The 71,775-nt window shown below is 38.6% G+C and overlaps 1 protein-coding gene across 1 annotated transcript; it reads right to left on the reverse strand.

The window, feature by feature from the left end:
- Positions 1-15,940: 15,940 nt before the first annotated feature.
- LOC143037455 (protein lin-52 homolog) lies at positions 15,941-60,294 on the reverse strand. Its single transcript, XM_076205701.1, has 6 exons — positions 60,258-60,294; positions 48,548-48,664; positions 31,242-31,307; positions 25,155-25,223; positions 23,211-23,306; positions 15,941-18,209 (listed from the first exon to the last, which is right to left on the reverse strand). Exons 1-6 carry the CDS (start codon positions 60,292-60,294, stop codon positions 18,061-18,063), a joined length of 534 nt encoding a protein of 177 aa, XP_076061816.1. The 3' UTR covers positions 15,941-18,060.
- Between the last annotated feature and the right edge of the window lie 11,481 nt (positions 60,295-71,775).

Here is a 71,775-nt window from a genome sequence, read left to right on the forward strand (position 1 = left end):
ATTCGTTTATTCGGTAATTAATTTGTTTATTTATTTACTCTAATATCTATCTGTTTACCGGAAGGCAATCATCTAATTCTCTTGATTTCATGAACAAAAATTGTATCATTGTATCATCTTATCCAATGCATTCAGACGATTTATAACAAGCGGCGTAACTCAGAGTCTCAGTAAACAATGTCTACACACAATTGATGGATATGTCCAACGAGTCGACATGACGTCACTAGAAGGCGGTTTGACGTCATCCTTAAGCCCCGCCTACCCTGCGCATGAATTATTATTATCATTATTTTTTATCTATTTTTTATTACTTTATTTCATTTGGTTTTATTTCGTCTTTCTATTATTTTTATTACTCACTACGAACACGTCGATTCATCAAAATTAGTTAACATCTAAAAAAGTTTCACTGTCAATGTTTACCAAGGTAAAACAGCACGGAGTGTCATTAGCATTTGTCTAGATTTTTCTCTTACTTCTAATGATGCTACAAAAGCTCAAACATATAAATATGAAACAGAATAGAGCTCATTAAGTTACGTGTGGATGCGGGCGCGCATGCGCATGTCTACTCGCTTGTTAATGACAAAGTAAATTTTGACATAAACGCTTGACATTCGTTTAGTGTACCCCTTGCCCTTATGAGAGGTACATTACAATTGCTTGTATCTGGAATGTTGTGCAGAGAGTTCTAATGGTTTGAAGGTCGGGTGTAACCAATCTACTACGTGCATGGGAAGAATCAAGTCTAACATACATTTTGGCCCCTCTCATTGTATATTTTCCACGGCGACAAACAGCGGTTCTGTCCTTCGGGACGATCTCTCGCCGAAGAGGTGGACTCGCATAGGAGGTAGTGAGGTAGAGATTGAAGTCGGGTAGATAGCAGAACAGAAGGAAGGTAGAAGTTAAGAATTACCAGCTTTCCTTTTTTCAATGGAAATTGCTCATATTGTGACTACTATGTATAGTAATTATACGTTCGACTAAAACACAACCCACCTAAAAAAAAAGTACTGTTGATGACTATTTTTTATTTATTTTTATTCTTAAATCAAGGGGAAACACGAATTTTTCTGTGTGTTATTTCCAGTGCACTTACACCACCGCATCCAGTACACTTACACCATACGACAGTGCTCCTATATCACCATAACCACCAACATCTCCTATTTCTCACCTCCTCCTCCTCCTCCTCCTCCTCTTCCCTCCTCCTCATCCTTCTGCCCCTCCTTATCATCAGCAGCAGCAGCATCACCATCATTTTTAATGTCATCACATTGTTTCTCGTAGAGAGAGAGAGAGAGAGAGAGAGAGAGAGAGAGAGAGAGAGAGAGAGAGAGAGAGAGAGAGAGAGAGAGAGAGAGAGAGAGAGAGAGAGAGAGAGAGAGAGAGAGAGAGAGAGAGAGAGAGAGAGAGAGAGAGTTACAAGGAATCTCAGTACCTCAAAAGGTTTTAGAACCCATATCGAGGAGGTACCGTTAAAAGGTTACCGGGGATTCACGCTAGTACTTACACTAATGTGTGCGGCACCTTGTCTAACCGACTTTTGAGCTGCTCAACTAAGGAACTGTTTACCACGTCCTTTGGCAGTCTGTTCCAAGTGTTGCAGATTTTACAGGTAAAAAAGTCACCAACCTTGTCACAAGAGTAACGAGGGGATTGAGCTTCCACCCATTATGGCGAGTGGTATTCACGTTCAAGCTAGAGGTGTCGACAGTCAATGTTATCAAATCCTTGAAGAATTCTGAAAACCTCTATCAACTGTCCTCGCAATCTCCTGGTTTCTTGAGACGCCTCTGGTAGCCTATGTCTCTAATGACGGGAATAAGTTTCGTTGCTCATGTCTAACCTCGTTCTAGCCCTTGTACCTTCATCTTGAAGTTCGACGACCAGAATTGGACGACGTATTCCAGATGGGGACAAACTAGAGAATTGTAAAGTGTCAAGATTATTTCGTGGTTCCGGTAACGAAACTATCTTTTGATGTAACTTAATAACCTTTGTGCTTTCTTTTCTATTTCAATAGACTGTTTTGAGGACTGAGGTCGCTGCTAATCAAAACACCCAAGTATTTTTCAAGTTCTGTACTTGTTGTGTCATGACCTAAAAGAGAATAGTCTGCCTTATGGTTTACATGTCCGGTATGAATGATTTTGCACTTATCCAGATTAAATGACATCAGACACTTCTCAGACCACTCTTCCACTTTCTCTAAGTCTGACCTAAGAATTTCTACACTTTCAGGTATTGCAACATTTGCTCCCAACTTAATATCATCCGAAAAGTTAGCTACGTGGCTCACAACTCCAACATCTATATCACTGATATAGATTATGAAGAGAAGCGGACCTAATACAGATCCTTGAGGTACCCCACTAGTAACAGGAGACCAGTTAGACGATGACCCATTAGTAATTACTCGCTGTCTTTTATCAACCAGGCATCAATCCAACTTAACACTGTTCCTCTAATACCGATGGCTCGAACTTTCGACATTAACATCTTATGAGGTACCTTATCATAGGTTTTCTGGAAGTCGATTGCTCTGTTCCTGTCATATTCTTAAAGCATGACATGGAAGAAATCTGTCAGGTTGGTTAAGCATGATCTGTCGCTCCGAAAACCTTGTTGCGAGTCTAATAACAAGTTTTTTCCCTCCAGAAACTCGACTATTCTATCCATAATGATACTTTCCAGTATCTCCCCTACTATGGAAGTAAGGTTGTTAGGTCGGTAATTCTCCGGATTTGCGTAATCCCCTTTCTTAAAGATAGGAGTCAGGTTTGCCTCCCCCCAGTCCCTTGGCACTTCTCCTGTCCGCAGAGACTCATTGAAGATCTCCACTAGGTGGGGAGCCACCTGCTCACGAACCTCCTGCAGTAGCTTTGGCAGGAATCCACTTGGACCGGGAGACTTGTTTGCGCTAGTTTGTCTAGTCTGGTTAAGATTTCGATGTCCGTACACTGAATATTCTCTATGGACTCTCCCTCTTGCACCAGAATTGGTTCAGGGATTACCCCCTCTACTTCCTCAGTGAATATTGAAGAGAAGTGTGTGCTGAGAACCTCATCCATCCCAAGGTCTGTGTTCTGAAACGTTCCACCACAGTCACGCAAAGGACCAATATTGTTCCTGACTGGTTTTCTACTGTTAACGTAGCTAAAGAACTCCTTGGGGTTAGCCTTGCAAGATGCAGCCACCCTCTGTTCTTCACCACGTATTGTTACGTCTATCATTTTTTTAAACCGCCGGCGCAAGCGGACGTATTCTTGATGGGCAAAACTGCTATGGTTTGCCTTATAGCGGCGGCGATAAGAAGCTTCCCTGTCTTTAATCGTTCTTCCTATCTCTCGTGTGAACCATTTAGGTTGCCGACGTTCTTCTTTGACTACTTCATTTGGTACAAACTGTGCCTGTTGTGCCATAAAGCGATCATGAAATAGGTTCCAAGACTCCTGAACATTGACGCTTACATCAATTGCCGTTGCATAAATCCAACGACATTGTGATTACTTCCACTTAGGGACCTCATCCACAGTTACCCTATGTACTAGGTTATCCTCAGTGGTGAACAAAAGTTTTAGTATATTTTCTCCCCTTGTAGGCTCCTGTACCTATTGGGTAAGAAAGGCTTCATCTGCAAAGTGAAGAGGTCTCCTACTTTCATCGCCCCCTGTTTGTCTTCCCAGTTTACATGACAGTTGAAATCCCCTAAGGTAACCGCTGTATGCTCGCTTATTAAGTCAGCAATTTCTGAATACAACTCATCGTCCTCGTCGAGACGCTAATGTGGTGGTTTGTATACTAGAATAGATCTGTACTATTCTTCTCTTAGCTGAAGGTCCATGTTAAGTAGCTCTTTCTCTGTGTTTAATGTACGCTCGATAGGATACAAGTTTCTTAGATGTATATCGCTACCCTTCCCCTTCTCGATTAAGAGGGAGAGAGAGAGAGAGAGAGAGAGAGAGAGAGAGAGAGAGAGAGAGAGAGAGAGAGAGAGAGAGAGAGAGAGAGAGAGAGAGAGAGAGAGAGAGAGAGAGAGACAGAGAGAGAGAGAGAGAGAGAGAGAGAGAGAGAGAGAGAGAGAGAGAGAGAGAGAGAGAGAGAGAGAGAGAGAGAGAGAGAGAATCTAAAAGTCAATTAGGAAATTTTGGATTGAAAAATTTGATGTGCTTATTCTTTAAAACAACCAGTTGTATCAACGCTCACTACATGGCTACAAGTCTATTCCATTCGCTAAACCCTCTGTTGGTAAACCATACAGTTCTTACTTATTTCCTTCTCAAACCTAAAACTTTCCAACTAAAGTTCATTACTACGAGTCCTGCCCTGATGTCTTAATATGATGACCTTTCCTTCCTTGTTAAAGCCCCCGGTCCATTTGAATACCTCAATTAGATCAGCCACACATATTGTCTTTCCAGAGAATGTAAGTTAAGGTGCCTATATATGACTGTCTTCGTATGGTAAATTTCTAATTCCTTAAATTATTTTAGTCATTCTCCTCTGTACTGATTCAAGTGAAATATCCATTCTATAGGACAGAGACCAAAACTGTGCCGTGCAGTCAAAGATGGGTCTATCGCCAGATTGACGTTACACAACTCTGTCGCAATCTCACATCCATCAACCACTCTCTCCATTCCCAACACTCGCACCAGCTGATCTACTACTCACTTTTGCATACATACATACATACATACATACATACATACATACATACATACATACATACATACATACATACATACATACATACATACATACCATACATACATACATACATACATACATTCATACATACATGCATGCATGCATGCATGCATACATACATACATACATACATACATACATATACATATACACATATATATACATATACATATACATATACATATACATATACATATACATATACATATATATATATATTGCCCTAAACAGAATTCATCTTTTCCCGCACGTCCACAACTCCCAAGACGCCTCTCTGCCATATGCAGCTACTCCAAATCCATTGAAAAAATTAAGACATATTTGCCACGTATTAAAAAGAAATTGTCACTTATGTTTCTTACTACAAGAATCTTAACACAACTTTTCCTAAACCCACACTGTTTTTTCCAAAGACAAAAGATAACCGTATATAACTTCTGACAAAGTATCTTTCGCTGAGAAAGACCTACGTTTCACGATAAGAAAGTCTATATGTGTAATCACTCTCTAAAAATGAAATACATTTTCAACTAAAACGATAAGCAGCGATTTTATAGAATAGCCTAGCTCAATTAAACCGTATAGGGCAAAAGTGACGGTTTCGGCTGCAGTTACGCACCTGAGGGCGTAGACCCCTCATCACCTTGCTAAATAATCGTTTTCCAAACTTTCTTTAGATGTGATTTTTTATCATAACTGTTATTTTCCCCTGTCCTAGATTTTCCGAGAATGTTAAGAAATGACTTCCTGACAAATTATTGAGTCACTTTTAATCTATTGATATTTCATACTGAGACTTGGCTTAACGCTATCGACATACTATGTATGAATATAAGTACGAATCAATTGATTTCAAAATGAGAACTCTGATGGACCAATTATTGTATATCTACAAATGTGATTGCATGTCTACAGGTGATTGGAATTGTTATACAGTATTGTTATACCGTATCTCCATATTTTACATTTTCTATAGTCAACCATGAGTGAAAGAAAGCTAAAAATAGATAGGGGTGAATATACAACATTACTTACGGTTACACAGTGTACATTAATTACTTTTCTTGTCACACGTATTTCGATACAGAGGGTTGGTAGTCTCGTGACCTGGCCAATGACTCATCTAAGACTCATGTCCTAATTCGCCACTTCATCCCCTAGTTAGGGTCGAGCCAACTTTAGTCCGCTTCTGTCGAGTGCTAGCTATAGGTCTAGACTGGCTAATCCCACTCCATTCCTGACCCAACAAGCGTGCAATTACTGCAATATATTGAGATATTCAACTAAAATTCTATATATATATGTATAAATACATGAATTAAATATTTCAACTAAGAAATATACAAAATTTACAAGGAAAGAGTTAATAAAGACTATAACAACTAAACTGTGTACAACTGAAGCAACTCTTTCCTTCCAGAGAACAGATTAATAAGCAATAACTGATAGCTGACATGCTGAGACGGTGGTGATGTGTACAGGGGGAGAGAATTTAGCAGTCGTGCTTGCCGTGACCTGTTAGTAATCGATTCCATCACCAGAACTTCCTCCTCCACCTTAGTTCTCCTTCAAGAAAACAAATCTCTCATAATTCAAGAATGTCAAGCTGCTGCCTCTCTCGAACCTCAAGATAGTAATCCTGAGAGAAGTCCTGTAATATCGACATTTTTCATATTCACCTATATTATTAAAATTAACTGCACAGGATGCCAGGGAGAAAATTCAACACATAAAAAACACACCCAACCACACGGATTTAAGGATGACCACTTCTCTTTTCACACGTGACCAGTTTCCCACTCCGTCGCTTGTATCTCTCTCCCAAGGTCTAAGTAAACAGGTCTAATCGCTGGAGTAGTTCTGCGCAGCTTCTGACGTCATTTAGATGCGTCCATTTTCTCTCTGTGATACATTGAAGAAAACTGTGAAACGCCAAGGAAGACAGGAACTATAATATTTTCTATATTATATATATATATTATATATCATATATATTATATATTCATATATATAGACAGGAACTATAATATTTTATATATATTATATATATATATTTTATATAATATTTGTCAGAATATAAATAATTGAGTGGAGCGGTGCGAGCGAAGGCGACGTCATTTTCGAACGACGGACCAACTTCAACTGACAGCTATAGGACCCGCTAACCCCACTTTGAACAGCCAAGTGACGTTCACGGGCTCGCTGCGCCAACTCCCTCGAAATTCGGTCGGAAGTGGTTAGACCTTATATTCTTAGATCTTGCTCTCTCCCATCCTTTGTGCCGAACGCTACGCCAATGCCCTCATACAGCTAAAAACAGGCCTGAGACGCTGTGCTGCGAATTCAATTTATTAGTTTTTGTCCAAAAATTCCGCATGTCTCACGATGCTCAGGAATCTATATTTCTATAAGTCCCCTAAATCTTCGACCAAAATTATCAAGTCTTATTAGCTAGACCTAGGAAAAAAAAAACATATAAATAGGAAGTCACGGCCATTAACTCGTAATCGGAGAATGCCAGGGTTCGGGGGCATTGGAAGATCGTTTGAAGGCGTCACTTTAAGAGAGATCCGATGCTCCGACAGGTCAGTATCTTTTCTCCCAGAATATATATATATATATATATATATATATATATATATATATATATATATATATATATATATATATATATATATATAGAGAGAGAGAGAGAGAGAGAGAGAGAGAGAGGCTCTAACAAGGTCCACGTCTCAATATACATTCGTTGTACGTTCAGAATGACCACACGAACAAGAAAATTACACGACAAAGAGGATGAATGCATGATAAAGTGAAATACTGATAGAGAAATAATTGTAGAGGTTGACGCAGTGTGGCCATAAGTTGCCCTCTGCTTCGTCAGGGCTTTGTAATGGTATTGTCAATGTTTTATTTATTTTTTATTTATTTATTTTTTAGGACGGGCTGCGGATTTTGATTGAGGTTAACACCCCTCCCCCCAAAAAAAAAAAAATCTTCCGAAAAGATTATCATTATTATTATTTTTTTATATAATTTTGTATTTGCTTAGATTGATCATACGCTACCCAAACCCATCTTGTTAAGATATCCCTTGTTGCGGAAAGATATTGTTTTCCAATTAGAAATAAGGATTAAAGTCTTGTCTTGTAATTGAGAATATCTACTTAGAAATAAGTATATGCATATATCAATGTGCGTGTAAAATAACCTTGGGAGAAAAAATAAAAGCTGAATAAATAGTCAGTGGATTCAAAAGGAGAAATAATTATTTCCTTCTTCTCCGTAACCTCGTGGCATTGTAGAAGACCGCCACGGTCAGATAATAAAACCCCAGATTATTCACAAAATAGGGTATAACACTCCTTCCACGAGACTATAAAAATAACCGAACAAGTGGGTCTGCCCCACATCTAGCATATCTCTAGCTTCCTTCCATTTCATTCTTTCCTTCCACTAAACCCCCCCTCCCCCCTCCCGCCCTCTCCCCCATCTTATCTATCCTGCCCTCTAGCTAACTTCTTCACATCTGAAAAACTGGAGATGGTGGTGTTGTACTTGAGGAACACACTGACCCACACGCCGCGGTGGAGAACAGGAAACATCGAAACCTCCAACCTCTTGGTGGTGGCAGACATGACATGGCAGTGGGCCGCGCGCTCCAGGCCTAAAGTCCCTGTCCCTAACATTCTGATGGCGAAACGGCCAAATTGAAAAACGAGGTTCAATAATGCTAAGAATGCGATCACCATGAAACAGTGAATATAATGCTAAGAAAGGTAACATCTGTAGTACAAGATAGTACATTGAGGAAAAGAAAGGCTCACACATTGTGAATTAGTTAAGAAAAGACGTTCAATTAATAAATTTGCTTTAAATATTTCAAACATATATATATATATATATATATATATATATATATATATATTAACAACCACAATGCACTTTAATTCTAAGCCATCAACATCGGGAGACCTAATGGAGGCCGACATGCAGAAATTGAAATGCGGTACTGCCGAGGACTCGAACTCAGCAATCACATGACAAGTGCCGTAGTAACTTACTAACTACGCTATCAAGAGAGATATAAGTTGAGCGCAACTTTTCTTATATATTTGTATGCTCGAGTTACATACACATACATGGAACTTTGTGTTCAACCCATCTCCACTATGACAGTACAATTGGGGGATTTCCGGTCCTATATATAAAATTCTTCAAATGCTGTCAAAAGTGTTTGGTTAATGCAGTAACAAACGTGTGTGATACTAGGAACTCGGTGCCTTTGCATCTCATGGGGTTATTAAGATTGGGCGTTATCGTACTGAAAGTCGTGAACAAGTGTACGATGATGTGGAAGCGTACCTAGAAGAATAACAAGTGAAAGTACGTCGAAGACTTAGTTCAAGTAATGTGGTAAGGCAATGTTCTACCCGTAGGTCCTCTCAAGGCTACCATAAACAGCACAGGATCAAATATATTTTAGTTGACAAAATGTGCCTATGTGTAAGAATAGATGTAGTTGTTGATATAAGAAATTGTTCCGAAATTGTGTAAAAATATTTATATTATGTGCTCTCAAGTGCTACGATTAGATTCGTGAACTCTGTACCTATGGTCTTCCGTCTTTAGAAAGAAATGGTGTATCTGTGTAAAAGGAGATTGTTGAAGAAAAAATATTCCTTTATAAGCAATCCCAAGGAAAAATGGTTCTTTTCGAAGGAGTCACGCACTACAAGGTGTAACTCGAAGTAATGATTTTATTACATCAGTGTCACAACTTTGGCGTTGTGACACACTTCATAGTGTTTCCCATTTTCTTTCGTCTCTTTTTTTTAGCCCCTTCGACTATTACTTTCCCTTCGCTCTGTCGAATCGCTGGAAGCCTTCAGGCCTCTAGTAACTATAAAGATAAAAACACTGGGTATTGCAATATCCAGTGTTTTTATCTCTGAAGACAATATCGCATCAAAGTGAAGTCATAAAGGTGGCAAAGAAGATTAATGTATCATAGCAAAGGGCCAATACAAATTTAAAGTGGTCAGCACTTTTTTGGGTGGAGATTAGATTACGATTATAAAAAATTGCGTGGCTCTGGTCCGTATAATAATAAAGTCCCAAAAATATCGACAGCATAAAACAGGCAGTCAACATCCCGTGCGATGTCAATATACTGTACTACTAATGCATTCTTTTATTTTCATTGAAATAACCGAGTAAAAACAATAAGAACTGATAAACAAGGAATTAAGGGAACAATTTTCCCTACTTTAATACAATATCTACGATATACAATAATTCTCCTGAAAATCCGATATGAGAATTTCACTACGTAATAATACTTGAATAACTTCGCGGTTGCAATGGTCTGAGAGCCTACGGCACTTGGAATTTAAGAAGATTCTTGATACAATAAAGGGATAAATTAGCGAATCAAGGAAATGGGCCACTACGCATTATTGAACTGCTGGCCGTTCTTGAAGCAGGGAAATTTCCTAGTTACACTAAAGTATATATATATATATATATATATATATATATATATATATATATATATATATATATATATATATATATATATATATATATATAAACAAACGATAACCACTATCCTTAGGCCGCTTTCCCACGAGCGTTTCCGTACGCGCGTTCGGGTACGCCGCATTTTAAATTTCAATGGAGTTCAATAGGACCTTTCACACGACGCGTTTTGCGGTCCCATTGAAAGTTAAAACGCGGCGCACCCGAACGCGCGTACGGAAACGCTCGTGTGGAAGCGGCCTTATTGTAAATACCTATCACATAGTGAGCGACGAAGGCCACACCAGGTTACATTCCTTCTAATCCCAGTGAATTAATCTGTGCTGGTGATAATGTATATGTTTGGACCCCGGCTTGGTCTCACCCTGTACAATGTATAGATCAAGAAGTCTCATCTTATAAACGATTTGGACACTTAATATCATCACTAAATTCCCCAGTTCCCCCCACCAAAATTACTAGTCTACTATATATCATTATTACAATATTTTTCCTCGAGCCTTCCATCCAATCGGTTTCCTATCTTTCCCACGGAACTGGCTTTGTCCCTCTGTTTGTATGTTGAAATTATCCTAATAGAATTACCTAACCCGGAGTCTCCTAATTTCCTATATCACCGGTGTTATATGATGAATAGAAATTTCTCCTTTTTTTTAACTCATAAAAACGTATATTTTTTGGTCGGTATTCTTGTCTAAATTCTGTCCTGGTGGATCCGGTCGAAATCGGTACCCACCGGGCGCGCCAGTCATTTTCCGCTCAACGCTGGAGGGTACGGTAGGAATGAGAGAAGGGTGACCTGTCGTCATGGCAACGTCACGTAGGCAAGACTTATGAAGAGACGACACAAGAAAGGGAGGGGGTGGGTTATGTCTTACGGGCTAAGTCTAATTATATTTACGTTTATATTGATACCTGATATGTTCCCTAAACCTAAAATATATATAAAACTAACACACCAGTAGTTCCGGTACTACAATATGAATGTTGTAATGGAGCTGTAAAGGAATCAGTCTATCAAGTGTTGTTGCAAAGACATGTGGGAGCGAGTTAACCGAAAGTGTAGCAACCCGAACTGGGCCCCACGGTTAATTAAATGAATACTCACGGATTCAAACGTATTTGGTAACATCACTTGGTCTGAGGGCAATTATGTTTGGACTTGGAGATAGTTATCTTTATTATCATTAACGGTGGTCAATCAATGTGTATAGCGTCCCAATCCGACCAGAGGTAATTATTGAAAATAATAATAATAATAACAAACAAATAAAAACGAATAAAGATAAATAAATTAATAAAAAATACAGTTATCCGTGCTAATCCTGTCTCCAGGACGGGTGTGGCGACGCGCCACCAGTCTAGACCAGACTGACCGGAACACACTCCCTCCCCCGCTAACCAGACCCACACCCTCCTCTCAGTGCGCGATAATCATACTGGCCTATCGTTCCTGGTGGACACGGGCTCAGCCGTCAGCATCATGCCTCCGACGGGAGACCCGAGCCAAGGTACAAGCCTTCCGTCGCGCGACCTGCTTGCAGCCAACGGTGCATCCACCGCCACGTACGGCAGCCACTACAGCGTCCTAGACCTCCAGAATGGCAAGTTCCCTTGGACCTTCGTTATCGCAGATGTCCGTCAACCCATTCTTGGCTACGACTTCCTACAATACTACAAAATGGCAGTCAGCGCTAAGGATAACTGCTTGTACCATGCAACAAGATGCATACCAGGAACCACCACCAACGCCTCTTCTCCAAAAGTATCTTCCCTTCAGTCAGCTGGCGAATACACACACATCCTGCAAAATTTTCCTCAGCTGACGTCTCCATGCAAGGCCACCACTACCCGCCCCCACAACATCGCACAACATCGTGCATCACATTCAAACAATCGGCCCGCCGGTCTACAGCAAGCCTCGACGCCTCTCCCAAGAGAAGTTGGTCGCCGCCAAACAAGAAAAAATATATATATATATTATAGGATGTGTTATAGATATGTAAACTAGGTGGAAGTCCATTGAGGGTGTAACTTTTTTATGCAAGAAGGTAGAGAGTGGAGAGAATGAGTTGTTAGTGGTGAAGGTTGGACTACACCAAGGTTGTGTAATGTCACCATAGTTGTCCAACATGTACAGGGATGGGGTAGTGTGGGAAGTAAATGTGGAGTTGCTGGACAGGGGTTAGAAGTTGTCAGAGTGGAAGTTGGATGAAGGAATCAGTTGTAGAGTTTGGGAAGGTGAGAAAACTGAAAGTATGTAAATGTGGTCAAAAGTAAGGTGTTGAGATGTACATGGCAGGATTGAGTTGGAGTAAAGTTTAAAAGGAGGCTGGAGAAGTGAAGATCTTGGGGTCAAACACAGCAGGGAAAGGGGGATTGGGGGTGGAGGTGAATTTTAGAGTGACTGAAGCAAATTAATATCTGGAGGGAATGAAGAGCATCTGGGTATGAATGCAAAGAGAAGACTGCATGAAAAGGTGATTGTGACCAAAACATTGTATGGGCGAGTTATTTGGAATTTAGAGGATGAAAAGAAGAGATTTTGAGATGAGTCTTTGAGAAGTATGGTGAGGGATATGTGAATGGAAAGCATGAGAAATGAGATGAGGCAGACAGCAGGGGTGGAAATGGTTTGCAGATGGATGGAAGGGAAAGGGCAGTGGATGGAAAAGTAATGTCTGCTGAACAGGAATGAGAGAGGAAAATGAGAAAGTGATTGTGAATGCATGAGAAAATGATGCAGCCAAAAGAAATTTCTTCTTGTCTGCTCTAAATCCCTATGTGAATGAGGAAGGAGGGTTGCCATCCAACCCAGGTGCCTTACCTGCTCTCGTCGTCTTAACAACTACCTTCACTTCATCTTACCTTATTTTTCCTCCATTTCCCTCACTCATCACAGTAATTTTCTTAATGCTTCCCACTGCAACTACCATTCCCTCCCTATCCTCCTTCACATTTAGCAATGCCCTAAAATACTCTGCCCATCTTCCTCTTACTGTCTTCTCTTCCATTATCATCTCTCGATCTGCAACTTTTACATTTTCTTCTCTACTTGATTCGCCTCTTCCTAATTTCTTTCGTAAACATTTTTTATTACTTTCAAAATTTTCTGTCACATTCTTACCCCATTTCACATCTGCTCTCCTCTTTTATATTATGCTTTACTTCTTTTCTTTGTACTTCTCATATGATTCCGTCCTATTTTGTAACCAATCTGTGAAAGCTCGCTTCTTCTCTTCTACAACCTCCTTTGATTCCTCATACCACCACTCACTACCCATCCTTCTATTTCCTCCCATCTTCCTTGTTCCACACACCATCTTTGCATACCTTGTGACTCCCTCCTTGAACCATCCTCATTCCTTGTTCTACTATATCCTTCACTCCCTCCCACTCCTCTCTCAGCATCTTGTACTCCTTCTTCTCATTTAAGCAGTTCACTCTAAGTACCTCTCTCCCTTTTGTCCTTTTCCTCTTTCTCCATCTATCCTCCACTCTCAACTTACCTTCCACCTAAAAATGATCCAATATTCCCCCACTCTCTCCCATTAGAACATGTACATCGTTAACTCTTCCTACCATACTCCTTGTTACCACTATATAGTCCATTAATGCTTTATCTACCACCCTCTTCCATGTATACTTATGCTTGACTTTCTTCCTAAACACTGTATTTGCTATCAACTCTCTAGACACATCTCCACTATGATTTTTTCCTGGAACTCCACACTTACCAACCACTCCATCTATTGGTTCATTTTCTATCCTAGCAGGTCTCCCAATACCACTACATTGACATTTCTCCCTAATCCCTCTCTCCATTCACTCTTTTATACAATCCATTTAATCCCTTCCCTCTTCTCACTACTTCTCATATCCACATCTCAACCACATTCACATCTCCCTTCACCATTCACCACCTTCTTCCACTCCATTACTCACACTTCTCTTCCACTCCATTACACACTTACCTATCTCTTTACTTACTAGTATAGTCACCCCTTCTCTTCATTCCTGAGAACCTCCCAAACTCACACTTGCCCCTCCCACTCAACTTAGTTTCACTCAATACCAACACATCCATCGTTATTCTCACATACTGCCTATCTCTTCCCTCTGCACCACATCCACGCACATTAATAGGCCCAAACCTTAGGGTACTGGTTGGAAAACTCCTAGACCCTCTTATACCTTTACTTTTTTTAGGAATGTCCCCTTTGGGGCTACTGGGAGAAGGATACCTAGTCCTAATCCCTGTCTCATTTTTGTCGCCTCTTATGACTCAAGTGGGAAGACTTGCTGGCAGTATTCTTTCCCCCCACCACAGGGGGATATGTTTAATATATGATTAACATATGTTACCCTCCTGGATAAGGCTGTGATCTTATATATACACACCCCAACCTCTTGCTTAATGGTGTGGATGTGATTTCCAGTGCTGTGCTCTTCCAGCTCCAAATAGGTTGTTGTTATGGGCTACAGTTTTCCAGCACTTCTATCCTACCTCTGAGCAGGGATCAAACATAGAACTGGTGTATACCAAACACCATGCACCCCAGATAAAGATGTACAAGACAAAGAACATACATACATATACCAAAGGCTCTTTCCCCCTTACACGGGGGGTAGCCAAAAAGAAAAAGGCATAGAAATCACTCCCACCCATTTCATTTCCCATATATTCCACTCCTCTCCACCCTCCTATCTTGGCACCTCCTGGATGACGGGTCATCCCTGCATCCTGTCCACTGCCCTGGGTCAGAAGCAGTGTCACAAGACACAGCACATCCACAGCAAGGCCGCTTTGTAAATTCGGCGACCCCTCATGCAGAAAAGGAGAAGACGGGGAGAAATCCCTTCGGGCTGCGTCAAATTTTTTCTCATACATGCTTCCTCACCCCCCATCCCCCACCCACTCCCTCTCATGCATCACACCCTCATCCATACACAACCCTTCTCCATTCACCCCTATTTTCTGTCCTCTCCCATCCTTCCTCTACAGACATTCCTCTCTTTTGTAAAGCCCCTTTCACCCCATCCATCCATCTCATCCTAGGACACCCCCTCATATTCGCTCCTTCCACACTTCTTTTACTAATCTTTCTTCACTCATTCTTTCCATGTGTCCAAATCATCCCAATACTCTTTCATCAACCCTATCTCCCAGCTCCCTTTCCACCCCTGTTCTCCTCATATCTCACTCTATCTAGCCTAGTAACCCCCATCATACTTCTCAGACATTTCATCTCAAACACATTCAAATTCCTTCTCTCTTCCTCTCTCATGTTCCATGTTTCTGCCCCGTACATTGCTGTTGGCACAATCACTCCTTCATATAACCTCCTCTTAGCATCCATTCCCAGATGTCTATTTCTCATTACACTTTTTAATCCACCATGGCATTTACTCGCTTCTCTCAATCTACATTCTACCTCCAACCCCACTCCTCCCTTTCCTGTCACATTTGCACTCAAGTATCTGAAACTATTCACTTCCTCCAGTTTCTCACCCTTAATGCTCACCTCCAGTCTACTGTCCCTCTCCCCCCTTGTACATCTCATCACCTTACTTTTGCCCACATTTATCTTCATCTTCCTTCTTTCACACACTTTCTAAAACTCTCCAAAAGGAAAAAAAAAATAATAATAATAATAATAAATAAAAACAACAACAACAATTTGTTAATCTATAAATTTTATTTCAACTGGATAATAAGTATCTTTTAAAGACTCTAGATATAAATGTATGAAGAACTTATCACTGCAATGAAAAAAGTCAATTTTTCTTGTACTTGTTTAACAGTATAGGAATTTACAAGGACCTATTACCAATTACAGGAAAAGGTTCCTTTTTTTTTGGCTTGAATATAATTTCTTTTTCTTTTTTCTTTTTTGCAAATAATAAATATTATTGCTCCTAAACTGAATGATGCAATCTCTACCTACAACTATTAGAAACATATATACTGTGTTGATGACAGAAAATCAATATACATAAATACAAATGTCAGCTTTATCATTAATGAATAAAAAATCTAATACATATGAAACATTACCAGTGTTAGTTATGATATGATGGAAGATAGCAATAAGTTCACTTCAAATGCCAAGCATCACATTACACTTAGATACAACCTATTTCCTACATGAAAATGCTTTGATAACAAAAAGGTACAAACCAATTATCCAAAGTTAAGCAAATCCACCCAGTTTCCTTAACTTATTCAGACAAATAAAAAATTGAGGAACTCAATTTTGCATATGATGAATAATACCTCTGAGAGGCAACCTTTTCACCTGAGACTGAACTTCAACATTCAGATATAGTTAATAGATTTTGTCCAAGCTATTACCAAACTGTATTGAGCTGTGGTAAAACCTTGAGCTGGTAAAATAATCTAATTAGAATGATATCTGAATATACAATTATGATAAAAAAACATATATATTAGCAAACTTCATGAATGGCATAGACTGGACACAATATTACCAGAAGGATTGTCTGAGAGAGAGAGAGAGATAGTGAGAGAGAATAATCTGAGACCATAAGACATTCCTTGAAATGTTGGAATTCCACCCTTCAAATTTCATTTTTAGAGTACAAGCCACTATACATCTTCTCAATTTGTTCTAAATATCTTACCAAAATAGTTGCAAAATTAGGTAAGATGGAACAAATTATAATCTGACAGCAGTACTAATATTTGACAAATTTAAAAAGTTAGATTCTTACACATTATGAGCAGTTTTATGGGCTAAAATTGATTGCTTTTTATGGAGGGTAGGTCCAGGCTCTGCATGTCATAGAAAGTCTTCGGGAGTGTGTGATGGTTCTTAAAGTTTATTTCATGTAGGGATCAATTATGAGTATCTGTTAGTGGTGGTCCTGAAAGACAGACATCAGAGAGAACCATCTCCCCACTGCTTGTCTTCAAATCCTATTAATGCCCTCATCTTCATATGGGGGTGCAGCACTGAGGGTCTGGCACTTGAGCTCTGTACTAGGCCTGATTATCTCTGATTATCCTTCCTCCACTTTTTCACATAAGGATGACACAAGAATGCTCCCCTTCTACTGTTCTACTCTTCAGTGTCAAATACAACAAAGACAAAAGTGTCACATTTCTTCCCAGAGAGATCTATGAGAGGATCTGAGGATCATTACTTGTAGGTTTGCAATCAGTGAAACTCAAGACAAAAATATTATTTCACATATTTACACCATAAAGCTAAGACCTTTAATTCACACACCAAAGTATGATGCATTTTATTTCATGATTTTTCATTCATCACTTGTTGGACATATGCTGAATCTAGTATCCCTCAATATGTTACAGAGAATTGTGTGGAAGAAAAAATCTTCCATAATATTCAGTTTTCACATGCTCACAATCAGTCTTTAGAAATATTTTCATTCAGACATACACCCAACATCTGGCAATATTGTAGGTCTGTTCACAAATTTCACACAAAGAAAATATTGTATATCATCACCGAAAAACAATACTTCATAGGGGACAATATCATATCAAAGAAGTGGAGTCATACAAGAGGTAAAGGGGAGATTTAAGGAAGGTAACAGAAAGGAGGGATAGACGTTAATATCAACATTCTTTTTCTGAGTGAAGATTGGTCTCCAATCATACAAGAATGTTATGTGACACAAGTCCATATGGGTACCACTACAGCCCCTAAAATATTGACTGCATAAAATTATGCAGTCTATACCCCATATGGGGTAAAAGAAAAGAGACCATGATATGAAAATAATATTATACAATGCATAGCAAATTTGAACTCAGTTCTCAATTTTCCTGTTGTTGTTCAAGATGTGGAGATACTTGCCTCTGGTCATTTCTTTAGCTTCCTCAAGACCCAGCTGGTAGGCAATATTTTGCAGTCGCTTGACTTCATCAATGATTTCCAGGGGGGTTCGGTAGCTTAACTCTGATGGTGGGAAAGGAAAACACACCTTTAGGTAATAACATACATACAAACATACCATTAGGCCTTTTATCCCTAATAAAAGGGGTGGCCAGATCAAAGCATACATCTACCCTCCACCCACCTCACCCAAAACCCATTTGCTGTCCCTCCTACCTTAAACCTTGAGAAGGGTCATCCCCATTTCACTTGCTTCCCTTTCTCTTTAAGTCACCTTCTCCACCAATCCTCCATCCACTGCAACATGTGACCCCAAACATTTAAAGCTCTCCACTTCCTCCAGCTTCTCATTCTTTACATTTACCTCCAACCCGTCACCAGCACCACTCCTTGTACATCTTATCACATTTATTTTTAGATTTCCCTTTTCACACACCCTCCCAATCTCTGCTTTCAAATGCTTCAGTCTTTCCTCCAATTTAGGTATAAGCTCAGTGTCATCTGCAAACAACAACTGGGTCTCCTCCCATTTCTTTTCACTCTCATTCAAAAACTCAAATCCAGCCTGGCCACAGAATCAAATTGCCCTTGATACTACCATCACACAGAGGACTCTGAACACCTCATCCTACACTGCCCTACACTCGCTATCCCTAGGCAACTACACAATATTTCTTCTCTGTGTTACCTATAGGCCTGTCTGGTGGACACAGACCCCAGATAATCAGAACTGCCTCTGGTCTGCCCCACATATCACTCATTGATATGCTATGCTGCTGTCTGGAGAGGGTGAGAGCAGGACAGTGTCTTATGAGTGGTGATTCTATCTAAGGCAATTTGATCTTTGGTCAAGCTGATTCTGTGTTGGTGCAGCTTTGGTACTGGGTGGTGGCCTAAACAGTCATGCTAATTTGATTTTCGCTTGTCGAGGAAGTGATTTCATGGTATGAGTAATGTCTGGGGGAGTTTGGTGAAGTAATGGACTTATGCATTTATGGGGTTGGTCCTGGGCTAAAGAAACAAAACAAACACTCAGACACAATCAATCAGTCTGTTGCTCCAGATCTTTCTTGCAGGAAACTCATGGGTTCCAGGTAACCAGGAACAGCCACCAGATTGTCTGTAAGTCATTCAAAAGAGAATTATCATATACTTGTCTGGATAAGACTAAGGTGGGACTGTGTAGGATGGGGTATTTGGTATCTTCTATATGATGATTACTTCTGAGGCAGTTTATTTCTATGGTCAGCCCTATTTTGAATTTGTATTATTTAAGTGCTGGATGGTGATCCGAGTGCAGTCATACTAGTCTGGTTCTTGCTTCTCTTGGGAGGGATTTTTCTGTGGGTTTAAAGGGTTTTGATGGAGCAGGTAGTTTGGTGGTCAGTTTTGAAGTGTTCATTTTGTGATCTGAATCTGCATGTGTTTTTGTATGGATGTGTTTGTGCAGGTGGTATACATACTTCTCTCCATGTCAAACTGTCTGTTGCCAGTTTCCAGGAGGCTGTGGGTCTTCTGCAAGATTGCCCATGAGCAATGGATTGATTAGGTGATCAAATCAATGTCACAAAACTACACATCCCAACTCCAACCACTAAACATCATAGAAAACCACATAAAGACAAGTGACCTGAATGCACACTACCTAATTTGGTGGTGCCCAGACTATAAATCCCAGAGGACACAGAATCCTTGAACATCAGATGACACATGTCTTGGGGATTGTAGGTCTCTAGCAAGAGAAGCTACAGATTGATTGATATGTGTTCACTATACCCAGCTACCATTCACATGATCAAGCATATACCCACAGATTACTCAGTTCTAGCAGCACACAAGCCTGGACTAATCTGCAGATGTCTCACTAGTGAGACAGGTCCTTTTTTAATTTGCTTGCCATAAATATTTGAATACAAGTTTTACAAGAGATCGCCACCCAAAACTCTCAAGCAAATCATGAAGACTACATCAAATGCTAGGTGAAGGTCGTAATTTCTATTGGTACTTCATATATGTCTTTCTGATAAGCAATTTAGGCACAAGATGCGTGTAGTGTAAGGGTTAATTAAGATGGGTATTTGAGCAGAGATGTTAAATGGGGAATGAGTGTGACAGAAAATTTGAAAGTAATGGAAAGATATTTTGGAGGGATATTGGGAGAGGAAGGGGTAGAGGGTGCGGATGGAGAGATGATGGTGGAGGGGACAGTGGTGAGAGGAGGATGAGCAGAGTATTTTAGGGAGTTACTACATGTGATGGAGGATGGGCAGGGTAAGGTGGTTCCTGTGGGAGGCGCTGAGAAATTGACAGTGATGAATGAGGAAAATGAAGGAGAAATAAGAAAAGATGAGGTGAAACCAGTTATCAAAATGATGAGTGCAGGTAGGGCACTTATCATTTTAATAATAAGTGGAGTGTCTAAAAAAGGGAGGTGCAGTGATGGTGGACTGGCTGGAGAGGTTGTTTAATGTTTGTCTAGAAGAGAGTAGAGTGCTGGAGGACCAGAAGGGTGCCTGTATAGTTCCACTTTGCAAGGGAAGGGGGGAACAAAGGTGAGTGTAGTAGTTTCAGTGGGATCAGTTTGTTGAGTATAATTGGGAAGGCTTATGGGAGGGTTTTGACTGAGAGGATTAGGAGAGGAAGAGAGGGAGTAATTGGTAAGGAACAATGTGGGTTTAGGAAAGATATGGGTTATGTGGATCAGATTTTTATGATTATACAGATATGTGAAAAACCTTTAGGAATAGGTAAGGATTTTTTTTAGCCTTTATGAATTTGGAGAGGGCTTGTGAGAGGGTGGATGGCATGGGCACTGTGGGATGTATTGCAGAAGTATGGGATGGGAGGGGAGGTGTTGAGAGCAGTCAAGAGTTTTTGCAAGAATATTGAGGACTGTGTTGGAATTTGAACCAGAGAGAGCAGGTGGTTTGAGGTGGGGGTGGGACTTTGCCGGGAGTGTGTCGTGTTGCCATGACTGCTTAACCCCTTCACTATGGGCCAAAATCTCGCTGGCAGCATTAGCTGCCAGACGTGCGATGTTGCGTCATAATACTTGCATTATAAAAAATAAAGTTACCGCTGTATTGCTCGTTCTCTTTCACCCGTGAATTTTTATAACCAGAGAAAATATGATGAAGCCAATTTACAGAGTGTGGGGGTCACGCAGGTACGACTACTAAAAATATAATCAAGATGCTGACATTGGCATCCTTGCATACCCACTTGCTCCTCATGACGCCTACATAGGCGTCATCATATCGAAGGGGTTAACTTGTACATGGATGGGGTGGTGTGGGAGGTGAATGCAAGGATGGTGGGCCAGGGATTGGAGATGGTTAAAGAAAATGGAGAAAAATGGGAGGTAGGTCAGTTATTGTTTGCTGATGATGCTGTACTTGTAGTAGGAAGTTAGTGGCGGAGTTTGGGAGGGTGTGTGAAGGAAGTTAAAGATAAATGTGGGTAAAAGTGGGGTGATGAGGTGTGCAAGGGGAGAGGATGGCAGGAAACTGGAAGTGAGTATTAACCACTTCACTCCGGGCCAAAATCTCGTGGGCAGCATTAGCTGCCAGACGTACGATGTTGCGTCATAATACTCACATAATAAAAAATAGTCACCGCTTATATAGATCGTTCTCTCTTTCATCCGTGAATTTTGATAACCATAGAAAATGTGACGAAGCCAGTTTAGAGAGTATGTCAGTTACGCAGGGACAACTACAATAAATATAATCAAGATGCCGATATGGCAGCCTCGCGTATCCGCTTGCTCCCCATGCCGCCTATGTAGGCGGCACCGTATGGAAGGGGTTAAGGGAGAGGCTGGAGGAAGCGGATAGCTTTAGATACTTGGGGGTGAATGTGGTGGGAAAGGGAGGAGTGGAGGTGGAATGTAGATCAAGAGAAGGAAGTGGGTGCTTTGGGAGATTAAAAAGTGTAATGAGAAATAATCATTTGGGAAGGGATGCTAAGAGGGGGTTCTATGAAGGAGTGATTGTGCTGGCAGAACTGTGTGGGTCAAGAGACATGGAACATGGGAGAGGAGGAAAGAGTTTAAATGTGTTTGAGATGAAATGTCTGAGAAGTATGGTAGGGGTTACTAGGCTGGATAGAGTGAGAAAAGAGGAAGTGAGGAGGAGAGCAGGGGTGGAAGTGGAGTTGGGAGATAGGGTTGATGGGAGAGTCATGGGATGGTTTGGAGATATGGAAGGAATAAGTAAAGAAGATTAGTGAAAGAATTGTGGAAGGCAGAGGTGGATGGAGTGAACATAAGGGGGCATCCAAGAATGAGATGGATGGATAAGGTAAAAGGGACATTGGGAAAGATGGGAACGTCTGTTGAGGAGGGAAGGGAGAAGACAGAGGATAGGGGTGAGTGGAGAATGGTTGTGTATAGATGATGCTGTGATGCATGGATGGAGTGGGTGGGGGATGGGGGTAGGGGATGCTTATGTGTGAATGATATTTTGATGCAGCCCAAAGGGATTTCTCCCTGTCTTCTCTTTTCTGCATGAAGAGACAGAGAGTGGGGGTTGCTGATTAAATGAGGTGGCTTTGCTGTAGTTGTACTGTGTCTTGTTGCATTGCTTCTGACACAAGGCAGTGGGTAAGATGAAGGGATGACCATCCAGTAGGAGCCAAGAAAAGAGGGAGACACGGGTGGTGAATGGGAGTGGAGTATGTGAGGATGAAATGGGTGGGAGTGGATGTATGCCTTTGACTTTGGCTACCTCCTTTGTAAGGGGGAAAAAGCCCTCATTATATGTATGTATTTGTATTTCATCACCGTTAACCAATTCTATCTTTGCAGATAATATTGTGCTGAAGATATGGATTTACAAAGGTGGTAAAAGTGAAATCTAAGGAAAGAAGCTCAAAAGAGGGATAAGAGGGGCTACAAAGTGGTCAGTTTTTCCCCACAAATAAACCTTTATCTCCAAAATAAAAAGGAATGCCATGTAACTGATCAATAGGGGTGTTGCTAAAGTACTGATGGTATATGAAATATGAAGTCAATACCTCAGTTAATGATAACAATAATGAAATAAAGTAGTAGATGCAACCTACGGTATAGCAGGTTTTGATCCTCAAGATCAGGTGCAACTTCCATGGATGGGCTCATCTGAGGAGATGAAAGTGGAGCAAACTCATACACACCTGGAACTATTAAGGAAGTATTCACCAAAGGCTTTTCATTATATAAACATAAATCCTTACCCTCAATGCAGAATCAATACACTGAAATCACTTGATAGGGACCAATGTGATGGGTACCTGGAAGTGGTGGTTCTCTAAGATGAAAATCACACAGAATCATCTCCCTGATGCTAATGTTCAGAACTCAATAGAGGTGTTCAAGTGGATCAAAGGCTTTAACAAGGGTGATGCAAACAAGGTCATCATATTAAAACAACAGGGTAGGACTTGCAATAATGGTTATAAACTGGACAAATTTAGATTTAAGAAGGAAATAGGCAAGAATTGGTTTACTAATAGGGTTGTCAATGAATGGAATAAACTTAGTAACCATGTAGTAAGTGCTGATACTATCAGTTGTTTTAAGAAATGATTAGACAACTTTATGGATGGGGATGACAGGTGGTGATGGATACACAGCTCCCTAGTGTAGGCCTTATGGTCTCTTGCAGTCTCCTTAATTCTTATGTTCTTATCAACAGCATTACTTCCAGCTGGAGGCACAACCCTGAGGGGCTGACACTTAGAATCTAGACTGGGCCCAAGATCTATCAACCTCAACTGTATTTTCTCCAACTTTTAATTTAAGGAAGAGCCAATAGATAGTGACTACTCCCCTCCTCCTACCACTATCAGTTGGTGACACAGAAACAGTCTCATAATAATGAAACACTGAGATATCTATGGGAAGACCCAAAGACTACTACCAGATGCTGGGAGGCTCTGAATTTCCTGTCAATGAAACTTAAGGCAATAATTGTTATGACAATCACTTTGCATAGCTGTCCATCACTCATATAAACATCATACTGGATAAATGTATTAGCCAACTTTTATATTATTTGTTGATTCAACTTTCACTGAAAAAAAAAAAAAAACCTGTACCACTGCAATGGCTGGCAATGATTCTCTGACCCTCACATAAATCTATCTGGGAAGTGACTGTGGGACTGTTTCTGTCATTGGCTTATATTACTAGGAGTGGAGCAGTCATTAGCTAGTTCTCCTTGTGTGAAAAGGTGGAAGAAACAAATGTGAAATTGCTGGAGATAGAGCTTGGGCCGTCCAGGGAATGAGGAATGGAATGGCAGCCCCTTCAGGCTCAATCTCCAGATGGAGGTGAATGGGTAGATGGGTTTTGAAACTGAGCAACCAGGAAGTGACTTTCTGTGCAGTCCACCCTGCAGGAGCACCACAATCATGTACCCATCATTGGTCTCACCAAATCTTAAAATAAAAAAAAATGCTTATGTGTAAGAGTATATAGCTACGAAAGAGAGATGAGGGAGTGAGTTAAGGAAAGAAAGTAAAAAGGAAAGAGAGAGAGAGAGAGAGAGAGAGAGAGAGAGAGAGAGAGAGAGAGGGAAAGGGAGAGAGAGAGAGAGAGGGAGAAAGGGAGAGGGAGAAAGGGAGAGAGGGAGAGAGAGAGAGAGAGAGATAAAGGGAGAGAGAGGGAGAAAGGGAGAGAGAGGGAGATAGAGATCGAGAGAGATTGAGAGGGAGAGAAAGACTAAGAGAGATTGAGATGGAGAGAGAGACTGAGAGAGGGAGGGAGAGAGAGATTGAGAGAGGGAGAGACAAAGAGATAGAGAGGGGGGAGAGAGATTTTAAATTACCTTTCTGGGGAGATAATGTCTCCTCTCAATGACATACACTCCTACAGAAGACAACAACAATGTCAAATCAACCTTTAAGAGACTGATACTCTATTGGTACAATTCAAAATGGCAGCAATTTCAAACAAAGAAAGTAACAAGTACAAATTTCTCATTTTTTTCACTACAAAATGAATGATACAAACTAGTGACAGCTTACTTTGCTCTGGCCAGAGATCGGGAGATGTTCTGTCCAACTTTTCAAGACTCAGGAGGCAATGTTCATTGTCTGCAATATAATTTTATCAAATGTTATGGAATTAAATCACCTCTATGTCCATTCATGAATGTGACCATATCAAACAAAACGTTTAATAGAACTTTATGTCCAGCAGTTTTGAAAAACCTATTTCCTTCTAAAACCATCACCTTAATAATAAAGAAATTCATAAAGAAAGTCCTTATTAATTAAACAATACTGTGCTCCCACGGCAAAACCTGAGTAAAACCAATAACAATACAAATTCAATTATAACTTTCAGTAGTACAAGTAAAACTGGTGCTGTCTCTAGTTCCTCTAAAACTAATCCTTCTTCGGACAGCCAATGGTGCATTTTGTACATCATTTACATGGAGCTCTTGATAAGGGTACTTGGAATAAATGGCAAGAGACCAGAACAACAGATGCAATATACACATGGGTAAGACTAGTCAATGTGATATCTCTGGTATGAGGAACCAAACTAAAATTAACATAAGACCTGACCACATATTATGGTTATATTAACCCCTTCCATACGGTGCCGCACACGTAGGCGTCATGGGGAGCGAGTGTATTCGCGAGGCTGCCATATCGGTGTCTTGATTATATTTATTGTAGTCGCCCCTCCATAATGACATTCTTTCTAATTCTTTTGTAATCGCATTTTCTATGGTTATCAAAATTCACGGGTGAAGAGAGAATGATCGATATAAGCGGTGACTATATTTTATGATGCGAGTATTATTACGACACGTCGTACGGCTGGCATTGGCTGCTGCCACCGAGATCTAAGTCCATGACGCCTACGTGTGCGGCACCGTATGGAAGGGGTTAATGTAAACTTTAGCAAGAGCTGCAGCATAGTCAGCAATATGCTTACCATGGATTAAAGCAGTCAGCACAAGCCAAGCATTATAGATCACTAGTGAAGGTAACAGAAGCCTTGTGTAAGCCAAAACAATTTCAGTATAGTATTGAAAATGTCCCGGAAAAAAAAAAAAAAAGAAAAAAAAAAATCAACAAACAAATACACAATATTCATAAACAAAACTCTGACAAGCATGGAGCCAAACAGGATCTTAGACACCTCTCTCCACAAATAAATTGTTGAGAGGCCCAGTTAAACAGTTTTACTGTGGTTATCATGCAACATTTGGGATATTTGGTTTCAGGTTAGGCAACAAAACTGGAATGACAATGAAAAGAAAGACCATTGTGGCAAAGAAAAGGTGGAAGAGTTAAAATAAGACAAAGGAAGAGTAGATAGGAGCTTGAAATTATTACACAAAAATGTGTGGAGAGGAAGAGAAGTTTGAAAAAAAGGTATTAATGACACTGCACTTATAGCAGGATAAGAGGAGAGATTAAGGAGGATAGTGACAGTTTGGGAAGGTTGTGTATGGATGATGCTGTGATGCATGAGGGGGAGTGGGTAGGGGATGGGGGGTGAGGGAGTATGTGCGATAAATAAATTGACATAGTTTGAAGGGATTTCTCCCTGTCTTCTCCTGTTCTACATGAGGGGACAGAGAGGGGGGTCACCGATTTAATGAAGCGGCCTTGCTGTGGATGTGCTGTGTCTTGCGACACTGCTTCTGACCCAGGGGAGTGGACAAGATGCAGGGATGACCCATCATCCAGGAGGTGCCGAAGAGGGTAGAGGGGAGTGGAGTAGGTAGGGGATGGCATGGGTGGGAGTGGTTTCTATGCCTTTGTTTCTTGGCTACCTCCCATGTCAGGGGGAAAAAGCCTTTGGTATATGTATGTATATCTCACACACAATTTTGCTGATATGTGTGTCAGGTAACAAGGCATGTGGCCAACACTCCCTGATTCACTTCCCAATGAGTAATTAATTTGTGGTCTTATAGAGCTTTGACTAATTTCCAATATTTAGTATTTTTGGCACTGAAATTCATTACCCACACTTGATTCTATGCATATAGACTGTACTGATCTTGTAATAATTAGTGGTTTTGCTCATCTTTATTTTTCCTCTGGTCTTTACATCAACTGCAAATATGCTTGTGGTGCTTGATGTACCTTTCATCAAGCCATTTACGCAAAGTACATTGCAGGTGCCATAACTAACCCTTGCAGAACTCCACTAGTCACTACCCTCCATCCTGGCATCTCATCCTTCACTACTATTTTCATGATTAGGTCTTTCAGGAAATCCTTCACCCATTCAAAGAGCTTATGCATATATGTCCTCTAATGTACTCCAATTCCTACAAAAGTAGACTGTAAGGTACCTTTTCAAATGCCCTCTCTTGATCTAAGTATACACAGTTGACCCAACCCACTCTTTTGAAGCACATCACTCTTGAGTAATATTGTGGTAACCTTGATACATATGATATGTGTGTATTTACCTGGTTGTATTACACGGGAAGGGAGCTATGCTTGTAGTGACCTGTCTTTGTATCTTTCAGCATCAAGTTTTTTCTTAAAAGCTTGAATAGTATTTGTATTTACCTGGTTGTGTTTTGCGGGAAGGAGAGCTATGCTTGTGGTGTCCTGCCTTTGTATCTCGCAGTGTCTAGTTTGCTTTTAAACTCATGAATGGTTTTTGCGCATACTATTTCATTATCCAGTTTGTTCCAAGTGTCCACTACTCTATGTGGAAATCTGTTTTTCTTCAGTTCTCTTCTGTAGCTATGTTTTTTTTATTTTTTTTTCCCATGTCCTTTTGTGTTTCTCTTGTCCCAGTTTAGTAAGTCCTTTCTATCGAGTATCTCTGTGCCTTTCATGATTCTGTAGATGGTCAGTAGGTCACCTCTCTCTCTTCTTTGCTCCAGCATTGGTAACTCCAGTTTAGCTAATCTCTCATATGATAGGTTTGCAAGTGCAGGTGCCATTTTTGATGCTGCTCTCTGGATTCTATTTTCTTTATACAGTAGAACCTCTATATACGAATTTAATTTGTTCCAGGATCTACTTCGTATGTTGAAATGGTCGTATGTTAAATCAAATATTCCCGTAAGAATACACTGTAATTCGTTTAATTCGTCCCACAGCCCAAAAACCTATGATAACTCCTTAATAAATACTGTACTGCAGATAATTACACATAGCAATAAAACAAATGCATTACTGTATATAAGAGAGATGTAAGAAAAAATAATTTATAAGGAAATAATCAATAAAAAGAGGTTTTTATTGTCACTTTACCTTAGAGACAGGCGAACGGAGGTGTAGGCTTGGCGATGCAGGAGACGGTAGGTGTGGGTAGAGAGGTGGTGACTGAGATACGTATTGTAACTTAGGCTACTCTAATTTACAGTAGGTGAACTTTAAACTAACTTAGCTTATACAACCACTCCTCGTTTAACGACGACAATTGGGACCAGCGCGCCGTCGTTAACCGAATTGGTCGTTAAGCAAAACTGTATACATATACGTACATGTACTGTATGTACAATGTCCAGCAATACATGTATCTTTATTTTCGTGTATTTTCCCTCTTTTATACAGTACATTAAAGCTAAATTTACTGTTTATTTACGGTGGTTAGGTTCCTAAAATTACCGTATATGACCAAATCCGCGTATGCTGACATTCCATATTGAATACCGGGGTATTTTTTTAGTTTCGATCATGGGCGCAAAATAGCAATAGAAAATTAATTATTAATTTTGTAAATTAAAATGTATCAACGTAATATGCAATTTTGTGGGCGGAAATGAAAGTAAAAAATACCTTGTTACAAGAAAATATGCTAATGAACGAAGTCGGTAGCATAGGCTCGGGACGCCATCTTGTCGTCTGCCAACGTCTCTCACGACGACGACAACGAGGACGAGCCGGATATTTAATTCGCAGGTAATGATTTATTAAACACAGGTTAGGTTAGTTTAGCTTAGGTTAGACGAATTAATTTATCATCCTTTCATTTCTTCGACATCGGCATCTATCATAACAAACATGGTGTACCATTCGTCCGACATGACTTCGTTACTTACGAAATATGTTTTAGCATTTTTTTTTTCCCGCTCACAAAATTGCATATTACGTTGATACATTATAATTTACAAAATTAATAATTAATTTTCTATTGCTATATTGCGCCCATGGTCGAAACTAAAAATTTACCACTACCGGTATATACTGTACCCCAGGTACTTTTTGCAGCTTGCAGGATGGTAATGTAGACCTAAGCTTCAAAACACTTTACCTCACAGCTAATATCCACCGTACAAGTTCATTTATAACATCATACAAATTTGCCTCAGCCAACTTAATTATCGTACACAACGTCGTAACTTCGGGAATTTACGTTAAACGACGTCATAAAGCCCGTCGTTACTCCGAGTTGTCGTTAAACATGGAGTGGGTGTATATGCGAAACTTCGACGACTTCGTATGCTGGAAATTACTTCGGGTGTAGAGTCAAATATTAGATCAAATTTCACATCGTATGTTGGAAAATTCGTATGTTTAGGCGATTGTAAGTAGAGGTTCTACTGTATTCTTTTTGGTACTGGGAAATTCCATCCAACCAAGACAATCCCTGCATATTGTAGATTTGTAGTTTCTATCTACATTGAGTACTAAAGTACTGGTCTTTGGAGAAGCAAACTCGATGGGGTCTCTTTGCTTTAATGATCCAGTCTTCTCTGGTTTATACACACATGCAACCACCAAAGAAGCCTCAGGGGGTTGCCAGAATAACTATTTTTACACATATACAAGTAGGCTGTTCCTGTATCTACATTTTGTACATAGGTGTTGCCATATTCTGAGAGAAAAAAAAAAGGGGGGAGGGGGCTTATTGCATTGGTTGGTGACCATGATAAGCAATGCTTCTATTGCACTCGGGGAACATGAGGTCCTTTCTGTTTGAGCAGGCGTTCTGGGTGTTGGCTGGAAAGTCTAGTCCTTAGGTCACTGGGGACAATTGAATGTCCTTTGACTTTAGATCTTGAGTACAATGGGGAATCTCTCAAAAGTTGACTTGGGACATTAGAGTACTGTTAACTCCATATGTGTGCATGTGCACATGTGTATGCTGGATATCGAAGGGGTTGACAACAATATTGTAAGAGCTTATCTTCAAAACCTTCACTTCATCTTTACAGACTAAACAAGGTGCATAAGCCATTACCTTTGCCCTAAGTGCTTGAATGGCCATGGGAAGTGAGTCCCCAGTCTCCAGTGAAGATCAAACCCAGTCATATATAGTGTAGCTTTGAAGCCAGCTTGAGACCAATGCAGCACAGCAGCATGTAAAAGGGAAAACACATGCAACATCATCAGTGCCAGAGCAAAAAGCCTCAAGCTGGCACCTGTAATTACCCCATTCCATACCAGGTGGCAATTTTCCTTTCCTTTTGGTTGATCCCAGGCTAATTCATTCATCTCTGTGATATTTCCTTAGTAATGAAGAGCCTGTACTATCTCTAGCTAGTCCCTTTCTGTACCAGGTGGTACTATTTCTCTTAATTATATTCCTGCCATACTATTTTATTTACCTCCATGGCACCTTCTTGGTAGGGAAGGGAAGGAAAAAGAAGAAAAAAAAAAAAAAAAAAAAGTGGTGGTAGGGTCTATAGGGCACAATCATGCAAAGAACTTAATCAAAAACAATTTGGAAAATTTGTCCTTCTTGAAAGAAGTAAACTGTGAAAGTCTCCCCTCTTGTCTCCCAAACTATTCTTGATCAGTGAAAACTTCATCTGATTTGTCAAAAAGGAGTAGCACATGAAAAGCGATGTATTATCAAGCAGATTTAAAGAGAGAATGAGAAAGAATTTTAAGGGTGGTTAGAAGAAAAGAGGAACAGTAAAAGTTAAAATATCAGCATTCATTTTTGGGTGGAGATGTCTCCAATCATTATAGATTGCCATGTTACTCAGTTAAATAGGAATATTACTTTAGGTAATAATATTTCCTTTTAATAATATACACTCGTACAGAAAACAATAGCAAAGTTAAAAAACCCTGGAAGATATTGCAACTAATAATTTCTGACTGAAAGAGAAATTAATAAGCACCAGTTCCTAAATTTTCATTACATGATAATACATATGAATGACAACTTACTTTGCTCTGGCCAAAGATCAGGAGATGTTCTGTCCATTTTTTCAAGACTCATGAGGCGTTTACCATCTGCAAAGTAATTAGGGAATATATCGTGGAATTATATGACCTCTTTATCCACCCATTAATAAGACCTCCTAATAGCAGTTAACAGAACTTCATGTCTAGCAGGAGTTTTGAAAAACCTTTTCCTTTCTAAAAAAAACCATCATCTCAATTAAAAGGTAATTCTTGCAGAAAAGAGGCTTAGTTAACAAGTTTTAGTTAATGTCAACCAACCAATACTGTACTGTACTCCAAAATCAAAGTCTGACTTATACCAATTACAACTTACAAAAGGGAATGTAGTTTTGTGGCCCAAGTTGTGCCTGTTCACTTAACCTTCTCCCTGGGAGGAGCATGACAAGATCTTGAGACAAGAGTAGGAGACAGGACATTTTGAGGACAATTAATTGTGCTTCACCACCTCGTCATGGTACCCTCTGCATTCAACTTCTATCACGAGATTGATGCTGAACAAGACAGTAACTGAGAGTGGCAACTTAGTTTGTCATTGTCAAATCTTTCCTGCAACACACAATAACTTTGTTTTTTCCATTGACAACTAAGAGTCCTCTGGTAATGGTGCATGATAGTGAGAGTAGATGGAGACTTCTGGAAGCCCATAGTCAATCCCCATCGCAGGTGGTGCAGGCCTAGTGGTCACAGCATGGTTTCTCCAAGGGTAAGTCATGTGTGACTAATCTTCTATCCTTTTACACTAAAGTATATAAGGCATCAGATAACAATGATAATTATGATGTTATTTACCTTGACTTTAGCAAAGCGTTCAACAAGGTGCCACACCAGAGACTACTAAATAAAATCAAAGCACATGGCATAGGAGGAAATGTGTAAGAATGAATTAGAGCTTGGATCAGTAATAGAAAACAGTGGGTCACCATAAATGGAGTAAAATCCAGGTGGGGCAATGTTACTAGTGGGGTTCCCCAGGGCTCAGTTTTGGGTCCCTTGTTGTTCATTATGTACATCAACAGCTTAGACGATGGGATCAATAGTGATGTTGGTAAGTTTGCAGACGACACTAAAATAGGATGCCTAATTAGGTCAGGAGACAATGCAGAGATTCTGCAGGATGATATTAACAAATTGTTCACATGGTCAGTAAAATGGCAAATGAACTTCAATATCTCTAAGTGTAGCATGTAAAATGTAGGGCTACACAACCCTGAAAATAGGTACAGCTTAGATAACACGCTTTTAGAGAAAACTGAGAGAGACTTGGGAGTTCTAGTGAGTCTGGACCTTAAAACCAGGAAACTGAGTATTAGTGCCAGGAATAAAGCTAACAGAGCAAGGTTTCATTTCTAGGACGGTAACGAACAGATGTGCATAGGTAGTTATCAAACTCTATCTAGCGATAGACCCATCCTTGACTATGCGGTACAGTTTTGGTCTCCGTCCTATAGAATGGACATCAATTCACTAGAATCAGTACAGAGAAGAATGACCAAAATGATGCATGGACTCAGAAATTTGCCTTACAAAGAGAGGCTTAGGCACCTTAACTTACACTCTCTGGAAAGATGCAGTGTGGGGTGATTTCATAGAGGTGTTCAAGTGGATCAAAGGCTTTAACAAGGGTGATGCAAACAAGGTCATCATATTAAAACAACAGGGCAGGACTCGCAGTAATGGTTATAAACTGGACAAATTTAGATTTAAGAAGGAAATAGGCAAGAATTGGTTTACTAATAGGGTGGTCGATGAGTGGAACAGACTTAGTAGCCATGTAGTGAGCACTGAAACTATCAGTTGTTTTAAGAAACGATTAGACAACTTTATGGATGGGGATGACAGGTGGCGATGGATATGGAGCTCCCTAGTGTAGGCCTTATGGTCTCTTGCAGTCTCCTTCATTCTTTTGTTATTATGTACCAGGGAAGGGGACAATACAGCTCAACAGTAGTCTGGACAATTGAGAGGCCTTTTTCAGGATTCACTCTGATCACCCTGAATGGGGAAGAGGTGAGAAAAGGTGCCTCAAACATAGCTCTCCTTACTTCAACCTGGCTGGGAGAGTTGTCCCTGGCATAGTCACCCTATCTACAGTTAGAAAATAGTGAAGAAAGGAAAAGAGAGAAGGAAAAAACAACAAAAAACTCTACTACACCTCTCCATGAACATAACAATAAAGCTTCTTACCAACCTCACGAATGATCTACTATGACAGAGTAGTGGCAATTACCCATGCCCTCCATAGAGGGAAATAGTCGTAATCACCAAAGAAATTGAATAATGTTAGAATCATTGCAACTGCCCACCACACTAATCCCACTGATGGATTTTCCATTCTAAAGTGTGCTGTGCTCTACCAGCTACTAAGTTAATCCATATTGAGATAAAGTGGACCCTGAGTTGTCTCTTTGTCCTAAATACCATCACTAGACCATCACTTGTAACAGATCAACTCTTAAAGTAAACGGAGACTTCATTGTGCAAAAAAAAAACCCTGCCACATGTGGATCCAAGGAAAAAGATTTTCAATAGTGGAACTGAAACTAAGATCCAGTGGGACAAAGTCCAATACCTCTCAACTCTTACTGATGCCCCTGTCTAAAAAAAAAATCGCATACAACATTCAACAACAGTACAAAAGTGGCCAACATTACAAAGAGTGTAATGAACAAAGAAAAGAGTAATGTATAAAGATCCCAACCTCAATTTCCAACTCACCTATTTGTGGTGTCCCATAGTCCCCCATATGAACTTCTATGCAATATTTATTTGTAGTGTAGAGTAGTTGTTATTTACAGGAGTACAATCAGTAGATATAGTGTGTAGAAATCTCTTGCCATCAGCCTCATATTATGCATGTGTAGGCTATGGCCATAATGTGCCTTTAGGAAAGGCATTTGTACTCACATTAAAACACAATGTCTTGTAGAATCCTGGCCATTCTGTGCTGACCCAGCACCCTAATTCTTTTTGGTCTGCAATGGCTGTATATATTGGCTGCCTGGGTAATATGTAACATTCTACTAGAATAACTTACCTATCCCCTCACAGCCTTACTCCCCCACCTACCTCCTCAAACTACAATCACATTACACCTAATTTCTGGTGAAACAACACCAATATCCCTATCATCTCTCCACACTTTTGTACAGGAGACAGGACTCCTTTCCAGACTAAATTTGTCTCACTTCATAAAAACCTTCAAATATGACACATCAATACTCCCACAGTTGAAGAATACTTTGCTTCCATGTATGCCCATTTATAACTAGCTAAGTCAGCACCAACAAATTAAAATATCCCACAGCAGCAATGGTGAGCTGTTAGCAATAATAACAACAATGATAAACAGGGAACTGTGCCACCTGCATACAGCTGGTGGCAGGGGATTTTCCCTGGCCAGTTGGCCTCAACTCTTGGGGTTTTGGTCCCACTACGAAGATGCTGCTGCACCAGGACCTACATACCACTGCACTACATAGCAGAACACCCACACATGCTAAAACATCAGAACAGCACCCAAAAACCTATATCACACACAAATACTTTCTTCTCATCCTTGACAACCACCAGACACCAGCTTCCGGAAACATCTCCATAATCATATCACTCACAGATCTATCAACAAATTGAAAGACAACACAGTGCTGCATGCTAGACCCTCTGATATCCATCCCTCTGAATTCTCTTTCTCCCAGAAGGACAGAATCCACCTGGCCAGACTGTGATGTGGCCACCATCTAGATAACTATCCAGGATGCAACACTTCACCCCATACTATACAACACATTATAGAAGACTGCATTTACACAATCACTCATGCCAACAACACAATATATACTCTATAAAAGATTTGTGGGATACCCCGTTTTAGTTGTGGCATTTCTTAGGGAAACAAGACTGTTAAACTAGTCTAGAAAACAACAACAACAACAATGATAAACAACTTTCAGAGGCACAAGTCAAATTGGTGCCACCTCCAATTCCCCTAAAATTGAATAAATCCTTTCTTGAAGGATGACAGATTTTGAACATTTTAGTCATAGGACTCTTGATAATAGTCTTCATAATATATGACATGAGACAAGAACAATCTTACTGATGCAATACAACTGTCCAAATAAGATAAGTCAATGTGATATCTCTGATATCAGGAACTAAACTAAGGTGAACCAAAGACCTTATCATGTGTTAAGGTTATATTAATGAAAAATTTAGCATGAGATGCAGCATAGTTTGCAATATACTACTAAGGATTAAAGCAATCAGCACAAGCCAGGCATTAAAAATCACTAGTGCAGGCAAAAGGTCTTGTGAAAGCCATGAGTATTTTAATATTACATTAAAAAGTAAAATAAAAATAAGAAATAAAATAAAATAAGTAATGAATCTTCAAGCAACATATTTGGCTACTTTCCTGAACCCATACACAAATTGCCCAGCTAAACAGGGCAGACTGAGTACACTTAAGCAGATTTCACTGTGGTCATCATGCAACATTCAGGACATACTAACACAGTTTAGGCAACATAACTGAACTGACACATGCCTCCACTGCTAGGATGCCTCACATACAGTTACATATATATTCACAGACTACACAGGATTGACAGGAGACATGAACAAAACATAACTGTGGTGGAGGACACCTAATGGAACACTGCAAGGGTGATTTTTTTTTTATATACAAGTGTTGCAATTTAGGTTGTAGGCAGACCAACAACAACAGAAAGTCAAGGCTAGTCTTGATCAGCCTTTTCCTAATGTATACTTTATAATTTTATTCTGCTATTCACTAAATTTATCTGAGGAGCCATCTACCCCTCAAAAGAAGCATATACATATATGGGATCAAATCAACAATCAAGAAGTCATGAAAACCATATTATAGACAAAATAAGGCCAATAGTTCTCTCATTAGCAATGAAGGCTTACAAGAAACTCTAAAATGAGCCACAGCAGATTTTATCTACAACCTTTACTGTTTTATGGAAACACAGGCATAAAACCTTCCAGGACTCTTTAAACAATAATTCACTAACTTTGGATCCTATGCAGAAGCTGAAACACAATCACCTATACCATTTCATGTAACCTGAGGCTGACTTGGAGGTCTAACATGTAGCAGCATAGTTTACAAATATGGTATGAGACAAATTTCCTAAATTATTTCTCTCTCCAAATCAATGTTCTGTATATATGAATTTTACATTTACCATTTACACTTGACCTCTTTTCCCAATGCCTATTACTTTTGTTTATACTGTGCATTTCCTTGAAAAACTTCTCTCTCCTGACATATTTTTCATGAATTCCCCTCAACTCTTCAAGATTACCAAAAGCAATCCAAATCAAGAATGCTGAAACATTCACATCTTAAAACTAAATGAAATAAAAGCTTAGGAAAACACAAGACTGTAATGCCCACATTGTCATATTCACTTATATTCAAAATTACTGGATAGGATGCCCAGGAAAATTTTTCACACATACAGGCAACATAAAAATACATCCAACCACCCAAATGTAAGGATACCCCCCTTTACTTTTCATACATGAACTGTCTCCCGCTCCCTTCACTGCTCATGTTCACCTCCTTTCCCCTCCCTATTCCCCTTTCTCTATGCCAAATGGCACCTCTAATGCCTATTTACAGCTAAAAATGGGTATGAGATGATGTGCCGCAACTTCAAGTTATTCATCTTTCTCCAAAAATTACTAAACATGTCACACAACACTCGGGAACTTGTAGCTTGAAACTCTCTCCTCCTCCTAAGTGTCTGACCTGGATGATTAATTCTTAGTTGGACATAGCAGGGCTTGTCTTTTAAGGCACACATTTGCATGTCCACACCATAACGTGGCTAAATTTGAAATGAGTGCTAAAAAACAGGCACCTACCAAAAATCGAAGTTCAAATTTCTTGCACCTCAATGACAATGTTTACCACAGAATGAAGCTGAGCATTGCGATATATTTGGCCACTCATCTTCCATTGCCCTATAAATTGTATTCCAGTCTATTTTTTTCTGTTGAAAGTAAAGTATTTACCTGACTCAACTGCCTGAATTTCAAAATTTAAAATAAAAAGGTGGTTTAGTAGCATAATACACTACCAGCAGCATGTGCAATTTGTGTGCAGAGGCATGAACAACCAATGGTAAGCACAGTTAGCACACTACACCTGTCACCAAGGAAACTGAATACAGATGGAAGTGAAGGAAGGTGCATGCAACTACAAGCAGACTAAGTCTACATAGGACAGACATGCAAGATGAGTGGGTGGGTTAGTGCCTCCACCAACAGAGAATATATAATGAATAATAACTAAAACCTGGTAAAGTCTAAGGGTAAATACTAAACAACAATGACAAGTGCATAAAAAGGCAGAAACAATTTAATATCTCCCACTTATTATTAAGGAGACAGGTAGGTCTCCTGTAATATTCACTTGTTAAGGAAAAAAGACATCTCTGTTTAGTGTGTCATGATTCAATTCCAACAGTATGAAAAAAGTGCTCGCCTAGCAGTCATGGAGAAAATTTAGGCATGTACTTTTTTGCTGACAAGGATTGCATAGAAAATTATATGAATAAGAAGTCACAGTCATGAATTCATAATTGAAGAATGTCAGGGTTTGCAGGGTCACTTGAAAGTGTCACTTCAAGCCAGACCCTGCACTCCAACAGGTCAGTAACCCCTCTCATACCATAGTCCTCTCTAATCTTGAAATACCAGTCTCCCTTTGCAAACATAGTGACATATCTTTAATAGCCAAGATTGATAATTATATAGACTACAAGCCTGACCCTACACTCCTACTGGTCTAAATATTGTCCCATGCATCTATTAAATTAAATCACTACTCACCAAACATACACTTTCAAGAGGTGACATTCTATTTTTTTAAGTGAGGTGTCCCATATTTGGTGTACATTTCCAAACACCACCTAAAGACAGCACTATGAAGTTAGCTAGAACAATGTATAAAAAATTAACCTATAAGAGATGTAGTGCAGCTGCTAGTTGCCCATTGATGGTCTGGGGATATCTTGTATTGAAATGCAGTGATGAAAATTGTCCATGTATCTGGTGTATATATATTTCATAAAGCAATGGTCGACAGATTAGTTGGGGGTAAAATATCATTTTGCTTTGGCCAATTTACGCTACTTTTTTTGTCAAGTGTAAGGTTAACTAGCTAGAGATCTCATACGAATTATTATAAGTTTAGATATGAATAATCATCTAGCATCAATATTGTGTTTAGAAATCACTTATGTCCATAAAAGGAAAGAAAACATCAAAGTGGTTATTGGCAATTTTTTTTTTTTTCTTTTTTCGTAATAATATCCCCCTTGACTCCACAGTGGTGTGAAGCACTACATGATAATGTTAGATTACCAGTTTCAATTAAGTTTCCATGGCTCCCATGCCATTTACCTGTTGTGGGTTTTCTGCAAGAGAGTCCTGGGGCAACGGATTGACTGACTGAAATGAAGTTGCCACATCATAGTGATGAGGGGATATCTAATCTATATAGGCATGGTTATAGTTGTGCAAGACACTGATTGTAATGACACACTTCAAGAATAAATTTCAGTCAAAAAAAGATTAATTCCTGTTCCAATTCCTGCAAAGTAAATGTTGTTGTTTGTTTTATATAGTCAGAGATGACCATGACTTTATTTCTTTTCTTATAAGTTGTGACTGTGGGTATATAGGTGACTGATGAGGCCAATTTAAATTCAGACTGGTCACAAATGTCATGGAATCTGAAAAAAAAAAATTAAATCAATCAATCCATTACCCCAAGTCTCTCTTGCAGAAGACCCACAGCTCTTAGGTAACTGACAACAGCCATTGGACTGGCCTATAAGTCACTCAAGGACACTGTGTTGAAATTTGGGTAAGGCTTGAGTCAGCTGGTGTAGGATGAGTGTTCAGTGTCTTCTGTGAGATGTGGTTATATCTGTATTGTATTTCCCTAGTCTATATATTTCTTCTATTTCTTTCCCTGTTTCTGGTTCATCTTGAACTACTTCTAATATCTTATTTACCTTTTCCTTTTCCTCTTGTATTCTTGTAGTCTTATTGGATTATACTTCTCTTCCATCCCTAATATAATTATACATTTCTTTTTATCTGCTAAGTCTCTTACTATATTCTCCTTCTCTCTCATCACATTAATAACTGTGTCCTTAGTTTCTTTCATCTGCTGTTCCACTATACCTCTGAATTAAATTTTATTGTTCTCTTGTACTTTTTTCCAACCACTTACCTCTTTTGCTATGGACTCTTTATTCTCTTTATTATTCCTCTTTAATTCCTCATTCTCATCCTTTACTTCTCCTGTCTTTTCAATTCTTCTATATATTTAGTTAGGTTTTGATTCTCCTTTAGTTCTTTCAGTTTATCAACTCTTTGGGTAACTAGTGTTAATTGGTTAAATCTAACCTCCCATGTTTTGTTCATTTATTGTAGTTTCTCCTCTAGATTTACTAGTTGGGGGGAGGTCACCTCCTCCCTCATTAAATCTATAAAAACAGTTATCTTCTCTTTCCATTGATCTACTATTATCTATATTTCTGCTTTTGACACTTCTGCTTCCTTGTTCTTCCTCGTCTGTGTGCTCCACACCTCTCTTGTTTACACCTTTTCTAGCATCCGGGGTCCCGTTCATCCCCTTCGTCATTTCCTTCCATTTTCCTCAGTAATCCCTCCTTTTTCTTCACCTTCCTCCTACACCATGAGCTTTCCCCCTTCCCTATTAATACAACAAAGATACTCCCTCATTGAGATGGAAGAAACTTGAAGTTTTCTTGGAGTTCCAAACTTCGTTGTCACTTCAACCGACCTGTGTGTGTGTGTACAAAAATGACTTAAAAATGTAACCCCCCACTCTCTTTTGTGCAGTTCTTACTAACTTTGACAATACTGCAGTCATAGTCAAAATAAAGGAAATTTGAAGCTACAATAAATAGGTTAATGGGTTGTTCAATTTTTTTCTTTTCTCTATTAGGCTCATTTTTTAACAAGTATACTTAAAGACTTGTGTAAAATATAAATATAAAGTGATGGAAGACAGAGAAAAATCCTGATGAGGTGTTAACCATAAATACATATAGCAAAGGCTTTTTCCCCCTTACAAGGGGGGTAGCCAAAAAACAAAGGCAAAAAATCCACTCTCACCCATTCCATCCCCACATACAAAAATATGTTCGAAGACACAAGGATAACACTAAATAAGATCATGGAAGATGGAGGACGAATAATTATAATGGGTGACTTTAATTGTAAAGAAATCTGCTGGGAAGACATGACAGTAAAGGGTGGAGACGACCTATGGGGAAATGTACTACTTGATATGATTATAGAACATACAATGACACAATGGATACAAGAGAATACTAGGTATAGAAATGAGGAAGAACCATCAAGACAGGACCTAATAATCACATCAGAACCCAAAATATTGGACAAGATTGACTATAAGACACCAATAAGTAAAAGTGACCACATATTGGTTGAACAGGAACTAAATGAGGAAAAATACATGAAAAAAACGAACAATATAGAAAGGGAAGATGGATGTATGAAAAAACAAATTTTGATAAAGAGAATTCTTTCAAAAAGTAGACTGGGAAAGAATACACAAGGAGGAAACAACAGTAGAAGATAAATGGAATATTCTGACAAAAATTTATAAAGGAGTGGAAAAGTATGTTCCAAGACAAAAGCAAGAAAAAGAATATGTAAAATGTTGGTGCAACAAAAGATGTAGGGAGTTAAAAGACAAATGGGATAAAGCTTGGATAAAGTGGAAAAAAAGACAAAAGACATGAAAAATGGAAAACATACTAGTTATAGAAATCAATATGTACAAGTGTGCAGAGAAGAAAAGAGAAAATACGAAAAAGATGTCATAGAAAAATGTACAGATCAACCAAAACTATTTTACAGATTTGTAAACAACAAACTGAAAAACAAACAAGAATTAGAGAAACTATGGCAAGGAGTTATATACACAGAGGAAATAGAAATGGCAGAAATTATGAACAAGCATTTTAAATCAGTGTTTACAAGGGAGAACATACAACCTAGAGATATCGAGTGGGAGGAGAAAGTCCCCCCCTATGAAAGAGATAGAAGTATCAAGGAATGAAATAATGAATCACTTGAATAATCTCGATGTCAGAAAATCGCATGGACCGGATGAAATGGCAAACTGGATTTTGAGAGAATGCAACTACATAGTCTAATAAACAGTTCCTTGAAAGAAGGAAAAGTTCCAGAAGATTGGAAAAGAGCAAATATAGTACCTATATATAAAGGGGGAAACAAGGAAGACCCCACTAATGATAGACTGGTCTCTCTTACAAGTACGATAGCTAAAATTTGTGAAAGAATTATCAAAATTAGATGGGTAAGGCATTTGGAAAAAAACAACGTACTAAATCCAAGGCAATTTGGATTAGGCAAGGACGATCATGCGTCACAAACTTAATGTGTTTCTATTCAAGGCTAATAGATGTAATACAAGAAAGAGATGGATGGGCTGATTGTGCATTTCTAGACCTGAAAAAAGCTTTTGATAAGGTGCCACATAAAAACTTGCTATAGAAATTAGAAACTTCAGGAGGAATACAGGGCAAACTGCAGAAGTGGATGGAAGACTTCTTGCATGAAAGAAAAATGAGAGGGGTGATAAGAGACAAACACTCTAATTGGGATGAAATGATAAGTGGGAGTTCCACAAGGAACAGTTCTGGCCCCAATAATGTTTGCTATATATATCAATGATATGGATAAAGGAATTGAAAGTTATATGAGCTTCTTTGCAGATGATGCAAAATTGTTGAAAAAGGTGAACACTGAAGAAGATTATGAGTCGCTACAGAGTGACCTCAATAAAGTATGGGAATGGAGCAGGAAGTGGGAGATGGAATTAAATATTAAGAAGTGTAGTATAATGGAATTTGGATGAAGAAAAAAAAAAAAATAATAAATCAATAAATAAATAAATAATAATAATAATAGTGGGATCATATAGATTGGGAGAAGAAATTTAAAAAGTAGAAAATGAGAAGGACCTTGTGGCATTTACATACCTGGACAAAGAAATGGTGAAGAAAATACTAGTCACTTTGATAAGACCAAGATTGGAATATGCAGCGACGACGTGGTCACCACGTACAAAAAAAAATGTATAACAAAATTTGAAAGAATACAAAGAGGAATTACGAAATTGGCACCAACACTCTCAGAACTATTATATGAGGAGAGACTAGCAAAACTTGAGCTACAGACATTGGAACAAAGAAGAGAGAGAGAGGAGACTTGATAACTATTTATAGAATCATGAAAGGCATAGAAACTATTGATAGAGAGGATCTAATAAAATGGGATAGTAGAAATACAAGATGACACGGAAAGAAAATCAAGAAAGACAGTTATAGAAGAGACCTGAAAAAGAACAGCTTTCCCCACAAAGTAATAGACATTTGGAACAAGTTAGATGAGAAAGTGGTGTGTGAAAATACAATACACGAATTTAAAAACAGTCTAGATAAAACGAGATATGAAGACGGACACCATGAGCATAGCTCCCCTTCTCATAAAATACAACTAGGTAAATACACACACACACACACACGTACACCAATTCACAGCGAAGATTGGAGCTCCGAAGAAGAAGGGAAATTTTTGTGGATCTCAACGAGGAAGTACCTTTTTGTAGCTATAGGGATGGGGAAAGCTCGTGGTGTAGTGGGAAGGTGATGTAAAAGGAGAAGGGCAGGGATTACTGAGGGAAATGGAAGGAAATGAGGAGGGAAGCACACGGGCGCCACCTGACGGAAAAAAGAATGTCAACAAGAGATCCTCAGCAGACGTGGGAGAAGTGAAAAATTTCAGTAAAATCATTAAGTTTAGAAATATAAATAAGAACAAAATGGAAAGTGATGACAATAATTTCAATGGATTTAATGAAGGGGGGGATGCCAACCTCCCCCAATTAGCAAGGCTAGAGGAAAGACTAGAAAAATGGCTCAACACTGGGAAAGTAGGCTAGGTCAACTCACACAGACTGCACAGCGAGTTGATAAATTGGAACAATTAAAGAAGGAAAACCAAAACCTAACTTAAGAAGTAGAAGAATTGAAAAAAAAAAAAACAGTAAAAGGAAGTAAAAGATGAGAATGAGGAATTAAAGAGGAATAATAGAGAGAATAAAGAGTTCATAGCAAAAGAAGCACACGGTTGGAAGAAAGTCCAAGAGAACAATAAAATTGCATTTAACGACATAGTGACACTGCAGATGAAAGAACAAACTGAAAATACAGTTATTAAAGTAATGAGGGAGAAGGAGAATATAGTAAGAGACTTAGCAGATAAAAAAATTATAATTATATTAGGAATGGAAGAGAAGTATAACTTAAACAGGACTACGGGAATTAAGGAGGAAAAAGAAAAAGTAAACAATATATTAGAATTAGTTCAGGAAGATGAACCTGAAATGGGGAAACAAATTGAAGAAATGTATAGAATAGGGAAATATAGTACAGATAAGACCAGACCAATTAAGATTAAATTCAGGTCACAAATGACAGAGAATATCTTAGCAAAAACAGGGAAACTAACAGACAGTGAACAATAGAAAAAGGTATGGATAAAAAGAGAAATGAATAACGAGGAAAGAGAGGAGGAAAAAAACGAAAAGACATGAAGCTAAGGAAAAAACGAGAACAGAACAGAGTCAGAAAAAGAGGAATTCTATTGGAGAGTAGTGAATATGAAAGTGAGGAAATGGGTCATAACAGAGAAAAAAAAGGGAAACAGAAAATACAATGGAAGTAGCAGAAAATTTAGAGTGTCTTACACAAATATAGATGGATTAATAACAGGCTTGAATGAAATGAATGATTATCTGAAGGAAAAAGAACCAGACATAATGGAAGTTGTAGAGACAAAATCAAAAGGTCCACTACCACCCAACAGTGTAGGACATGATGCATATAATTATTGGATTAGAAACAGAGAGACAAAACAAGGGGGTGGAGTTATGTTCCTGACTAAGAAGGATATAAGCGTGAGGAATATCACATATGGAAAGAATACAGTAGAGATGATTATGATGGAAGTGGAAGACAGAGATAGGAAGAGCAGAAAGTTTGTAATAAATTATGTGCCTCCAAAAATGGCCTTGTGGGAAGAGAGAGAACATAAAAGTATGTTAGAAGACACAAGGATAACATTAAATAAGATAATGAAAGATGGAGGAAGAATAGCTTTAATGGGCGACTTTAATTGCAAAGAAGTCTGCTGGGAAGAGATGACAGTAAAGGGTGGAGACGACTCATGGGGAAATGTTTTACTTGAGATGATTATTGACCATACAATGACGCAATGGATTCAAGAGAACACTAAGTAGAGAAATGAAGAACCATCGAGACTGGACCTAATAATCACATCAGAACCTGAAATAGTGGAAAAGGTTGAATATAAGACACCAATGAGTAAAAGTGACCACATATTGATTGAACTGGAACTAAATGAGGAAAAATACATGAAAAGAAATGAACAATATAGAAAAGGAAGAATGATGTATGAAAAAACAAATTTTGATAAAATAAGAGAATTCTTTCAAAAAGAAAGCTGGGAAAGAATATACAAAGAAGAAACAAGTGGAAGAGAAATGGAATATTTTGACAAAAATTTATAAAAAAGGAGTGGAAAAATATGTCCCAAGACAAAAACAAGAAAAAGAATATGTAAAGTGCTGGTACAACAAAAGTTGTAGAGAGTTAAAAGACAAAAGAGATAAAGCCTGGACCACATTGAAGAAAGAAAAAAGACCTGAAAAATGGAAAATATATACTTGTTATAGAAATGAATATGTACAAGTGTGCAGAGAGAAAGAGAAAATATGAAAAAGATGTCATTGAAAAATGTAAAGATCAACCAAAACTATTTTACAGATTTGTAAACAAACTGAAAAACAAACAAGATTTAGAGAAATTAAGACAAGGAGGAGTTGAATACACAGAGGAAATAGAAATGTCAAAAATTATGAACAAGCATTTTAAATCAGTGTTTACAAGGGAGAACATATAACACTTGAGTAATCTTGATGTCAGAAAATCACATGGACCAGATGAAATAGCAAATTGGATTTTGAAAGAATGCAGCAATGAACTAGCAGACAAAATACATAGCATAATAAACAGTTCCTCGAAAGAAGGAAAAGTTCCAAAACATTGGAGAAAAAAAAGAAGTAAATATAGTACCTATATATAAAGGGGGAAATAAAGAAAACCCTACCAACTGTAGACCAGTCTCTCTAACAAGTACAATAGCAAAAATTTGTGAAAGAATTGTCAAAAATAGATGGGTAAAGTATTTGGAAAAAAAAAAACAATGTGCTAAATCCAAGGTAATTTGGATTCAGACAAGGACAATCATGCATCACCAATTTAATATGTTTCTATTCAAGGTTAATAGATATAATACAAGAAAGAGATGGATGGTCCGATTGTGCATTTCTAGACATAAAAAAAGCTTTTGATAAGGTGCCACATAAGAAGTTGCTTAACCCCTTCCATACGGTGCCGCACACGTAGGCGTCATGAGGAGCAAGTGGATTCGCGACGCTGCCATATCGGCGTCTTGATTATATTTATTGTAGTCGCCCCTGTGTTTTTACATTCTCCCTAATCTGCTCTTAATCCCATCCTCTGTGTTTTTCAAAATTCACGGGTGAAAGAGAGAACGATCGATATAAGCATTGACTATATTTTATGATGCGAGTATTATTACGACACGTCGTACGGCTGGCATTGGCTGCTGCCCGCGAGATTTAAGTCCCGTAGTGAAGTGGTTAAGAAATTAGAAACTGAAGGAGGAATACAGGGCAAACTGCTTAAATGGATGGAAGACTTTTTGCAAGAAAGAAAAATGAGAGTAGTGATAAGAGACACTCAAATTGGGATGAAGTAATAAGTGGTGTTCCACAAGGAACAGTTCTGGCCCCAATGTTTGCTATATATATAAATGATATGGATGAAGAAATTGAAAGTTATATGAGCTTCTTTGCAGATGATGTAAAACTATTAAAAAAAGTAAACACGGAAGAAGATTGGGAGTCACTACAGAGTGATCTCAATAAAGTATGGGAATGGAGTAGGAAGTGGGAGATGGAGTTCAATACTAAAGTGTAGTATAATGGAATTTGGAAAAAGCAAAAAAAGAATAATAGGATCATATAAATTGGGAGAAGAAGGAATAAATAAAGTTGAAAATGAGAAGGACCTGGGAGTCATTATTTTGAATATGTCACCTGAGAAACATATAAATAAGATTTTTGGAGAAACTTATAATTTAATAAGAACAATCAAAGTGGTATTTACATACCTGGGTGAAGAAATGGTGAAGAAAATACTAATCACTTTGATAAGACCAAGATTGGAATATGCAGCAATGATGTGGTCACCACGTACAAAAAAATGTATAATAAAACTTGAAAGAATTCAAAGAGCAATTACAAAATTGGCACCAACACTCAAAACTATCATATGAAGAGAGACTAGCAAAACTTGAGCTACAGACACTAGAGCAAAGAAGAGAGAGAGGAGATTTGATAACTATTTATAGAATCATGAAAGGCATAGAAACTATTGATAGAGAGGATCTAATAAAATGGGATGATAGAAATACAAGAGGACACGGAAAGAAAATCAAGAAAGACAGCTATAGAAGAGATATGAAAAAGAACAGCTTTCCTCACAGAGTAATAGACATTTGGAAGAAGTTAGATGAGAAAGTGGTGTGTGCAAAAACAATACATGAATTTAAAAATAGTTTAGATAAAATGAGATATGAAGACGGGACACCACGAGCATAGCTCCCCTTCCCGTAAAATACAACTAGGTAAATACACACACACGCATATATATATATATATATATTTAGTAACAATTGAATTGGGCCTCACAAACTAGCAGGTTTGCAAAGTAAACCTGCAATGTAGGGGATTGTACTATATGATCTCCAAAAAAAGTATGCGGTAATGATTGTACTATATGATCTCTAAAATTTATGCGGTAATGATTTAGGGAATATTTAAACAAATAAATATAAGACGGAATGCAAAATGTAATTGCGATGTATAGTAGAACTCTTTACAACATATACTCTACTTAATTCTATGATAAAAAACTAGAACTCTAAAATTAGACAAGTTACAGTTCTGCAAAATATTAATCATTAATATTTGAAATATAAGGAACAGGATCTATAAGTTTCTTTTAATTTCATGAGGCAGTCCTATGCAGGTTTACAAGCATCTAGGTTAACTCAAATTCATTGAATATATATAGAGTAGATACAGGACAGGAATATGCTCATAATCCCACTTCAGCACATTCATTTGTACAAATACAGTATTGCATAGGGTTATGTACATACAAACCTATATAAGCAAACTTCATATTATTGCAGAACATATATACATATGCACAGTATATTAAATATTGCAAAGCTAAGAATTACTTAACCCCTTCCATACGGTGCCGCACACGTAGGCGTCATGGGGAGCGAGTGTATTCGCGAGGCTGCCATATCGGCGTCTTGATTATATATATTGTAGTCGCCCCTCCATAATGACATTCTTTCTAATTCTTTTGTAATCGCATTTTCTATGGTTATCAGAATTCACGGGTGAAGAGAGAACGATCAATATAAGCGGTGACTATATTTTATGATGCGAGTATTATTACGACACGTCGTACGGCTGGCATTGGCTGCTGCCACCGAGATCTAAGTCCATGACGCCTACGTGTGCGGCACCGTATGGAAGGGGTTAATAGGAAATCATCAAAATCCAAAATGGGGCTGAATAACTGGCCATAAAAGGGTTTCTGAAGGCTTTCACAAACAAATGAAGAGCAGCCTTTCAATTTATCAGGGGAATGAAGGGGGGGGGGTCACCATTGCCAAATTACTGGGTCATGAGCACAACTGAAGGAGGCAGCTAAGGTGTCACTTGGAATCACTTCAAAGGTGAACTGGAAGACAAGGTGCTAGGCAAAACCAAGCTAAGCATCAGGTTGGTGGCATGCAACTTGCTGTTACAGATGTTGGATCAGCTCATTAATTTTGCAAAATATCACTAGCCTCATCAATATGCTTCAACTTCTGGTAGCTATGTTATGGGTAAAAGAAGCAACAAGTCAAACCATCCTTCACTCTGGTCAACCCACCACCTTGTAAGAGATGCTTGACAACAGACTCACTTAATTCATAAGCCAGAGACACTTCAAGACTGTCAACCTCATGGCAAGAGCCCTCTTCTGAACACCTCCTCAAATCAGCTGGTGGCCCTGATGACTCAGTGGTGTCCCTCGAATCAGCTGTTATGGAACCAGTGGAACATTTTCAGCCAGATGCTGCTGCAGTGGGTGGTAAGGGTGTGGTGGAGGAACACTAGTAAGTGTAGTAGCCACTATTGTATACAAGTTGATACATATAATTCATTAAAGTTAAGGTTCATACAATAATATACAGCCGAGTGCAATGAAAACACTTAAGAAATGGAAACTGTGTTGATAAAGTTTTAGTATAATATTTACCCACTTCAGTTACACAATCACTGCCTGTGTCAACATCGTCATCTAATACTTTGACTTTGCCTTTGTTGTTACCCCCTTCTGTCAATTTTGCTCATGTCCTTCTACCACAATATACTCATGAACAGTAATTTTCAAATATCTGCAGAACTTTTCATTATCTAAGCTGGCTACATATGAATATACTGTGTGTGTCATACTATGAGTTTTGAAAAATACATGACTATCACTGGGAAGCCACAATAAAAAGACATCAGATTCCATGTTCTACTACTGTTCTCTTACTATGATTGAGGTCTGCAAGATGGGCAAAAAATGATCAACAATGAAAAAAGTTACCTGTATATACATATTTATTCTAAAATATACCATCTCTCCCAAACTCCTAGAATTGAGAGAACAACAAAATCAGCATATCATGACATAACATTCTGCACACCTTCATTACATTCATAAATTGCATAGGAAACTATACATATCCTTTTCTCTGATAACTACTCACTATAAACTACCATAAAAAAATCATGCCAAATGAAACCATCACTTAAAACATCATACATAAACTATAGGATAGCAGATTGGTCAGAATAAACAAGAAAGAGAACTTCTACAATTTTAACTTGGAAAACTTCCATTCATAGAGCTACAGAGATTTGACACAACACTAAAGGCATGTAACAGATACATACCCAAGAGTTATCGACAGCAATACCCATTTCACAGAATGGTTTCTTTAGTAATAATAATACTTCTTCCCCCTGAAGGGAGGTAGCCAAGTCAGAGGCACATATCCACTCCTAACCACCACCCTTGTTTCACTCCCATCTTAGCTCCTCATGGTTATCCCTATCTCCTGCCCACTGCTCAGAAGCAATGCAGTAAGACACAGTACATCCATAGCAAGGCCACTTCCCTTACACGGTGATCCCCCCCTCTCCGTCCCCTCATGCAGAAATTAGAGAAGACAGGGAGAAATCCCTTCAGGCTACATAAAAATATCATCCACACACAACCACTCCCCCACTTTCCTGCATCCCTGCCCTCTCCCACCCTTGCTTGACAGACATAGGAAAGAGAGAAGATGGAGAGGAAATCCTTTCGTACTGCATCAAGATATCATAATTATTGTTTATAACATTAATGATAATAAAGTAAATAATAATGATAATAAAGTAAATAATAATAGTAACAACAATAATATTAAAAAAAGAATATTGATTATTGTCTTCTGTTTCAATGACTGGAAACCTAAAGTGGCTGGCAATGGTCCCTGAGCCCCCTCATAGATCTTTCTGGGAAGAAACAGTGGAATGTTGTCTGTATAGTATTAGTGTAAGACTATTTCTGTGTCACCAGCTTGTAATACAAAGAGGAGGGGAGAAGTCAGCCCTCCTTATGTTGCGGAAATGCATTCATAGTTGATAAGGAGATCTTAAGCATTATAAAAAATAAAGTCACTGCTGTATTGCTCGTTCTCTCTTTCACCCATGAATTTTGATAACCATAGAAAATATGATGAAGCCAGTTTACAGAGTATGGTGGTCACACAGGTGCAACTACAATAAATATAATCAAGATGCCGACATCGGCATCCTCACGTACCCACTTGCTCCTCATGACGCCTACGTAGGTGTCACCGTATGGAAGGGGTTAACCCTTCAGGGATCAATCCATCAATCCATTGGCCTGGCTCTCTCCTGTGGGAGATCCATGGCACCCAAATAACTGGCTGTTACTCAATACCACTAGTGGGTCATTATCTTAGTGACTTTGTGGCATACCTACAGACCAGTTATGCAGCATTCTTCTATGGTTTGAGACTAATCTCAATGCAAAAAATAATGTTGATAATTTTTAATTTCTTCTATCCCTCTTTATGGCTCCCCTCCCTAAATCTCTCCTTTCCTACCCCTATGATTCTACCTCTTCAGTGTGATATTGTCTTCAATGACAGAAGTGTACGGTAGGTTGTTGATAATATATATATATATATATATATATATATATATATATATATATATATATATATATATATATATATAAGATAAATAAAAATAAGTGAATGAAAAAAATAATAATAATATTAATAAAATCAATAATGATATGATGAACAAATAAAAAACATATACTACAAATTGGAAAACAACAATTAAATGTGGAGTACAATAAAAGAAAGAAAAAATATCCCCCCCTCCCCTATCCATAATGCAGTTGAAGCAACAGAAGCACACCTAGACTTAACGCACTTAAGTCAATCGCTGGAACAACATTTGGACAAAACAAAGAAACTAATACAACAATATACAAACAATGCATACACTCAGTGATGAATTATGCGAGTCCTGCATGGGCTCCTAATCTCAGTGAGACACACCACAACACCCTTCAAATCATACAAAATAAAGCCCTAAAAACAATTACAGGCTGCACAAATAGAACACCTACAGACCATTTACACCATGAAACAAAAGTCCTCAAAGTCAAGGACCACCTCGACATGAGAGGCACACAAACACTTGCCGCAGCCACCACAAACACATCACACCCGCTACACTACATAGAAGAACACCCACACACACCAAGAAACATTAAAACAACACCCAAAGACCTGTATCACACACAGATACTCTCTTCTCTTCCTCCACAACCACCAAATACCAGCCTCCGGAAACATATTCATAATCATATCACTCACCACTCAATTAACACACTGAAAGACAACACACTGCTGCATGCCAAACCCCCTGATATCCACCCTTCTGTATCCTCTCTCCCACGAAAGGACAGAGTCCACCTGGCCAGACTGCGGTGCGGCCACCACCCAGCACTTCTAAGCTACCAGAAGAGGCTGGATGACCGCATTGTGAACAGCTGCTCAGGATATAACACTTCACCCATACAATACAACACATAATGGAAGACTGCATTATACACAATCATGCACGCAAACAACACAACATACACTCTATAAAGGATTTGTGGGAAAACCCAGTTTTGGCTGTGGCATTCCTTGGGGAGACGGGACTGCTCGGACAGACAGTCTAGGGAACGACAACAACAACAACAGAAGGAAAAACTCCCATTACACACACACACACACACACACACATTAATAGAGTTTGAACTAAAAGAACAAAACGATGTGAGAAGGAATGAAAAACATAGAGAAGGAAGGTTAATGTACAACAAAATGGATTTTGTAAAACTTAATTTTTTTCAAAACGCAACCTGGGATAAATTTTCCAAAGAAGAAACAAAGATGGAAGATAAATGGAACATATTTAAAGAAAAGTACAAGGAAGAAATTGAAAAATATGTACCAAAGAAGAAGCAAAAAGAGATTAATATAAAGTGTTGGTATAACAAAAGGTGCAGTGAGGCTAACGACAAAAAAACATCCAAATGGCAAACATATATAAAACTTAGGAACGAATATGTGAATATACGCAGGGAAGAAAAAAGAAACTATCAAAAAGATATTACAGACTGACCTCTCATTAACGGACACCGCATTACCGGATATCAGATGCAACGGAGAAAATCCGCTGGTCCAGTCTGACAGTCTAAATTTCGCGGATAGGGGAATGCGTCCGTTAGTTCGGCGTTTGTCTGCTGAATGGCTGATGGCGTGCACTTTGTTTTGTTTACTAGTTAACAAGATAGTGATCGGTGTGGACGTTTATTAGCTGTGTTTGTGGTGTTTTCAGTGTTTTTTGTGCTGTTGTTTAGTGCTGTGCAATCACTATTATGCCACCCAAAGCTAAAGCAAAGCGTGTTAATCTAAATATTAAGAAGAAATTAGAGCTAATTAAGAAGTTGGAGTCGGGTGTGTCTGTGGCCAGAGTGTGTGAGGAGTTTAGAGTTAAAAAACAGAGTGATATTCGTAAAGTGAAGGATAAGTTAAAGCAATATGCCACTCATTTTGATGTCTGTGCTAGTAAGGACAAGAAAGGTGTTGTTGTTGTTGTTGTCGTTCCCTAGACTGTCTGTCCGAGCAGTCCCGTCTCCCCAAGGAATGCCACAGCCGAAACTGGGTTTTCCCACAAATCCTTTATAGAGTGTATGTTGTGTTGTTTGTGTGCATGACTGTGTATAATGCAGTCTTCCATTATGTGTTGTATGGTATGGGGTGAAGTGTTACATCCTGGGTAGCTGTTCACAATGCGGTCATCCAGCCTCTTCTGGTAGGTTAGAAGTGCTGGGTGGTGGCCGCACCACAGTCTGGCCAGGTGGACTCTGTCCTTTCGTGGGAGAGAGGATTCAGAAGGGTGGATATCAGGGGGTCTGGCATGCAGCAATGTGTTGTCTTTCAGTGTGTTAACCACTTCCATACGGTGATGCCTACGTAGGCGTCATGAGGAGCAAGTGGGTACGCGATGATGCCGACGTCGGCGTCTTGATTATATTTATTGTAGTCGTACCTACATAACCTCCATTCTCTCTAAACTGGCTTCATCATATTTTCTATGGTTATCAAAATTCATGGGTGAAAGAGAACGAACGATTGAGCACTGACTTTATTTTTTATAATGCGATTATTATGACGCAACATCGCACGTCGGGCAGCTAATGCTGCCAGACGTGCGATGTGCCCCGGAGTGAAGAGGTTAATGGAGCGGTGAGTGATATGATTATGAATATGTTTCCAGAGGCTGGTATTTAGTGGTTGTGGAGGAAGAGAAAGAGTATCTGTGTGTGATACAGGTCTTTGGGTCCTGGAGCCACAGCGTCTACGTCGTGGGACCACCCCCAACCCCAAGAGTTGGGGGGCCAAACGGCTGCAACCAGCCCTGGCCACCAGCTCTACGCAGGTGGCACCGATCCCCAAGAGGAGCTACGACTGCCTTGGGGAGTACCACAATCCTTTTTTTCTCAACAAGAAAGGTGTTGAACATGCTCATAAGCATATGAATATTCCTTGTAGTAAGCACCTTGATGATGCGGTGTATAAATGGTATGCTCAGCAACGTTCGGTAAAGATGAAAGTACGTTGTGTTGAGATCGCTGAAGGTGTTCTCACTGGCAACGAGCAGGAGGGAGCGAGTGGGAGTGAGGAGGAAGAGGAGGTAGTGGCAGTTAAACCCAAGATGTTGGAGGTGCGCCAGGCTATTGACACGCTCATAACTTACGTTGATCTCTCTGCTAACGGTGACATTCAGGCTTAGTATGAACATTTGTGCACTTTAAGAGAATTATTGATTCGTGAACAGTATCAGAAAGGGAAACAATTAAAATTGGACTCCTTTTTCAAGCGGAAAACCACTCCTGAACCAGACTTTTAAGGTTTTGAATCAGTCACCACAGCCAGGCACCTCGCGCTCACTGCCAACACATCCTGGCAGTGCTAGACCTGTAGTGGAGTATAGCAGCTCCTCTGACTCAGAGTAGTTGCTACTTTGAGTCCCACTATATGATCACGGCAAAAAGAAGACTCATCTCTCCCCACATAAGGTAAATAAAAATTACAATAGTACAGTATCATTAGTATTAGTACATACTAATTACATTATTACAGGTATTTTGGTATCAATATGTATGTACATATACTATGATTTTATAGAACTTAACAGGTGATCTCCCCCCAATACACACACACACAAAAACCACTCCAAACCAACGGATTATTTGCATCAACGGACACCGTTACCCCCCTTTTAGTCCGTTCATGAGAGGTCAATCTGTATAGACAAATGCAAGGATCAGATGTGTAAATGATAAATTAAAAGACAAACACGAAATAGTGAAACTGCGTGAAGGAGATAAAGAATATATAGATGACATAGAAATGGCTGAAGTTATGATCAGACATTTCAGGTCTGTACTTACAATTAAGAGCTCACAAATTTGGGAAGATGGACAACAAGAAAAATTCCCCAAAATGAAAGAAATAAAGGTAACACAGACAGAAATATGAGACCAAATAAAAATCCTAGATGTTAGAAAATCACATGGACTGGATGGAATTGCAAATTGGATATTTAAAGAGTGTATAGATGAACTACTGGACAAATTACACAAGATAATAGATTTCTCACTCAAAGAAGGAAAGGTACCACAAGATTGGAAAAATGCAAACATTGTACCAATATATAAAAGAGGAAACAAAGAAAATCCTACAAACTTCAGACCAGTATCCCTTACACAGTAGCAAAAATATGCGAAAAGGTTAACAGGAACAAATGGATCAAACACTTGGAAGAGAATAAAATACTAAACCCTACACAATTTGGCTTTAGAAGTGGAAGATTGTGTACCACAAACTTAATATGTTTTTACTCAAGATTAATAGAAATAATACAGGAAAGAGATGGCTGGGCAGATTGTGCTTTCTTGGACTTGCAGAAGGCCTTTGACAAAGTACCACATAAAAAGCTAATAGGAAAAATTGAAATAATAGGAGGAATACACGGTAAGCTACTGGAATGGATGAAAGATTTCTTGAGTGGGAGAAAAATGAGTGGTACTTAAGACAAGAACTCAAACTGGGAAGATAAGTGGCATCCCACAGGGCTCTGTATTGGCTCCTTTAATGTTCGCCATATACATAAATAATATGGATGAGGGAGTGAAGTGTTACATGAACTTCTTTGCTGATGATGCTAAACTACTTAAGAGAGTAAGCACAGAAGAAGACTGCAGATCACTACAAGAAGACCTAGACAAAATTTGGAAATGGAGTTAGAAGTGTGAAGTGAACTTTAACATTAAGAAATGCAGTACAATGGAATTTGGAAAAAGCAAAAATAGAATATTGGGTCAATATAAAATTGGTACCAAAGTCAAAAAAGTCGACTCAGAAAGGGACCTAGGAGTAATTATCTCAAGTTGGAGAGACTTTTAACTTATTAAGATCAATGAAAGTGGCCTTCGACTGCATGGATGAAGAAATGGTAAAGAAAATATTAATTACACTAATAAGACCTAAATTGAAGTATGCTGCGACACTATGGGTACCTAGTACAAAAAAATGAATAAATAAACAAATAAATAAATTAGAAAGAATTCAAAGAGCAGCAACAAAAATGGCACCTACACTCTCAAATTTGACATACGAACAAAGATTGGATAAATTACATCTATCAACACTGGAACAGAGAAGAGAAAGGTGATTTGCTATTTACAGAATTATGAAAGGGATGGAAGTTCTTGATAGAGGTGTGACTTATTAAAATGGGACATAAGAGTAACAAGAGGACACAAGGCAAAGCTAAAGAAGGACAGTTACAGAAGATTTGAAAAAGTATAGCTTCCCACAGTGATTGATGTCTGGAACAAACTAAATGGGGAAACAGTGAGTGCCAAAACTATACAAGATTTTAAGAACATAGCTCTCATCCCATAAAATACAACTAGGTAAATACACACACACACACATAAAAAACCATACAGATGGCCTAGACAAAATAAGCTTCCATTTAACATAACTGGGCTCAAGAGCAATAAAAACCATGACAGACATCTTCAACTACTGCAAAGTGCAAACACACACAAATCCAAAAAATCTATAGAAAAGTACACATAATTCCCATCGCAAAACAAAACAAATAACACAAAATACTGTCATCCTACTACAGACCAATCTCCCTCCTATCCACCATATCCCAACTAATGGAAAGACTGATCTCAAAAGTTATCATAATATAACTGCCCACCTATCCAAATCAGCATGCAAAAGAGGGCCATTCCACCAGCACACTACTCCTAGCTCTCTTAACCTCTTTGATATGATAACACCTATGTAGGCATCATGAGGTGTGAGTGGGTATACGAGAATGCTGGTGTCGGTGTCTTGATTATATTTATTTTGTAGTTGTAGCTGAGTGACCACCAAATTCCGTGAGCCGGTTTGATTACGTTTTCTGTGTTTATTATTACTCAGTGAAAGAGAATGAGTAGTAGGGCAGTGACTTTATATTTCATAATGTGGATAGTGTGATGCATTGTACATTAGGCATCCGATGCTGTGTGCAAGAATATGACTTGTACTGAAGAGGTTAATCCAACACTTGCCAACTGCCCCTTGTGAGGATGTTAGGGCCCACGACATAAACTCACTTTGGGAATTGGCCCGGGGCACAAAACCACCAATTCCTGAAGTGGGTTTATGTCCTGGGCCCAAATGTCTGCACAAGTGGCAGTTGGTGAGTGTTGGATTAAGAGATCTAGGTGTAATAAACATTACTCATAATCACTACATAGCAGAACACCTACACATGCCAAGAAACCTCAAAACAACACCCAAGTACCTATATCACACACAAATACTTTCTTTTTTTTCCTCCACAACCACCAGCCTTCAGATGCATACCCATAATCACATCACTCACTGATCCATCAACAAACTGAAAGACAATACACTGCTGCATGCCAGACCCCCTGATATCCTTCCTTCTGAATCCTCTCTCCCCAGAAAGGACAGAGTTTACCTGGCCAGACTGTGATGCAGCTACCACCCAGCCCTTCTAAACTACCAGAAGAGGCTGGATGACCACATTGTGAACAAATGCCCCGGATGTAACATTTCACCCCATAAAACACATTATGTAAAATTACATTGGTCACAATCATGCACGCTGATAACACTATCTCTCTATATGGGATTTGTGGGTAAAAGTGCACACCTACACAATATAGCAATAGAAAATGAAATAATAATTTTTCAAATTATAATACATCAATGTAATATATGTTATTCTTGGCAGAAATCAATAAAAGAAAAAGTTGCTAAAAGCTATAAATGAACAAATGTAGCCACTCTATTTCAGTAGAGGCTGAGGCCAAAGAAGTTAAAAAGCAATAAATTTGTCTAATCTAACCTAACCTGCATTTAGTAATGTGGTACCTGTAATTCTAGAAATTATCAGGGCCATCATCTCCAACCTCTTGAATCTATCAAAAGATGGCATCTTAACCACTTCCCTCCGGGCCAAAATCTCGCGGGCACCATTAGCTGCCAGACGTACGATGTTGCGTCATAATACTCGCATCATAAAAAATAGTCACCGCTTATATCGATCGTTCTCTCTTTCACCCGTGAATTTTGATAACCATAGAAAATGTGATGAAGCCAGTTTAGAGAGTATGTCAGTTATGCAGGGACAACTACAATAAATATAATCAAGACGCCGATATGGCAGCCTCGCGTATCCACTTGCTCCTCATGCCGCCTACGTAGGCGGCACCGTATAGAAGAGGTTAAGGAGTTGAAGCAACTTCATTCCTTTTTATATAGGTTTTAGCAACATTTTCTGAAATTGATTTCCGCCAAGAAAAATATTTATTACATTGATGTATTATGATATACAAAATTAATATCTAATCTTCTAATGCTATACTGCATAGGTGTACATTTCTAAAAAATACTGATTTGTGGGAAAATTTCGTTCCGTCTATGGTGTTCCTTAGGGAGATGGGACTGTTTGGCCAGTCTAGGGAATGATGACAACAACAACAACACTAGCATATGACTCAAACATCTATGAGCTTCCACCTACACCTCAAAGCATATCCACATAAAAACACTTACACAATTAGATCATGAAACAAACACTCACAGGCTAACCCCCAAACTCCATACTCCACCTTATTTCTCCAGACATCAGCTCAACTAAGAAATCCCTCCCACATCAAGCAAGGCCCACACTGATGTGACTGTTTAGGCTACCACATAGCAGTGAAACAGTACTAACATGGTCATGTGGTTTGGCCACATGAACAAACTGCCCCAGATAGAATCACCAAACAGAAGGCATTAACAATTCATTCTACACTGGCCTACTTTAGCCTTACTAAAACCACACTATATCTCTTCCTTGAGTAATTTGAGCCAATCTGGTGGCTACTGCCAGTTACCTGAGAGCAATAGGTCTCCTGCAAGAAAGACCTAGGACAACAGACTGATAGATTGACTATTCCTACAGAATACAGATTGGTATTATCTATATTCTGCCACTCTTGCTTAAATCCAACACCTGTGATTAACCATATGGCCTTGCCCAATATCATCTAATTTTGTGTAGGTTCCTAGTGTTAAGTTACATTTCAAGATTACTCTTAACCCCTATGATACTAATGGGGTCACACAGCTGAGTAATACAGTATGGTACACACCAGAATAAATAAAGGGATAAATTTCATTCAATGGTGGGATGAATCAATGGTGGTCATGAGGCAAAAAATATATAAATCCATAGTAGTTCCAATAAAATATTTTATGCACACATGCCATGAAACTATTTCAATGTACACCATCCACCTGTGCAAGATGAAATAAAAGTTTCAATACTGTTCTGTTCAAGTGAAAAAATTCCATGCAAACACATAAGTTGGTTTGACACAATTCTGCCTAAAAGTTGACATGTCTACATATATACACATGAAGAACAAGTGACAGGTACATGCATGAGGTGGTCCTATATGATTGATATCTGAAAGCAGCATCTTCCTGTTGCTCATCTTCAAAACCTGTCAATATCCTCAACTCCCCGTAGAAGTACAATCCCCAAGGTGCTGACACTTAAGTCTCTTGACCAGACCTAAGATCACTCGTAACTTAAATTGTATTTCTTTCACCTTTTCAGTTACATGAAAAGTCCCACACTATATCAATAGACATCAATCCATGGCTTCTTTCCAGGGAGATCTATAGGAGAAACTGATCCTGATGATCATTGGCATTGCTACCTGCCCTGTGAGGCTCTAGGTTTCCTGTCAGCCGTAACTGAGACAACAATTAGCATTACAGTGCACCCAATTGATGGACATAGTTTTTCTACCTAGAATGAATTTCTAGTTTATAATATTGCAGTACAGTACTGGCCAGAATTGACTGACTGAAGCCATAATAATGGAACATACAATATTAATATACATGTTACCAACGTCCACATTCTTATGTAACCAAAATATAAATACCTTCTGAGGAACACTTATGCAGAAGTATTTCATTTTCATTTTTTCACGTGATGTACGGTATGGTATAATGGTTCATATTCAATCATGAATTTTATCAATTCATCATTTATGATCATAGTATTTATTTGCTAATTATATTAGACGTGCATTACTTTCAATTAATGTGTGCACATGCTAAAACTATTTCGTCAGCACAGTGTTGCTTTAGAAACATAGTTTCCGTAATATGAGAATTCTTTGTATAAATACAAATAAAACAGGGGTCTTGAAATGAATTCCTAAATGTCCCAATTTAGACACTTCCAGATGGGTGTGCGTTACTATTACACACCTTGATTTCCCATAAAAACCTCAAACAAGTTAACACCTTCTTTGTCTTTACCCACCACAACAGAAATATAAATAACTGTTTATTGCTACCCTTATCTTAAGTAAAATAAACATCATAATAATATTAACATACCCTGAGGTTGAAATTTCCCTCCTTCTGGTGACGCCATGTTTGTTTACAAAGTGAAACTTATCGACAAAAAAAAATAACTATAACTTCACAAAGAAATAGTTATTGAGACAGTATTACTCATTTCAATAATTATTGTGTTATGAAAAAGTACCTTTAAAACATATATTTAATGCAGTATATGGAGAAACATTTTGAAACATTATACATGTCAATGAAGAAAACGAAAAAGAGGGAATGACTTTAAATATCTAACAATGCACGCCTATATTCAAATTTTATTTTTTTCGTTCTGATATGTATATGCCATGTGCAGTACGCACTGAATCTATTGGTTCACTATGTTCCTCATATGTATGATTCCATTACATAATCTTCCATTTGAAATGACGAGCTATGTGTACAGAAATAGAACTGGAAAACTACACAATATAATTATAGAACAGATAGAAAAAATAGGAGCCACAGTGGGACCATTGTATCTAAGAGATGACATTACCCCAAATACAAAGTCAATCCTTAGCTACACAGATGAGCAAGTGCAACTACAGGCACTCCACATACAAAAGCTAAATGTGGCAGTAATAAACTGCTACCGACCCCCAGCTTGCTCCTGTGGTAAGTGTTGTTACGGGAATGGCATTGTTTACCTTGAGCTACGGCAATTTCTCGAAAGCTTGTTTAATTTTCGAATCGGGAATCTTTCCTGTAACTCCGTACCACACTATCGTAGTTTTAATTAATATTATTAAACTCCCCTCCCTCTTTATTATTCATTTAAGCCTATGTTGTAATTTGATTAACAAATCGGGAACTTGAGAACTTACTTGAAGTATCAGTTGTCCCGTGGCTTCGAAACCGTTTTGAAGGCTCGTTAGAACTCCAGTCGAACAAGATTAAGTTTTAGTCCCTGAACGCTAGACTAGCTTCAACCCTGGTACCAGTGACAAGCTTTAACCCTGTCACCAGAAGGACAATAAAACCTCGGCAAGGATCTACAGCCATCGAAGCCTCAAGCTTGTATTCATTTCCGACGATTTGTTAGAGAACTCAAACAGGTAAGTTCTCTAACGTTCTCTGTTTTTATCAGTTAATTACGACACTCCTTAACAAACTTTAAAAATGCAATATCAGAACTCAATCATTTGTATGAGATCCTACCAACCCCCACACCAGATGGTTTCCTGCGGGGACTTTAATTTCCCATTTATCAAATGGCCCGATGGCGCCATAGCTGGAGCCCCCCAAACTGACAAATCACAAACAGAGAAACTCCTGTACTCTACCAACTCTATGTTCCTAGCGCAGGTCATTAACATGCCAACAAGAGGAAACAATATCCTAGACCTGTTCTTTATTAATAACAGAGATGCCATGTCTAGCTATACGACCAATAAAACCATCTTCTCGGATCACAGCCTTATAACGATAACCACAAACTACAGTAAACCAGACTCCCCAAATGATGAATCCATAGCACCCTTGAGTAACCCATTCTCCAAATTTAATTTCTTCAATAGCAACATCAACTGGGACGAGGTGAACTCAACCTTGAGCAACATAAATTGAGAAACACTCCTCCAAGGCAGTGACCCAAACGTTTTGCTTGACAGTTTCCTCGAGACTATCCTAACTGTATGCGAAAATAAAATACCAGAGAGAATATTACTAACATCTCGAAAAAGCAACATCCCTAAAGACCGGAAAATACTGATGAAAAGAAGAATTTCTCTTAACCAACAACTAAAGAAAGCAACAAATGAAAACCACAAACGAGCATTTCATGACAATTGCCACAATAGAAAGAGAAATCAAGGCGTCTCATGAGGAGCAAAGAAACAAAGAAGAAATTCAAGCAATAAGTAACATTAAGACCAATCCTAAGTACTTTTTCAGTTACTGTAAAAAATTCTCAAAAGCAAAAGCCAGAATTGGACCACTCCGAACGGATAATGGTAAAATGTCGTCAAGCTTTCAGGAAACCTGTAATATCTTAGCACAACAATACACAACAGTGTTTTCTCAACCAAAAACCGAGAGTATTGTAAACAATCCCCAAGAATTCTTCTCAGTACAAAATAACGGAAACCCACAACTCAATGACATACATTTCATCAAGACTGATGTGCTGAGAGCAATTTGTGAACTTAGGGTAAACTCAGTTGCTGCCCTAGATGGAGTGCCTGCCATCATTCTTACAAAATGCAAAAAGACTCTAGCATCCCCCCTTCAGAAAATTTGGTGACTGTCCCTCGATACAGGAATAATACCTAGAGGACTGAAGGAAGCCATAATATCTCCAATTTACAAGGGAGGAGAAAGAAGTCTGGCCAGAAACTACAAACCAGTTGCACTTACTTCCCATATCATAAAGATTTTTGAAAAGATATTGAGAAATAACGTCATCAGGTACCTAGAAAAACACCAACTAATAAGCAAATCTCAACACGGTTTTCATAAAGGGAGATCATGTCTTTCCAACTTGTTAAGCCACTATGAATGGTTGCTCCAAGGGCTTGCAAGACGAGGAAACGTTGATGTTGTGTGCCTTGATTTTGCTAAGGCCTTCGACCGAGTTGATCATGGCATCCTCTCACACAAACTCAAGGCCGTGGGAATTAAGGGAAAGATTGGAATATGGCTCCATAACTTTGTCAGAACAAGGACACAGGTGGTAGCTGTTGATGGCCACCAAACAGAGAAGTCAGCAGTTCTCAGTGGTGTACAAGGAGCAAATATCCTATTTCTCCCCAACAGGTCAAAGCCATCTATTATTGCGGAGTCTGCACTACTGGCTTATGTAATACTAAATCTATTGGGTGTGGCAAGTGTAAAGCTTGGGTTTATGCAGATATCAATTATAAAATAAATTATCTAAAACAATTAAAAATGTTTGACGAGTCACTAATGGTTTGCCCATGCTGGTGCTAGCAACTCCATGCAAGATTCAGTTACTTTCCAGGATTTCACTCTTACACAGACTCCCTCCAATGCTGTGAAATCCTCGATGCAATCAATATAAAAAACTACATGACGAAAACAAGGGACGTTGAGCTCTTGTTGAATACAATGCATGGCCTGAAATATGTCAAACAATCCAAATATTCTTTCCAGTCACTTCCACCAACCCCATTTCCTGCCAGTGTCAATTTTCAAGAATTCCAGGAAAAGTAAGAGAGAAGCAATGGAAGGAAGAAAAATGGGTGGTGGTTACAAGTGGAGTTCCTCAGAGCTCAGTCCTGGGAACTGTTTTCGTCCTTCTACTCATTGGTCATCTTAGCACCTAGCAAACTTGCCACCACAATCTGTCACTGGTGATTTAAAGTTTTGCAGCCCACCATCCAAACATATCGCACCGACACATCTCGTTGGACCTCTAAATCAACACTCTTGCATCAGTTACAGCCTTATGGGGTTTCCTGTTTGTACCTAACATATGTGCTCATCTCCTCTTAAGCGCGATCGTGTCGAGTCTCGTGACTAGGTCCATCTGAATGACTCTAGCATAAGAATTATCACCTCTTACAGAGAATTGTACTCTTGTTGACGCCAAACAGAGACTCCGTGCTCACATCGCCGTTACCGTTCATAAAGCCGGAGTCATCGCACCTAATCTCTTGTAATCAACTACATGTCGTTCTCTTTCCTTTATGTTGTTCCTTCGAGTTTCTGGTATACGACCCAAAAGCGACGACATCTCGTCTCGAATATTTCAGTGTGTCATCATTCGTTGATAAGATTGATAAGCTAGAGGTCTTCATTTTTTTTTTTTACTTTACTGTAATTTATTCTAAAACTTACCAAGTGCCAATGACAACCCCTTCCTCACTTGGTGGTATTTCATCTTTTATTCCGACAGCCTCCAGGCTATTTCACTCATTTTCATGACAATCTCAGTAGTGTGTATTTGTGTGTGTGTGTATTTACCTAGTTGTATTTACCTAGTTGTATCTTAAGGGAAGGGGAGCTATGCTCGTGGTGTCCAGCCTTTATATCTCGCAGTGTCTAGTTTGCTTTTAAAATCGTGTATGGTTTTTACACACACTATTGTTTAGTCCAGTTTGTTCCAAGTGTCTACCACTCTGTGTGGAAAACTGTTTTTCTTCAGATCTCTTCTATAAATATCCTTTTTGAGTTTCTTTCCATGTCTTCTTGCGTTTCTCTTGTCCTAATTTAGAAAGTCCTCTCTATCGAGTATTTCCGTGCCTTTCATGATTCTATAGATGGTCAGTAGGTCGCCTCTCTCTCTTCTTTGTTCCAAAGTCGCTAATTTCAATCTAACCAGACTCTCTTCATATGACACGTTTGAAAGTGCTGGGCCATTTTCGTGGTTGCTCTCTGGATTCTTTCAGTTTTCTTTATATTCTTTTTGGTACTGGGTGACCATAATGTCGTCGCAGCATACTCCAGTCTAGGCCTTACTAGTATGACTAATATTTTTTTTAATGATTTCTTCGTCCAAATAGGTAAACGCCATTTTTAGTGGGATCCTCCAACAATTTTGTTTATTTGGTTATCAGAGGACAATTCGTTTGAGATAATGATTCCCAGGTCTTTTTCAGATCCCACTTTCTTTACCTCCTTAGTTCCAATTGTATATTGTCCTGATGTTCTTTACATGTGTGTGCGTGTGTAATAATAATAGTAATCATAATAATGATAATGATAATGATAATGATAATGATAATAATAATAATAATAATAATAATAATGATAATAATAATAATAATAATAATAATAATAATAATAATAATAATAATAATAATAATAATAATAATAATAATAATAATGATAATGATAATAATAATAATAATAATAATAATAATAATAATAAATAATAATAATAATAATAAATAATTATAATAATAATAATAATAATAATAATAATTATAATAATAATAATAATAATAATAATAATAATAATAATAATGATAATAATAATAATAATAATAATAATAATAATAATAATAATAATAATAATAATAATAATAATAATAATAATAATAATAATAATAATAATAATAATAATAATAATAATAATAATAATAATAATAATAATAATAATAATAATAACAATAATAATAATAATGATAAATAATAATAATAATAATAAATAATAATAAATGATAATAATAATAATAATAATAATAATAATAATAATAATAATAATAATAATAATAATAATAATAATAATAATAATAATAATAATAATAATAATAATAATAATAACAATAATAATGATAATAATAATAAGGATAATAATAAGGATAATGATAAGGATAATAATAATAATAATAATACATACATACATATACCAAGGCTTTTTTCCCCCTTACCAGGGGGGTAGCCAAAAAGGACAAGACACAAAAACATTCCCACCCATTCCATCTCCGAAAACACTCCACACCCCTCCACCCTCCCTCCCATCTTAGCACCTCCTAGATGACGGGTCATCCCTGCACCCTGTCCACTGCCCTGGGTCAGAAGCAGTGACGCAGGACACAGCACATCCACAGCAAGGCCGCTTCATTAAATCGGCGACCCCCCCTCTCCGTCCCCCCATATAAAGGAGAGGACGGGGAGAAATCCCTTCGGGCTGCGTCAAAAATTTTTGCTCACACACACTACCTCACCCCCATTCCCCGTCCAATCCACCTCATGCATCACAACATTTTCCATATACAACCATTCTCCATTCACCCCTGTCTTCTGTCCTCTCCCGTCCTTCCTCAACCGACATTCCCCTCTTCCCCAAAGCCCCCTTCACCCCATCCATCCATCTCATCCTAGGACGTCCCCTCATGTTCACTCCCTCCACATCTGCCTTCCATACCTCCTTTATTAGTCTTTCTTCACTCATTCTTTCCATGTGTCCAAACCATCCTAATACTCTTTCATCCACCCTATCTCCCAGCTCCCTTTCCACCCCTGTTCTCCTCCTCACTTCCTCATTTCTCACTCTATCTAGCCTAGTAACCCCCATCATACTTCTCAGACACTTCATCTCAAACACATTCAAGTTCCTTCTCTCTTCCTCTCTCATGTTCCATGTTTCTGCTCCATACAGTGCTGTTGGCACAATCACTCCTTCATACAGTCTCCTCTTCGCATCCATTCCCAGATTCCTATTCCTCATTACACTTTTTAAACCACCAAGGCATTTGCTCGCTTCTCTCAATCTACATTCTACCTCCACCTTCACTCCACCCTTTCCTGCCACATTTGCACCCAAATATCTAAAACTATCCACTTCCTCCAGTTGCTCTCCCTTAATGCTCATTTCCAGATTACTGCCACTTTCACCCCTTGTGCATCTCATCACTTTACTTTTACCCACATTTATCTTCAGCTTTCTTCTATCACACACTCTCCCAAACTCTGTCACCAGCTTCCTCAATCCCTCCTCCGATCCTTCCACAAGCGCAGTGTCGTCCGCAAACAACAACTGGCTCACCTCCCACTTTTCCCCATTTTCCTTAACCATCTCCAATCCCTGACCCACTACCCTTGCATTCACCTCTCGCACCACCCCATCCATGTATAAGTTGAACAGCCAGGGTGACATAACGCATCCCTGACGAAGTCCCACCTTTACCTCAAACCACTCACTCTCCATTTCCAATCCTGACACAAGCTCTACTACTCTCATAAAAACTCTTGACAGCTCCTAGAAGCTTTCCTCCTATCCCGTATATCCGCATAACCTCCCACAGTGCCTTTCTGTCTACCCTGTCGTAAGCCTTTTCCAGATCCATAAAGGCCCAGAAAACATCCTTACACTTACCTATAGATTTCTCACATATCTGTCTTACCACAAAAATCTGATCTACACAACCTCTACCTGTCCTAAACCCACACTGTTCCTCACCAATTACTCCCTCTGTTCCTCTCCTAATCCTCTCAATCAAGATCCTCCCATAAGCCTTCCCAACTACACTTAACAAGCTAATCCCTCTGAAACTATACATTCACACTTGTCCCCCTTTCCCTTGTAAAGTGGAACTATACACGCACTCCTCCAGTCCTCTGGCACTCTACCCTCTCTCCAGCAAACATTAAATAACCTCACCAACCAGTCCACCATCACTATACCTCCTTTTTTAAGACATTCTGCTTGGCATCCATCCAGACCAGGTGCCTTACCTGCTCTCATCATCTTAACTGCTGCCTTCACTTCATCCTTCCTTATTTCTCCTCCATTTTCCTCACTCATCACTCTCATTTTCTTAGCATTTCCCCCTGCAGCTATCTTTCCCTCCCTATCCTCCTTCACATTAAGCAACTCCCTAAAATATTCTGCCCATCTTCCCCTTACTGCCTTCTCCTCCATTATCATCTCTCCATCTGCACCTTTTACCTTTTCTTCTCTACTTGATTCGCCTCCTCTTCCTCTCTTAATTTCTTTCCAATACATCTTTTTATTACTTTCAAAATTTTCTGTCATACTCTTACCCCATTTTACATCTGCTCTCCTCTTTGCCTCCTTTACCTTTTTCTTTACTTCTCTTTTCTTTTCCCTGTACTTCTCATATGACTCCCTCGTCCTACTTTGTAACCAATCTGTGAAAGCTCGCTTCTTCTCTTCTACAACCTTCTTCATTTCCTCATCCCACCATTCACTACCCTTCCTTCTATTTCCTCCTGACCTTCTTGTTCCACACACCATCCTTGCACACTTTGTGACTCCCTCCTTGAACCATCCCCATTCCTCCTCCACACCTACCTCCACTCTATCCTTCACTCCCTCCCACTCCTCCTTCAGCTTCCTCTTGTACTCCTTCTCCTTTTCCTCTTCGTTTAGAGAGTTCACTCTAAGCACCTCCCTACCTTTTGTCCCTTTCCTCTTCCTCCATCTGTCCTCCACTCTCAACTTACCTTCCACCAGAAAATGATCTGATATTCCCCCACCCTCTCCCCTTAGCACATGTACATCCCTAACTCTTCCTATCATAATCCTATTTACCACTACATAGTCCATTAAAGCTCTATCTACCACCTTTCCCTCCACCACCTTCTCCCATGTGTACTTATGCTTGACTTTCTTCCGAAACACTGTATTTGCTATCATCAACTCTCTTTCTAGACACATTTCCACCATCAACTCTCCACTACGATTCTTTCCTGGAACACCACATTTCCCAACCACTCCATCAATTGGCTCCTTTCCTACCCTAGCATTAAGGTCTCCCAGTACTATTACATTTACACTTCTCCCTAAACCCTCTATGCACTCATTTACATATATCCAAAAGGCCTCTCTTTCCTCTACATTCTTCTCACTGCCAGGCCCATATGCACTTACAAAAACCCACATCTCCTTTCCCAGTTTCACCTTCATCCACATTATCCTTGAGGAAACCTCCTTCCACTCCACTACATGTTTACCTATCTCTTCACTTACTAGTATAGCCACCCCTTCCCTCCCTCGCCCTCCCTTCACTCCTGATAACCTCCCACTTACACTCCCAAACTTACAATCGCCCTTCCCTTTCAGCTTATTTTCACTCAAAGTCAACACATCCATCTTTCTTCTCACAAACATACTACCTATCTCTTCCCTTTTACTCTCATCCGTACCACATCCACGCACATTAAAAGACCCAAACCTTAGGGTGCTGGACCGAGGCCCTCCAGCCCCTCTTATGCCTCTGCCTATTTTTCTAGGAATGTGCCCTGTAGGGCTACAAGGAGAGGGATGCCTAGTCCCAATCCCCGTCACTTTTTTCTCGCCTCTTACGATCCAAGTGGGAATTCTTGGTAGCAGTATTCTTTTCCCCCACCACAGGGAATTATAATAATAATAATAATAATAATAATAATAATAATAATAATAATAATAATAATAATAATAATAATAATAATAATAATAATAATAATAATAATAATAATAATAATAATAATAATAATAATAATAATGATAATAATAATAATAATAATAATAATAATAATAATAATAATAATAATAATAATAATAATAATAATAAAAATAACAATGATAATGATAATAATAATGATAATAATAATAATAATAATAATAATAATAATAATAATAATAATAATAATAATAATAATAATAATAATAATAATAATAATAATAATAATAATAATAATAATAACAAGCCCACCGGCTGCGCCAGCCCGGCTATGCCGGGGGCCTTGGCCTGCGGCGCTGCGCCTTAGGCGCGGGCGCTGTGCGCCCTGGGCTACGCCCCTTTTTTGGAAAATAAAATATCAAAATCATATTGCTTTTTATTTCTTGTCAACATCTAGCTGTTCTCGCAAGTCCTTCGAGTTCTTCTTCTTCTTCTTCTTCTTCTTCTTCTTCTTCTTCTTCGAGTTCTTCGAGTTCTTCTTCGAGTTCTTCTTCGAGTTCTTCGAGTTCTTCTTCGAGTTCTTCGAGTTCTTCTTCGAGTTCTTCGAGTTCTTCTTCGAGTTCTTCGAGTTCTTTTTCGAGTTCTTCGAGTTCTTCTTCGAGTTCTTCGAGTTCTTCTTCGAGTTCTTCTTCGAGTTCTTCTTCGAGTTCTTCTTCGAGTTCTTCGAGTTCTTCTTCGAGTTCTTCGAGTTCTTCTTCGAGTTCTTCTTCTTCGAGTTCTCCTTCTTCTTCGAGTTCTTCTTCTTCGAGTTCTTCTTCGAGTTCTTCTCTTTCGAGTTCTTCGAGTTCTTCTTTTTCGAGTTTTTCGAGTTCTTCTTTTTCGAGTTCTTCGAGTTCTTCTTTTTCGAGTTCTTCGAGTTCTTCGAGTTCTTCTTCTTCGAGTTTTTCGATTTCTTCTTCGAGTTCTACTTCTTCTTCTTCTTCGAGTTCTTCGAGTTCTTCTTCTTCCTCTTCTTCGAGTTCTTCGAGTTCTTCTTCTTCGAGTTCTTCTTCTCCTTCTTCTTCTTCTTCTTCTTCTTCTTCTTCTTCTTCTTCTTCTTCTTCTTCTTCTTCTTCTTCTTCTTCTTCTTCTTCTTCTTCGAGTTCTTCCTCTTCTTCTTCGATTTCTTCGAGTTCTTCTTCTTCTTCGAGTTCTTCTTCTTCACCGTAGTTGGCGGTGTTACCGATTTACCACCAAACGCGAAGGGTCAGTTTATTTTTTACTTATATAGATAAAATAATAATAATAATAATAATAATAATAATAATAATAATAATAATAATAATAATAATAATAATAATAATAATAATAATAATAATAATAATAATAATAATAATAATAATAATAATAATGATAATGATGATAATGATGATAATGATAATAATAATAATGATAATAATGATAATAATGATAATAATAATAATAATGAAAATAATAATAATGATAATAATAATAATAATAATAATAATAATAATAATAATAATAATAATAATAATAATAATAATAATAATAATAATAATAATAATAATAATAATAATAATAATAATAATAATAATAATAATAATAATAATAATAATAATAATAATAATAATAATAATAATAATAATAATAATAATAATAATAATAATAATAACAACAACAACAAGATGGAGGTGGAGAAGGAGAAGGAAGAGAAGGAAAAGGAGAAGGAGGAGAAGGAAAAGGAGAAGAAGAAAGAGAAGGAGGAGAAGCAAAAAAATTATATCAAGAAAAAGAAATAAGAGATTTGAAAAGAAAAACAGAAGAAATATATGCACAAACGTTTGCACACAGGCCATGTTTCAGACATGTGTGGGCAAAACAAAATCAACAGCAAAAGGAGTCCGTTTTCGAAGTTCTCCAAAAGATGGCGTCTTCACTTCATGCTCACTATGCCGCAGATATGGACGACAAAGAGCATTATGTATGTATATACCAATGGCTCATTCCCCCTTATAAGTGGGGTGGCCAAATCACCACTTATTTCACAACATGCATGGGAACAAAGTGGCGGGATCCTTATCCACCGTCAACCTGAGCATAAAGGAGTTGGTTTCCTAGAAGTTGATAACTAGTAGTATGCCGACCAGAAATAACGCACCAAAATCCCGCAAAAGGTAAAGAAAGAAAACAAAAGCTAGGGGAACTGTTAATCAACATGTAAGGATAACGTGGTGTTGGTCAATTGTGAAGTATGGTTGGGTATGTATGAAGAGGACCTCGACGGAGAAGGCCCCCGTTGCTCAAGGGTCACGCCAAGGTCACAGAGGTCATTGACTCCATCCCCTTGTCCCGGCGATGTGAGGACTCTTGCACTCCGAAGGGAAGGGCTGCGTGACTGTGGGGGCTATCCTCATGTGGGTTGCTCGCTGCTGCTCACTTCACTTCAAAGTATCCTCGTTCAGGGTCATGTTTATTACCTCCCCCCCCCCCTTTCTCTCTCTCCCTCTCTCTCTCTCTCTCTCTCTCTCTCTCTCTCTCTCACTTCTGAATCTCTTCTTCCTTCTTTATTCTTTTTTCTCTCTGCCCCCATCTCTTATTCCCTTTCTCTCTCTCTCTCTCTCCCGAATCTTTCTTCCTCTATCTTTATTCCTTTTTCTCTCTGCCCCCAACCCCTCTCTCTTTACTTATCTTTATCTCTCTTTCTTTCA

The sequence above is a fragment of the Oratosquilla oratoria genome, chromosome 22 (genome assembly GCF_046742065.1).
Source record: "Oratosquilla oratoria isolate Oo_2021 chromosome 22, ASM4674206v1, whole genome shotgun sequence".
NCBI lineage: Eukaryota > Metazoa > Arthropoda > Malacostraca > Stomatopoda > Squillidae > Oratosquilla > Oratosquilla oratoria.

Bases quoted from the DNA above. Each gene is read 5' to 3' on its own strand.
- LOC143037455 (XM_076205701.1), bottom strand. From the start codon at position 60,294: ATGGCGTCACCAGAAGGAGGGAAATTTCAACCTCAGG. The intron at 31,308-48,547 runs GTGAGTCTGTTG...ATTACTTTGCAG, and splicing joins GTCTCTGGCTTATGAATTAA to ATGGTAAACGCCTCATGAGT. The intron at 23,307-25,154 runs GTAAGCTGTCAC...CTTCCTTAATAG, and splicing joins CGATCTCTGGCCAGAGCAAA to TTCCAGGTGTGTATGAGTTT.